The sequence below is a fragment of the Nicotiana tabacum genome, chromosome 3, assembly GCF_000715075.1.
Source record: "Nicotiana tabacum cultivar K326 chromosome 3, ASM71507v2, whole genome shotgun sequence".
NCBI classification, from domain to species: Eukaryota; Viridiplantae; Streptophyta; class Magnoliopsida; order Solanales; family Solanaceae; genus Nicotiana; species Nicotiana tabacum.
In genome coordinates, this window is record NC_134082.1 from 136,318,118 (window position 1) to 136,390,206 (window position 72,089).

Consider the following 72,089-nt stretch of genomic DNA (forward strand, 5'->3'; position numbering starts at 1 on the left):
TTAGGCTGGCGAGATTTCAACAACTTTTAAAAATAAAACGCTTTTCCTTTCTTCAGGCGGGCTCCTGACCTCAAAACAACTTTGAAAATAAAATGTCATTCCTTTCTTTAGGCTAGCGAGATTTCAAAAATAAAACACCTTTCCTCTCTTCAGGCAGGCTCCTGACTTCATCAACAACTTTGAAAATTAAATGTCATTCCTTTCTTTAGGCTGGCGAGATTTCAACAACTTTTAAAAATAAAACGCCTTTCCTCTCTTCAGGCGGGCTCCTGACTTCAACAACAACTTTGAAAATAAAATGTCATTCCTTTCTTTAGGCTGGCGAGATTTCAACAACTTTTAAAAAAAACGTCTTTCCTTTCTTCAGGCGGGCTCCTACTTCAACAACAACTTTGAAAATAAAATGTCATTCCTTTCTTTAGGCTGGCGAGATTTCAAAAAAATAAAACGCCTTTCCTCTCTTCAGGCGGGCTCCTGACTTCAACAACAACTTCGAAAACAAAATGCCATTGGCAATGATTTATGAAACATATATTTTGGCAATGTTCATACAAGCCGGACCACTCGGGTCGAATAGATTCAACATCCTATTTGAGGGCGGATAGACCCAAAATATCCTATTTGAGGGCGGACGAACCCAATTTCTTCAACTTAAATGTAAAGACTGAAATGTATTCCAACTTCAAAACTTGAAATTTAAATTGTCATTCTGTTCTTCAAGGGGCTCCTCACCTCAACAACTTTCTTAAATATTAACACCTCCATTCTCCAGGCGGGCTCCTGACTTTAACAATTTCTTAAATTTTAACACCTCCATTCTCCAGGCGGGCTCCTGACTTCAACTCTAATACTTTAAAAATAAATCAAGCTCCTTTCGAGCTTTGGAGAAAGATTCATCGTACTAAGATTTGATATCTCAAGAGAAAATTTCATCAGACTAGGACTTTTATCCTAGGAGGAAAATGTAAAGATCAAAGGTTTGAGAAACTTACCTTTGTAATTCCTTCTTTTCTTTTCTTTTTCCCTTGCGCTGCTTTGTTACTGTTTCAACTCTCAAGCAAAGAAAATTTTATCAGTTTTTTTTTTAAAAAAAAAATGGTGGCCGATTTGTGGCCTTGCTGGGGGATGGTTATCTCCTTTAAAAGCTCGTGTTATCTTTCCCCGAGACTGCTGGGGATAACACTGCTGGGGAATTATTTACTTACCTGTTGGGGAATAATATTATTGGGGAGTCTCCTTTCTTCCCCTTTTCTCCAAAGCTACTTCCTTCAAAACTTTTCTCTCTCAATATTGCTGGGGATAAAATGTTATCAGCCGGGGATAATGCTGTTGAAGATAACACTGCTGGGGGATTTTGATTCCTTCAAAACTAGTGCTTTACTCTTCTGAAGGCTGCCGGGAATGATACTGGCCTTTTGCTTTTCCGAGCACAAGTTTTATCCTTTTGTTCTGTCCGCTGGGGAACAACTTCCTTTATTAAAACTTGTTACGCTGGGGGTAAAACTGGTTCAAAGATCACTTCCCTTGATACTGGTGCTATCTTTATTCTTCCCTGAATGGGTATCTGACTTCCAGAAAATTTTCTAAATGAAAGGAAAATTTTCTGCCCCAGTTTGATAATCTTCCTTATGGCATGCCTTTCCGCCATCAATGCCATTTCTTTTTAAGATTCGACTGTGGTGGTTGGTTGTGATATTCCTACTGGGATGGCTTTTCCCTTTCTCCTTCCCTGCTCTGCGTTCCAAAAAACTTACTGGGGATGATATTATTTGCTGGGAATGATCCCTTTCTGCTGGGGATATCCCTCTTCTTTTGTAGCATAGTTTGGAAACTGTCATTTTCCCGACCTTTTATTCTCGTATGAATTTCCCAAATCATGCCCATTACTCTTCTTGATTTGTCCCCGGGCCTTGGCCTTGAGGTTTATTACCTTTGATTTCGGCAAGGATATCCCTCTTAACATTCGTCAATCCTTTTGTCAATTCCCTTTTGCTGGGGATATCTTTCTTGACACTGGCCTCGCGCTTGTTCCTTGCTGACTATACCACTTGGATGTACTAGTCAGATCTCATCTTGCATAATTGGAAAGTTAATGGCATATTTTGAAGTCATTTCTCACTTGTTCTGACCAAACAGACTCTACTGGGGAATTTTTCTATGAAAGGAGAAAGATAAAAAGGAACAGAATAAAAGACAAAGGAAAAATATGACTCCTTAACAAAAGAAACTATAAATAAAAACCTATCAAACGCAGATACCGACTCTAATGGTCATGACATGCACATGTGGCCTATCCTCCGCCGTCAATCGTCTTTCAAGATCTTCATTTGGCGATTCCCCATCTGATTCTCAATCATATTCGACTTGTAGTGCCCGAAGGGTTTTCACTATCAAGCCTCTCTCATTTTGGTTTTTCTCTCAGCTTTCATCGCCTTATGGTGCCCGTGAAGATTTTCATCGATAAGACTCTCTCATTTGTATCATTTTTCAGATGGGGATTTGGAGTATTGCCGATATGACTCTCTCTCTGCTGGGGATTAGAGTCCTTTCTGCTGTGGATTAGAGTGTTATGTTCACCGGTAAGACTCTCATTTGTCTGACTTGGCATCTTTTGAAGACTGATCAGAAGGTTTTTCTTTGGACCGTAATGTGGGTTTTTGGATAGGCTAGAAAGAAAGGGTATTAAAGGCTAAAAAATAAATCAATTTGAGGTTCAAAATTACAACATTCGGAACAATATTTGTTTACAACAAGCGCAACCCTTGTCCCAATTTCTTTCTTGGGGATTATTTATTTATTTTTTTAATTTTTATTACCCTATGACCGAGCCATGAGGCGCCTACGTATCCTCTTTGAGGAATCAGGTCGAACGTTGTTCCCAATTCCTCCGTTTTCTTCTGACTTTCTTTTGTTTTTTATTTGTTATCATTTTTCTCTTTTTTTTCATTTTTTTCGTTTTTGTTGCTTTTTTTTCTTTTTCTTTTTGTTTTTTTTTCTTTTTCTTTTCTTATCTTTTTATGTTTGTGTTTCTACTCTTTGCTACTGATTCCGAAAGAGGGATATGAAAGAAAACAAATAAGGCTCAAAGGGTTAACGAAGGAGAAAGTATTTAGATAGCAGAATAAAATGCCTTCATCATTCCAATCTTCAAAACACGCCAAGCACAAACAACACCATTAAATATTCACCACATTTTCTGATTGTGCCGGACTTGATAACCATATGCATACATTTGCCTTTTTCTTTTGTCATTTTTTAAAGCACCGTTGGGCAATACTCTCACTTGATTTTATGGTTTTCTTTATGTTTTATTTGCCCCAATTCCACATGACTCGAGCTCCGAATAATCTCAAACTATCTTTATTCCTTTTAAATGTTCCGATCACCTCCTAATGGTTTTATGATTATCTTTTAAGATCATGCCCAAACTGTGTGCGTATGTCATGTCACCAGAATCGGCGCTGAACAAAAATGATAAAAGGACCAAACAAAAAGATGACTGGAAATAATAATAGACCGGATTTTGCATTAGACTATCGGTGAAATGGTTTGAATAACAAAACAAACAAAACAAACCAGAATAAAATCCTAAAACAACCTGGACAAAACTTAGACAAACCGATATGACAAAATGGAAAGATAAGAAAGTTTGACGCAAGACAATATCCGAATTACAACCCTAATAATCCGGAGAACAGAAATGACAACAAAATAAACCATCAAAAGCTTCTCTCTTGCTAACCAAGGAACGGAGCGTCTTCCCACTTTATCAAAACTGGCATCTTAGCCACTGAGCTTCGCATCAGTATTGCCCAGACCATTGCCAACTTCAATATCATCAACTTTAGTCAACAAGTCCCCGGTAGGATTCTAGTGCTTCTGTTATCAAGCCTTATCCCCGCAAAGTGTGTATCATGATTTGCAGGTAAAGGATTCTGCGCGATATTTTGGGTGTCATTGTCTTGGATCACAATCAGGGTTTCCTGGATCTTGTGTTTCCGGCTTACCACAAACCAACCACCTTAGCTTTCTTGCGATTCAAAACAAAACAGGTTAGAATGGACTCAGTCGGTCTTCATTATTAAGATCTTTTTTTTTCTTTTTTCTTTCTTTTTTTTCGATTTTTTTTTCATTTTTTCTTTTCTCTTTTTTTCATTTTTTTCTTTTCTCTTTTCTCTTTTTTTTTTGTTGTGGTCGAATCTTATGGAGATTGCCTACGTATCATGACCCCGCATGAATCAGACCTAGCGTAGTTCGGCCCCATAAAGAGAAAACAATAATAAAACATTTTTTTTTGGAATTATATAAAGACGAACAACAGGCTCGAAAGTCAAACGGCCCACATTCTCTAATCCAAAGAAATATAAATTCAACCAAAATAAAATGACAAATTCCTTCCTTTATATGCCGATTTTAACCAAACGGCAATTTTTGCAAACATGGCCCCTTCCCAATTTCAAATGAATTTTGAGGCCGGGAAGATTATCTTATGACATTTCACAAACTTATCCGTTGTTTTATGAAAATAGCCTTTTGAAAATAGAAAGATACTTCTAAGGCTATCTCGCCGCCGAAGTTGGCTCGGCTTATTTTGACTAAAAATCCAAACAGTATTCACCTAGCCGTTGACTCTTTTTTTTGGTTTTTTTGGTTTTTTCATTTTTTTTAAAAAAATTAAAATAAAAGACCTGGTGTTGCAAACACAACCTTTCAGCGTCTCGGGGACAAAGATTTTAAGACGGTGCAGGATAACTGTTCACAACCCAAAAGAATGACCAAGGTGGCTGTTTATGCAAAATCAACCTTCCGGCGTCCCGTTTGGGAACATTTGGCTAATTTCGACCAAACGGCGTAACCCAACTTTTTTACGACTCTTTTCTTGTTTTTTATTTTTCAAATTAGAATAAAAGACCCGGTATTGCAAACACGTCCTTTCAACGCCTCGGGGACGAAAATTTTTAAGGTTGTGTGGGTTAATTGGATCAAATCTTAAACATGACCCAAAAGGTGGCTGTTTATGCAAAGTCAGCCTTCCGGCGTCCCTTTCGGGAACATTCGGCTATGTCTTGACAAAACAGCGTCACCCGACATTCTTCATGATGAAATTAAAATTTGACATATATATATTTTGCTATATATTTTTTTTTGCAAAAGGGGAGGTTGGACATCTGCAAAAGGGGAGGTTGGACATCACCCGACTTATTTATGACAAAATTAAAATTTTGACATGTTTTTATTTATTTATTTGTTTTTGGTTATTTTAGCAAAAGGGGAGGTTGGACCCGATGAGGGTTGCTTACGTATCTCATATCCGGTGAGAATCAAACCCGCCTAGTCCGGGACTCAGAAATAAAGCAAATAAGCTAACTCCTTTTTTTTCGAAAAAAATACTTACAAAGAAGAGAGAAAATATTCCTGGATTATGATTTTTGTTGTTGTTGTTTATATATATATATTCCCTTTTTTTTGGAAAGTTCAAAAAATCTTCTAAAGAAAAAAGGAAATATTTTTGGACTATTACTGTGGATTTCTGAAAGAAATACTACAAAAGAAAAGAAAAAATATTTTTGAATTTTGAATTTTCTTTTGAACTTTTAAACAAATATTTTGAATTTTGAGAGAGATTAAAAAGAAATATTTTTGTATTATTTTTTTTATTTGAGGTCTAAAAGACTGAGTAATCAAAAATATTTTTTTTTTGATTTTTGGAATATGGTGGGCCGGAACCGAAGAGGTTTGCTTACGTATCTCACATCCGGTGAGAATCAAACCCGCGTAGTTCGAACAATTAACTAAACTATTTTAAACTTTTTTTTTTCATTCATTTTTGGCAAGACAAACTATTTTCCTTTTCTATTTTTTGAAAATAAAACAGAACAACGATTTTTTTTTCTATTTTTCCTTTGTTTTTAGTAAAACAAATTAATACAACATTTTTTTTTCTCAAAATTTCGGCAGAGTTTGACGGTATTTGGGCATTGGGTTTTTCAAAAATAAACAATTAACTCCCTAACCGCTATTTTTTTTTTCAATTTCACAATATTCTTAATATTCAAAAATCGGTCAGCATGCGGGCGCGAGACAAATAAATGCACGAAAAACAAATAGGATGCATCAAGATGGTCTTTTCATATCAGGTTGCTAGTCCTAGACGAACCCAACCCCTGTGTTGAGTCCCCTAAGTCAAATGCAACGTGATGCAAATAAGCGTTCCTACTAGGGATCCGTCATGAAGTCACGTTATTCTATGTTCAAAACCTGGGTCGGTGTTCTAGACAGTGTACCCGAGCGGAGAACTCGAGTTGAGGAAGGAGCTCCTTTTCGGGAACCAAAAGGCCAGCCGGCTTAGAAACTTTCCGAGCCTTTTTTATTTCAGGGTATGACACTAACAGAATAGGGAGTCTCAACCAGTAAGCACATCCCCGGAGGTAAGAAGAGAAGGTTTCGGCATAGTTTATATGTACAATTCAAATAATATCAAAGCAGTAAAAAGCATCATTTTGCATATTAAGCACAGATCATATGAGAATATTAGATAATAAAGCCAAAATACAACAATTTATCAAGCTCGAATTTCTAACCCTGAACCGGTGGTTCTGGGTAAAAATAAATATCCCCAGCAGAGTCGCCAAAGCTGTCACACCTCCTTTTTCCGCCCCCGCGAGGAGTGAAGGAGTTTTTTCCATTTAAAGGACAATCGAAACGGGATTTGTTTGTTTATTTTAGAGTCGCCACTCGGGAGATTTAGGGTGTCCCAAGTCACCAATTTAATCCCGAATCGAGGAAAATATTCGACTTTCCAAATGAAGTCTGCGAACCAGAAATTCTAAGTAAGGAATTCTGTTGACCCGAGGGAAGGTGTTAGGCACCCCCGAATCCCGTGGTTCTAGCACGGTCGCTTAAACTGTTGTAATGGCTAAAATATCTGATTTTAATACATGTTCAAAAAACTATAGTGAAATTTTAACTTTTAACCGCTTTTATTGTTATTATTATTTTTATAGTTTTACGGAGAATTGCAACATTGTGAAAACGTATTTCAAACCACGTCACAGTCAATGTACCCGTGGTTATCGACACCTTTTGACTACGTTGAGATTTGGATTTGGGTTACATAAATGCACACCCATATTTAAGAAAATAATTTGTTAAAGACGCGCCTAGAGCGACTAGCGTATTGTTGATTTGGGAAAGGCCGTAAAATTTCACTAGACGGCCAACTCCGATGTTCTAAATAATTAATACATACATTTGTGAGGGCCCCGCAATCTATATATTTTACTAGGCGAGGCTCATCTCATTTATTTTTAAATGGACAAATCTTAAAGCGACTACATTTTTCTATTAAAATAAGTCTCTAAAATAAAGAAAGAAAATCCTAATTAATTACGAGGTTTTTTATTTATTTATTTATTTAAGAAAGCATGGCATACTAATTGCTAGATTAATACAAATATTGATGAAAAGGAATTTTACTAAAAATTCGAAATTATAAATAAAAATAAAAATTCGACAACTAATATTCAAAAGAATCAAATATAGCTAGATTAAAACTCGCATTGTTATAAAAAAACTATTGAGATTAATTATTCACAACCATTTGAAACTAGATTTAACCATAATTACTAAAGCTTATTAGAAAGTTTATTAGACTTAAACGTTCTTCTAATCTTGCTTGAACTCAAATCATGCCTTAATGTCTAATTTACGAAATTTAATTTAAATTCCTGCCTTAGCTAAATTTAGCTACTTGTTCATGATTAACCTACTGTTGATAATCTTGAAACCTTCATAACTAGTGAATTAACCCGTTTTGCCAAACCGATTCATAAAGACCAACTTATGTTATTTTCTCTTATTCCAATTATTATTTAGTAATACATGAAATAACCTAAATACAATCAATAAAAGGACCAAAGAAAAAGCGAAATTAAAACTTCAAAATTTCATTCTTCATATGTATTCATGCTTCCACATTATTAGCTTGCGATAGCTAGTATTACAGTCGTGTACCTGATGTTGGAAGCAAAAGAAAAGGGAGATCAGCGGAAATTCAGTAGCATACAACAACAACAACACCCAACAACCAATAACCAGCAACGAGAAACCAGTGACAGATTTTGAAATCAAGATAAAAATCCAGAAACACCGACAACAATCAACGGACAGAAGCCAAGGGAATCTTTTCAGAGTTGAAAGACTAATTAATGTTCAACCCTTAATTTCTGAATCCGTATATCAGAATATTTATATTGTATATCAGGTGTATACTATTCTTCTTTTTTGAATTTCCAGAATGTTTTGCTTTTTATTTTTGGAGTCTTAGTTTTTTCAGAATTTTTCTCTCTATCTTCAATATTCAGCTCTCTCTTTTTTATCTCTCCTTTTTCTCCCCTCTTCTTCTTTTTTTAAAAATCTGATCAAGTCCCCTCTTTATTACCATCTTTCAGTATTTTTTAAATTAAAACCCATTATCTTCCACTCATCTCCCTTTTAATCCCACTACCTAATGTTTTGCCCCCCACTACATTAAACAAATACATTATTCCCTCCATTCCATTATATCTTGTCCTCCATGCTTACATTAAACAACTATTATTTTCCCACCACATTATGTCTTGTCTCTCACCATGTATTATTTTAATATTATTAAAATATTATTTAATCTTAATGGACAGAGCACTAAAAATAAATAATTGTTCAGAATTTTAATTCCAAAACTACCCCTCTGACCTTACTGAAATTACCATTTTAACCCTGAAAATACTGCAATTTACCATTCTACTCCATCAGCTATAACCAATTCACCTAAATCAATTAACCAAAATATAGCAACTATAACCAATTCTTAATCAAATTCAATCAACAAATTCAAACTAAATGATGAACAACAAAGAAACAACTAAAATTATTTTGATTGAACAATATTTTTTAACAACAAACAAACCTACTTTCAGATTCAACAACAACAACAACAAACAAGTATATTTAGATTTCTAAATTCAATAATCATTTGAACTTAAAATTAAATCTAACAACATTACAACCAACAATTTCTATATTAAACTAAACAAGATCATGAAACAAACTGAAGAAATAATCAAAAATGATAAACAACAAACAAGAAAATCAAACTTATACTAATTTCGGATTCAAGAACAATCAAAGAACGTATGGACATAAATGAAAAGATTCAAAAACAATAACAAGCAAGTTTTATTCAAATTCGAATTAAACTCGAATTAAGCTTAAACAAAACAAATAAACATATTCAAATCACTAAACTTCAATAATCGATGGAACCTCAAACTAAATCCAACAATTTTATAACAAAGATGAATGATTCAAACTAAAATAAACACTCGACATTATGAACACACTTGAAAAACTCGAAAAGTAACAAACTTCAAACAAAAATGAACAAAATTTTTCTCTAATACAAACAAAGAACCTGGGTTCGAATAGTAACCTCGACGCGCTGTAACTTGACGAACTCGACTGTGTATGAACTGTTTTGACAACCCCAACCAAAACTCGAACAAATGACGACGCCACTGTGGATACAGCAGCAGCGACGCTACTGGACGAAGGCAGCCCTAGACGTTTGGACGTGACGCCGAAAAACAAAAGTGAAGTAGCGGGCAGCAGCAACGAGCTGGAAGTGGCTGCGTCGCGGATGGAGCAGCAGCCATGGCTATGGAGCTCGACTAACTGGTTTATGGCGGATGGGAGAGGGCAGTAGCTGTGGTGGTTTGGGCATGACGACGATGGTCGTTTGGAGCTGGGTGTTCATGGTGCGACGAAGAAGATGAAGCAGCAGCGACGGGGCTGGTCGTTTATGGTGCGACGAAGAAAGGAGGTCGTGGGTGTTGAGAGCTGGAACTTTGACATGGCTATGTCGCTTGTTTGAAGAAGAAGCAGCAGCCATGGTTGTGTGATGGCAACAGGGCAGCCATGGATGACTTGTGTTGGAGCTTGAAGAAGAAGAAAGAAAAAGAGGGGGGGTGGCGGATGGGGTAGTGTTTTAGGTTTAGGGTTTTTTTTTGTTTTGTTTTGTTTTGTGAAATGTAAGATAGGGGGGTATTGGGTATTTGGGTTATGGACTGGGTCGACCCGATTTGGAATGGACCGGGTCGTGGAGCAAGGTTGGGTATATGTGGGCCAGTGGTTCAAAATTGAAGAAGAGGCCTAATTCCGATTTTCTTTTATATTTTTGTTTTCTTTTCTTCTTTTATTTTTCTAAAACTAAATTCTAAAAATTCTTAAATTATCATATGGAACTAAATTAATTTATAAAAGCGCAAATTAACTCCCAATAACAATTAACACACAATTAAGTAATAATTAAGCATAAAATTGTACAATTGGACATTAAATGCTAAAAAATGCAAAAGATGCCTATTTTTGTAATTTTATTTTTGTAAAACAAACTTAATTACTAACAATTGTAAACTTAAATCCTAAACGCAAATGCGACGTATTTTATATTTTTTATTAATTTAAACAAATAAACATGCACAGACAAAATACAAATAATTATACAAAAATACCACAAAATACAAAAATTGCACACAAAAGGAAAATTATTTTATTTTGAATATTTTGAGAGTAATTCTTTCATAGGGCAAAAATCACGTGCTTACATATCTTTGGACTTTTCTATACGTTTTTGACTCTAAACCCTTACTGCCCGTTCCAAGTCCTCTCCTATGTCTCTACTAATCTCTATCTTAAAACCCAAAACCTCAGCCCATTTTCCAGCTCTAAGGAGCACTTAGGAAAGTATTTCTGCCCATGATATTCCCTGACAGCCACTACTACATATTTTTTCTCTTTTTTAATCCAAGTTTATGGGTAACTTAACTTATTTAATCAACTTCACATGCCATTGAACCATGTTCCCCACTGATTACTAAACAATTCATTAGTTTATTGGTACTTTAATACCCCACTGTCAGGACATTCAACTTAACTTATTTCAAATCTTTCAATCCCAAAATACCCTCCTAAAGTCCCTGAAATTACTGCCATACCCAATCCCTTTCACTCTGCATTGAACCTTTCAACTCTAACCTATTCAAACCTACCAACTAAGTTAAGGTGCTAAATGAAACTTTCTTAAGTTTATTTATCGAGATGAAAAACCGGTACAAATTCTAGTGGCTACGAGACCTTTTCCCCTTTGAAAAAACATGGGTACATGAGAGTATTCATGCACTAAAGGATATATATGAACTTTTTCTATGGTTATGATAAATATCATATTATGGTGGATGTCTACTCTTCCTCCATGATCTTCATGTCAAATGCTTAATGACATATTCAATTACATATTTTCTATGTTCAATGACATATTCCATGACATATTTTATTCACTTTTCATGCCTATATAAAAGGCTTTGTAATAGATAGGAAAATACACACAATTGAAGAAGAAAATCTCTTCCTTCTCTCTATCTCTATTTCTTGTTCATGTTTTACTAAATTGCTTTTATTTCTTGTTCATGTTTTACTAAATTGTTTTTATTTCATAACATGTTATCAGCACGAGTCTCTAGCCAATTGTATATATATCTACAAAAAATTTCCTACATCTGAAAAAATTACAATTAGAAGCTATACATATCATCACATGGTTAAATGTAAAGAGAAACTACATATGGTAAGTAATGAAATGTAAGAAGGTATGATTATCTTATACTTGTCATTCCTTTAAAATCTCATATGCACACAACTTCGTACTACACTTGTATTGCATAAGCACATATTAATATTACATCTTTTATATCACATGAATGGAATAAAATTTTCGAAGTTCTATATGTGAAAATCATAGTAGCAGTTAATTGTTGATATGATGCATACCATGGTAACCAAAGATATTTTATATAAATTGTCTTATGCATATTTGTGCGTTAACTATCTTCAATCTGTCCTGCCTTTTAATATTTTCTTTTACTTAGATGAATATTTTTTTCCTATTGGATTTTTACACTTGCATATAGTACCAAAAAAAAAGGAATAAAATATAATAATAAAATTGGTCACACAGATTAAAAGCATAAATCATCTTGAAGAAAACAAGAAATATTTCACATCTTTATCTAGGTTGATTAATTACTTATTTGAAATTTAAAAAACAAACCAGCTATTGAGAAAGTATACTTCATAATTTATGGTCGTATCATTTGAAAACAAACAATGATTAATATAACTACTAGAAGAGGTATTTTTGAGTATCCATGACCTACTTGATGCTTGCTACTGACTTACCATTTTTAAGTATTTTATATGAATGATGCACAAGCTACAACTGGTAAGTTGTGACCTATAATGTCACTTTTCAGGTAATATAAATGTTGAATTTATATATTAGTACTATATATATGTATTGTTACCTATATGGTGTACTTTTGATAAATTTATTCACTAATTGCTTGGTTGAATTGAGTGAAGGAAAGTCATGGCGTTTAATCAAATCCAATAGGTAGGGTATACCCCGAAAACAACAATATTTTTTAGAGAGACTCAATAAATATTATGACAATAATTTTATGATCCTTTTAAACTCTAATAGAATTTAGAAGAAATATTCTGACTACAAACGGTTGTATTTCATATAGATGCTACAAATGATTAATAAAGCTTTACGCTGATTTGAGATTTGTACACTTATTTAACAAATCAAATTTGATTTGCTAAGATGCAAATTAGTTGTGTATAACTTTCTTGTCATGTGATTGAAATTAAGTCTTGAGAATGAATTTAGCCTATTATGCCATTGATTGAGGGTAAGACATCGGGATCAAGTCCTGATGCTCCATAATGATAAGTGTTGGGTTTGAGTCCCAATTTATTATGGCCTAACATGTCTTTATATTGGTAAGATATTGGGTTTGAGTCCTAATGTACCATATTTATGATATAATGATGACTAAAGAAAAATAATACTCCCTCCGTTTCAATTTATGTGAACCCATTTGACTGGACACGAAGTTTAAGAAAAGAGAGAAGACTTTTGATCTTGTGGTATAAAATGAGGCACATATATTTTGTTTGGCTATAAATCATTGTGTAAAGGTAAATTGTTTCCAAATAAGGAAAGGGATCATTCTTTTTGGTACGGACTAAAAAAGAAATAGGTTCACATAAATTGAAACGGAGGGAGTATATTTTTCATGAAAAGGCATGAAAATTGTCCCACTTGATTTGCTACATTCTTGAAGTAAATGTGATAGCAGTGCATAATAAGTCTAAATGAAGACAAATGGTTGAACAATGAACGAGAGCGTTCCAAATAATAATAATCACCACAATGATTATAAAAGGAGAACAACAAGGGTTCTTAAAATAGTCCTTCAAAATGTGAAGGCAATGTTTACCATCAAATTGGTATGAAGCACATCGCTGATTATGATCCATTCCTTGAAGAGAATGTGACTTGTGATAAGCATTGAGAATGCAAACCCATTCCTAAAGGTGAATGTGGTAATATGTGATAAAAGTAATGAATAAAGACATGCAAGACATGATTTGATGAGTACCACACAACTCACCTTTGAGGGAGGTTTGAGTGAAATAAAGAGAACAAATATTATTGTGTGGTTACATGAATATGTCATTGGTCTCGTACATGTGATACACCAAAATATTTTGGCATACCTTATAAAAATTATTAAAGGCAAAATTAAAGCAAGAAATAATTTTGCTTATGATAATTTTGACCATGACAATTTATTATGATATAAGTTTCTCCGTGAATGAGACATTTATCATATGAATAGTATGATAAAAGATCTTGTAGTACAAAAGTTGTTAAGAGCTCCGGAAAAACTAATTTGTTACTACCCAGATGAATAAAATTATTCATGACATTGATATTGTAAAGTCTCAAAAGAAACTTTTTGAGTTTCAAATGTATAAGTCAAAGTGGTTGTCAAATTGAGACTATAAATGAAAGGAAGATTGAATATCTTCATATTTCTATAATCATACCGGGTAAATATAAAAGGTTACCCGATTTTCTTCCTATTTGTACTACACAAATATAAGCATGATGATGGAATCATATGCTACAAGTAAACTAGAGGTTTACTAAAACAAATATTAGTTGACATAACCGGTTGACCATCCTGGTTCAATTATGATGCGAAAAATTAATTAAGAATTATATTGACATATATTGAAGAATACAATATTCTTCAAGAATTTTCTTGTGCTGCTTATTCTCATGATATACCAGTTAAGGATGAGATTGAATCCCTTGATTTCTGGAATGAATAAAAGGTGATAAATATATGGGCCCAGTCACCTGCCATGTGGACCGTTTACTAATATATGATTTTTAATAGATGCATCTATTATATGGTCACATGTGTATTTGTTATCAACTTGTAGTTTGGATTTTGCAAGATTGCTTGCTCAAATTATTAGAGCACAGTTCCAGAATATAAATTATGATGATTTATCTTGATAATACTGGTTTAAATCCAAGTTGGTTTAGCAGAAATTGTATGCCTCCAATTATAGCTAAATCATTGGTTATGAGAACAAAACTCCAAAAAAAAAATTGGTATGAGATGTATTATTTAATATACAGCAGCACTTGTACGTATCTAGCCAAGTTATGAAAATTTCTTCCTATCACAATCGGTTCAGGGTCAGGAACCAAATAATTTCTATATAGAAATATGGATGTGCTATATGATTTAATTATGCTACCATAATGCAATGAGATGGGTTCTCAAAGAAGGTTGGGAAATGTGTTGGTGATCCCAACATTAGGGGGAGAAAATGGACAGCTGAGAAAGTGATACATGAAATGAATTATTATGAATACATATAAATCCTCATACAAGAAAATATGAACTTGAAGTTCAAGTGATAATTCATTTATAAATTATTGCCACACGCATTTGCTGACCCAAAGCTAAATGTCATATTTCAACTGCTAATGCTCCAAATAGAATAAAGTCCATAAGGGACAGAGTCTATGGCACACATGAAGCGTAACAGACCAATCGGTTCCAAAGATAAAACTCCTTGAAGAAGGAGAGGGAAAAATGTTCAAGATGGTCATAATAAGGAGGCAAGTGGTCTAGAAGAGAACCACGACATAACACTTCGTAAGACCTCATGTGAGAGGCTCAGGTACCTAAAAATAATGAGATAAAGAGATCTCACTAAGTTATGTCTTTATTAGGTAATAATGGAACCAACGTAGAGTGATCATCGATGATATTGTTAACATAATGTAGCGCTTAATATTATTAATATTGACGAGGATCTTGAGCTCAAATCTGTCATGAAATTTGGATCGATAAATGATTGGCCAAATGAAAAATACGCAATGAAAATTGACTTCACTTGAAAAAATGTGAAGTTGGGCGGATAGTCCCAACACCTGAAAGTATAAATCCAATGGAGGTATAAATGTGTTCTTGTGCAAAATGTTCAAGTCGATAGACATAAAGACGAATTGTGATACAAGAAAATTAGTAAATATCCTCACATTGATTATATGGAGACATGTGTCTCTTAAGGTGGATATAATCATTTCAGGTTTTAATCTGGCAATACATGAAAACTTGATATGCGTATAATGAAAATCATTGAAGGATTAAAATTGTTCTGAAGTATATTAATGTTTCCAAGAAATTTATTAAATAAAGCTTCAAAAATCCTTATACGGATTGAAACAATCAGGCGCATGTGGTATAAACGCCTGTGTGAGTACCTATTGAAAAAAGGGTACAAGAATGATTCAATTTGTCCTTGTATCTTTATAAAAAGATCTGGATTTGAATTTGTTATAATCTCTATGTATGTTGATGATTCAAATATTATTACAACTCTCAGACAACTTCCTAAAGCAGTAGACTGTTTAAAGAAAGAATTTGAAATAAAAGATCTTGGAAAGACTTTTTATCTTGGTCTACAAATTGAGTATATGAAAGATAAATTTTTTATTAATCAATCAACATACACTAAAAAGATTTTAAAGTGCTTCTATGTGGATAAAGCACATCCATTAAGTACCCCGATGGTTGTAAGATTACTCGATATAAATAAAGATCCACTCCGACCTCATAAAAATAATGAAGAGCTTCTTGGTCCTAAAGTACCATATCTTAATGCAATTGGTGCACTAATATATCTTGCTAACACTACAAGGCCTAACATAACTTTTTCAGTTAATGTCTTAGCAAGATATAGCTCCGCTCAAGAAAACATTGGAATGAAATCAAGCACATATTGCGTTATCTAAGGGGGATTACCGATGTGGGCTTATTTTATGGCAATGATTGCAATACCGATCTTGTTGGTTATGCCGATGTAGAGTATTTGTCTGACACACACAAGGCTTGATCTCAAACATGCTATGTGTTTACATGTGGAGGCACTATCATATCTTGGCGATCGACTAAGCAATCAATCGTGGCTACTTCTTCTAATCATGCTGAGGTCTATAATATATCTTATTTGAGATAAATGTGGTTTGAAGTGTGACAAACTACCCATAATTTTGTATGAAGACAATGCAGCATGCATAGCCCAATTGAAGGGATGATTCATAAAAGGAGATAAGACAAAGCACATTTTACCAAAATTATTTTTCACACATGATCTTCAAAAGAATGGTGATATCAATGTGCAACAGATTCGTTCAAGTGATAATATGGTTGATTTGTTCACCAAATCTCTACTAACGTCAACCTTCAAGAAACTGGTGTACAAGATTGGGATGCGAAGACTGAAGGATGTGAACTGATGCTCTCATCAGGGGGAGTTAATACGCGATATACTCATTTTCCCTTACAAGGTTTTGTCCACCGAATTTTCTTTGCAAGGTTTTTAACGAGGCAACCAAAAGGCGTATATGTGTACTTTTTTCCTTCATTAGAATTTTTTTCCCATAGGGTTTTTTCCTAATAAGGTTTTAACGAGGCACATTATTTATGGACATCCAAGGGGGAGTGTTATGATAAATATCATATTATGGTGGATGTCTACTCTTCCTCCATGATCTTCATGTCAAATGCTTAATGACATATTCAATGACATATTTTCTATGTTCAATGACATATTCCATGACATATTTTCTTCACTTTTCATGCCTATATAAAGGCTTTGTAATAGATAGGAAAATACACACAATTGAAGAAGAAAATCTCTTCCTTCTCTCTATCTCTATTTCTTGTTCATGTTTTACTAAATTACTTTTATTTCTTGTTCATATTTTACTAAATTGCTTTTATTTCATAACACCACTAAACGACAGGCTTTAGTTCTGCTTTTTTGCTTTCTCTAATATGCATAATCTAAGTATACATTGTCCACATACATTTAGGTAATAGTAATGGGAAAATGAAGAGAAAAAGAAAGAAAACAAAAAATAAAATAAAGAGTGAATTAAACTCTGAACCGACTCCGACATGCATGTTACATGTCATGGCACAAGTCTCCATCGAACTTGAAAAAGTTCTGTTACCTTTTAATATATCAAGTTAATCTCCGGAACCACCCAAAAAAAAAAAAAAAAAAGAGGGACCAATATGACTTTTTTCTAGAATGCCCTAGAGCAAGATAGGTAAGAAGTATGTATCAAAAGTAAAAGAGCTAATTAAACGGTAGGTATGGATTTCCTTTCTCTTTTATTACGTTTTTCCCTTTTTCACACTTGAAAAGCACTTGTTATTGTCACACCTCTTTTTTTTACCCGTTCAAAAAAAAAAATATATGTTATGTTATGGATTGTGGATTAAAGAATTTTTCCAATTGAAGTAATAAATTTGAGTAAGGATTATTTTATTTACAGAGTCGCTACTTGGAATTGATTTTCGGTGTTCTAAATCACCTTTTATTTGAATCCCTAGTCAAAGGAAGGGTTGACTTTATTTTTATCGGTTTGCGAAAATAAAGTTCGGGTAAGAAATTCTGTTGACCGGAGAGAAGGTATAAGGCATTCCCCGAGTCCCGTGGTTCTAGCACGGTCACTTTATTGACTTAACACTTGGCTTGAACTAATTTTGGACAAACTGAGATTTATATTATTTCCATGTTTTACCTATCCGCTTTTATCTCTTGATTATTAGAAAAATTAAAGAATACTTTGAATAATAAGATACATAACCACACTACGCAAGTGAATGCGTGATCGAAGAAATTTATTATTTAGTCATAACAGCGCTACGCAAGCGAATCCGCGGTCATGACAAACGATTATTAGCACGTTATTTACTTTTGAAAAATTACTACAATTGTGCTTTGAGGAAAAATTAACTTTTTGGAAATTTATTAAAAGTTACTATCGCGCTACGCGAGCGAATCCGCGATTATGGGAATTAAATAAATTAAAACTTAACTAAAACTAATGAATATGATATTAGATTATTTAGTTAATTTATTCAATGTTACACATCACGCTACGCAATCGAGTCCGTAAATAAAAAAGGTCGAAGCGCGCCTATTAATTTCCTAGCGGTTAGATTAATTATTTGGATTACTTGTTCTGATTTATTATTGTAGGAACATGACACTTTAAAGTTTGGGCTAGCTTGGACAAGTAGTAGATGCTAACACTATTGGGCCTGGCCAAATTGTTTTGGTCCAATTTCTCTTTTTGTAATGTCATCCTACTGCCTAATGATATTAACAAGAAGCAGATACTCACCTACTTCGATTCTAATGTCCAGGTTATTAGACTTTCTAAAAGCTCAAAATTTCCTTCTTTAGCCAATGAACTTTTCCTTATCAAACAAACCTAGTGAATACTACACAAGGATAACCCAATATTCTTAAACATTTAACATTCTTAAACAAATGAAGATTAATAAAATATTGACATAAAATGGCTAAAATACAATGTATAAGGCCAACTCTAGTTTCCAAAGGATTAATGTTTCGACTCAGTTAATGAACAAATTTCACTTTACAACTTAAAATGAATCACTGCCTCCACTTAGTTCTTAATTATTATTCTAAAACTACTTTTCATGAAGTTAACCAAAGATTCATATGTTGTACGAAAGACTAGCATACATGGTTACAGTAACAGAAACTAAACTTCATGGACTAATAAGATCTAGCACTGGAAGAGATCAACATAACCAGGCACAAAACTACAAAGCAAATCTTAACGTTTATCAGTTAAACAAATATAGAGGAGTAATGAAACTCAAACAAACTCTAAAACTGCAACTTTTTCTCATATTTATTTAGATGTTAACCCTTTCTACCAACTGGATGTAACTTTTTTACTAATTAATCTTACTTGCAGATATAATAAAAATAAGCTATACTATCGATCTGCAGAACATGAAGATAGAAGTTTTAGTACTCGGCCATTCATCTCTAGACAAGTTAGATAAAAAAAAAGCTTAACAGAAAAAGGACACATCAATAACAGTCAATACAAGCAACAATCCTTCAGAATAACATGTCATTGCCATTTATTGAAGCTGAAATTTAACGACATGATGAAAAGTTACCTAATTAGCATAAACGTGTGACTTAGCTAGTAATGACTCAGGTGTTCACAACTGTTGAACTCAACACTTTCTAGCCAACAGCAACAAACAACTAGTCAGGAAAACCAGAGAAAATGAGCACCAAAACCCAGAAGAATTCCTTTTGAACCAAGAAACAACTTAGAGAACTTTTATGAAGGGCTTTTCTAAGTAAGAAAGGGCTGCCAGAGATATCCTTTTTGAGGCTCTAGTTGCTCTCATTTACACTCAAAGTTGTATTCTTTTCTAAGTGTGTAATATGTGTCCTCTTTTAGAGTAAAAGATCTTCTATGGTGTTAGGGTGTTCAAGAAGCTCTCCCCTTAATTGAAAGAAAGACCTCCCTTTTATAGGAGAGGGTGGCCATTAATTATTATTGCAAACTTATCCAAAGGATAGATTTTCTACCAAAAATCTGTCCCAACAGTACAATGGACAGATTTTTGTTGAAAAATCTGTCTAAAGGATAATTTATTTACCAACTGTGTATAGTGTTTGGAATAGTGTGCTCAAAATAGCTATTAAAATAGTAAAAGCAACCAAACATGGGCCCTACACTCAAGTACCCTCTGACTTTATCAACAAATAGCTGAGTTCAAAACTCACATCTTCAAAGTAACCAAACTATGAATTGCAACAGCAGAAACAAGACTTAAAAGATAACCGAACTAAGTATTCAAACTAAATAGATTGAAATCAATTCGATTAATATAAACTAACACGAAGTGACTGAGATAACAAACTGAAGCGCAAAACAGAAGTTAAACGAGCATCGTTAAACTAACAGAGAATGATTAACAACAACTAAACAAACAACTAATTAAACGAACGATTCAACCAATCTTGGTGGTTGATAACAATCTGATAAACAGAGAAATAATTAACATACATACTAATTCGACACTTTAATTAACAATAATTTCCAAAAAGAGAAATCAAAGTTGCAAACTAAACCTATCACAATTAAAAATCAAAACATAGTGAGGGAATGAAGGTTATACCCTACAAGTATGCTTGAAACTGATTCGAGCCACTAGAGGATGCCTGGTGGTGGCTGTCCGACCCCAAGGCACATGGTTCTTTTTGGAAGACACTAAACAAAGGAATTGCAACGTCTTGCCAAGAAGAAACAAGTGCTTTTGGATCTAAAAATAGGCTAAAATGGAGGGGCAGTGGTGGTTTTGGCGCGTCGCAGTAGTGGAGCAGCGGTCGCCGGAAAAAAGTTCACCGAAAAATAACTATCAAAATTCGGCTCCAATACTAATGCCAAATGGTACATCGAGTCGAATTATAAACATCCATGTAAGTGGTACGGGGTAAAGTGGCCTGAAAACTCATGAATTTGGGAAAATATAAGGGGTTAGGGTTTCGGGTTTTTGCCTATTCGTGGAGATTCGTGAAATTTTGGGGGATTTGAGTTGAAGATATGGAAAGAGGAGAGAAAGATGAGCAGATGGTGATGTTTTGAGGGCATTTGGACTACTGCCCGCGGTGGCGGCGCCGTGGGGGACGGGCAGCGACGATATGAGGAGAAGAAGAGAGGAGAAGGGCTTCTAGGGTTTGGTTTATGGAGAAATGGCCAATGATTTTAGAGGGCTTATATACCTCTTGGGAGATCAAATGAGGGCCATTGGATCAAATACCATGGATGGATGAGATTGATCTTTGTCACTTAACTAAAACGACGTAGTTTCGATATAAAACTACGTCGTTTCAACCCTCCTATGGAAGCCCCCATTTGGACCGGATCTGGGCTCTTTGGACTTTTAATTTTGGGCCAATTTTGGCTCAATTTCAATTGAAATATACTAGCCCAATCCCCTAACCCCTAATTATCTTATTTAGTCCTAAAGAAAATATATAAGTAGAAAGAAAAAATCTTTTTGGAATATATAATTTAAAGATGCAAACTAAAATATACAAATAAAAGGTAAAAATATTTTTGGTATTTTTAATAAAGGAAATGCAATATAAAAAATGCACAAATAACTAAAAATCATCCAAATACTAGTATTTCTAGGAGAATTAAAAACATGCAAAAATTAGGTATTCACAGCTGCCCTTCTTTGCTCGAGAACATGAAGAGTTTTTGTGCAAAGAAAAGTAAACGCCATGACTAATTTTTGCTCACATATCACTCCAATGAAAGCATTTTTTATGAAAGAATAAAAAGTGACCGAACCTTGCTTCTGAAGTTGCCTACATATCCTTGGCTATAAAGGAATCATGTCTATGTAGTTCTAGGAAAATTTGGTAGCTGGGACAATCGGACACTAGAGTTAAAACTGTTGTTGTTGTTGCTATTGTTGTTACTCGTTTCTTACATCAAAAGAAAAGGAGTAGAGCACTATATATGTTTGCAAACTAAGAGTACAAAATTCCTATCTATGTGTCTTCTGGAGTCAAATCTTGATTCTTGACCTGCTCGCTTGTGTTGAACTTAGATTGGATCTTGATGCCTTTTTAAAGAAAAGATTATGACATGTTATCGATTGCTTGATTTCCTTCTTAGAACTTGAGAAGATGAGTCTTGAGAAGCTGGGTTGCTGACACATTATCAAAGCTAACTCCGACTATCTTGTGATCGAAGGAATTCTTTTATCTGATGAGAAACTGAAATTGCAAGCTTTAATCGTCACTTGTGCTATACGGCAGAGCCTGTAAAGCCATCAAAGACAAACAAAAACGAACAAAAATTTTCTGCCCCAGTCTGGCACTAGAAAAATTTTGTGAGTTATTAGAGAAATCTGTAAATTATCTAATTTATTGAAAAGGCAGACAAAAACAGTAGTATAAACTAGCTAAAAGATATAAAATTTGGTAACGAATGATTGTGTAACCAGGGATCGGTATCCTGTACTACTGAAAGGAAATGTAACCAGGGGCCGGTACCCTATCTTACTAGAAGGAAATAGAATCAGGTGTTAGCACCATGCATTATTGATAAAGTGTTGAATCCCTCTAGGTGAAAAAGGTTCTACCTGAGTTAAATTGTATAAAACAACCTGAGCGAAGATTACTTCTACCCGGAACTATGAGTGGGATCCCTCTAGGCGAAATGATTCTACCTGTGTTAAACTGCGTAAAACAACCTGAACGAAGAGTACTTCTACCCGGAACTATGAGCTGGATCCCCCTAGGAAAAATGGTTATATCTGAGTTAAGCTATATAAAATACCTTGAGTAAAGAGTACTTCTACCCGAAAATATGAGCTGGATCCCCCTAGGTGAAACGGTTCTGCCTGAGTTAAGCTACGTAAAACAACCTGAGCGAAGAGTACTTCTACTCGGAACTATGAGCTGGATCCCCCTAGGCGAAACGGTTCTACTGAGTTAAGCTACGTAAAACACCCTGAGCGAAGAGTACTTCTACCCGGAAATATGAGTTGGATCCCCCTAGGCTAAAGGATTCGACCTGAGTTAAGCTACGTAAAACACCCTGAGCGAAGAGTACTTCTACTCAAAAATATGAGCTAGACCCCTCTAGGCGAAAGGATTCTACCTGAGTTAAGCTACGTAAAACACCCTCAGCGAAGAGTACTTCTACCCGGAACTATGAGTTGGATCCCGTAGGTACCTGAGTTAAGCTACGTAAAATACCCTGAGCGAAGAGTACTTCTACCCGAAAATATGAGCTGGATCCCCCTAGGTGAAACGGTTCTGCCTGAGTTAAGCTACGTAAAATACCCTGAGCGAAGATTACTTCTACCCGGAAATATGAGGTGGATCCCCCTAGGCGAAAGGATTCTACCTGAGTTAAGCTGCGTAAACACCCTAAGCGAAGAGTACTTCTACTCGGAACTATGAATTGGATCCCCCTAGGTGAAACGATTCTGCCTGAGTTAAGCTACGTAAAACACCCTGAGCGAAGAGTACTTCTACCCGGAACTACGAGCTGGATCCCCCTAGGCGAAAGGATTCTACCTGAGTTAAGCTATGTAACTGGAAGGTGTGAACAATAATGATGCATGCTGAAAATAAAGGAAAATGGAGATTTTAAGGAGCTTATGTTTGGTGACATTCGTTCTTTTAGAATCTCCATTCTGCACTGCTTTGTTCCTGCTTCAAACAAAGAAAAATTTGTGAGTTTTCAAAGTGGTGGTTGGTTTGTGGCCTTGATCCCTTGATGCCTTGAGTAGTTTGATTCACGGCCACTACTGTCGAAAAACCGATTCTGTCAACGTGGTACCGAGATGCTCGGCTGCTTTGTATCATTTTCTGGTACCCTTGGCTTTCCAATGTTGCCCCAACTATTTCATACCCAAATGTCCATGGTATCGCTACCCTTGTCATTAAGGTAAGGCTATTTTTCTATAAAATCAAACTCAGTTGTCTTGCACCCAGTATCAGTTTGTGTCCGTAGTGCTTATCAACTTTTCTCATGAAACAGGTCTTGCTTAGGCGACCTTTTCAATTTCTTTGAGACACTTTGTTCTCCTTATCAAATGATATCACAGATGGATTCGTGCCTTCGTCAATGCCACATATGCCCCGAATTGTGCTCGATATTATGGGGAAACTGTAGCCAATTTTGCAACCCTTTCTTTGCTTCGATTTTGATGTAGGACATAGATCGAAAGGGACTCAAAGAAAAGTTATGGGTAAAAACAGAATAATAATTGGAAGCGAAAAAGAATTGTTCTTAAACGAAAGGTGTCCCTTTCGGGGAAAGGAATAGGGAGACTTATCTGGAGGTATGTGCCAACTTTAATGAATCATGACATGCATTTTGGAATGGACACTTGATCCGTTCGAGCTATCTAATTCTCAAAATCTGTCGCAAACGTTCATCTTGAAATTGTCTTGGTTGTGCTCATGTCGGAGAATCGAAAGACCCTCATTCGGCTAGTAGTGCCCTTTGCAGGTTTTCGCTAACTAACCTCTCTCATTTCTTTACTATTGTCGCCTTGTGGTGCCCATCTGGGTTTTTACCAATAATATTCTCTCATTTCTCTTCTCATTATCGCCTTATAGTGCCCGTACGGGTTTTAACTAATAGACTCTCTCATTTCTCTGCTCACTGTCGCCTTATAGTGCCCGTACGGGTTTTCATTGATAAGACTCTTTCATTTATTTTTTTCTTTTTTTTTAATTAATATACTGCATAAGGGAGGTTACCCAATGCCTTTTGCATGGGGACTTCAAACATTCTCAAAAAAAATCGATCAGAAGTTCTTGAAAGGTAAAAAGGCGAAATGAACCTTGAACTGAATTACAACTTTTAGAACTGTTTTTATAGAAAAACCGTGAGATAAAACAAACTTCTACCCAGTTTTGGAGTATTTGGAATATGGATTTTTTGTTCTAATGGGACTGAACTCAGGGTAAGGCTACCTACGTATCCTTTCGGAATCAGGTCGGACATAGTTCAATGACTCAGAGATTTGTTGTTTGGCTTTTTTTTACAAGTACACAGGTTCCAAAAAGTGAGAAACAAGGAAGACAAATACGGCTTAAAAGGATTAATATAAGGGGTTACACCTATTTGGAATAGCGAGCAAATGATAGCCTTCGTCACTTCAATCTGAGAAAATCAATGCGTGAAAATTCTACAGTAGGTATATATCAGACATAATATCTTTTGACTGCATCTGCGTTAATAGTCATGTTTGGTACACGTCCCTCTTCATCTACTAAGTGCAAGGCCCCTTTTGGTAACACTTTCTTGATGATAAAGGGTCCTTGCCAGTTCGGGGCGAACTTTCCTTTAGCTTCTACCTGGTGCGGAAGGATGCGTTTTAAAACCAGCTGGCCTACCTCAAACTACCTTGGGTGCACTTTATTATTGTAAGCGCGTGCCATTCTTTGCTGGTATAACTGGCCGAAACACACTGCTGCTAGCCGTTTTTTATCAATAAACATCGTTTGTTCTAATTGGGTCTTGACCCACTCAGTATCTTTTATCTCAGATTCCACAATAATTCGGAAAGATGGAATTTCGACTTCAGCGGGTATTACAGCTTCAGTTCCATATACAAGCAGATACGGAGTTGCACCAACAGACGTGCGAACAGTCATGCAGTATCCCAAAAGAGCAAAAGGCAACTTTTCATGCCATTGCCTGGAACCTTGGATCATCTTCCTGAAAATCTTCTTGATGTTCTTGTTTTCCACTTCAACGGCTCCATTGGCTTTTGTCCTGTAAGGGGTAGAATGGTGATGCATGATTTTAAATTGTTTGCATACCTCCTTCATCAAATGACTATTTAGATTGGCTGCATTGTCAGTGATAATGGTCTTTGGGATACCAAAGCGACAGATGATGTTGGAATGAACAAAGTCTACCACTGCTTTGAAAGTGATGGCCTCCACCCGGTGAAGTCAATTGCAACCAAAATGAAAGTAATCAATTGCAACCAAAATGAATCTATGCCCATTTGAAGCCTTTGAATCGATCGGTCCAATGACATCCACTCCCCAAGCAACGAAAGGCCAAGGAGAGGACATGGGATGCAACTCCGAAGGAGGCGAGTGAATCAGGTCACCATGAATCTGGCATTGGTAACACTTGCAAACAAATATGAAGCAATCTCGCTCCATAGTAAGCCAATAATACCCTGCCCACAGAATATTCTTTGCCAAAACATATCCATTCATGTGAGGTCCGCATACCCCTGAATGCACTTCACTCATGATCCGCTCTACTTCAGTAGCATCTATGCATCTCAACAAGTTTAAATCTAGGGTCCTCTAGTATAGAATTTCCCATTCAGGAAGAAACCACTAGCGAGCCGCCTTATAGTTCTTTTTTGATCTCCTTTAGCATGCTATGGATATTCTCTTATTTAGGAATCGTTTTATGTCATGATACTATGGTTCACCATCTGGTTCTGTCTCAATTGTATTGCAGTAACCGTGTTGATTCCGAACTTGGATTTCTAGTGGATCAATATGAGTGTTGCCTGGATAAGGGAGCATCGAAGCTAAAGTAGCCAAGGCATCGACTAGCTCATTGTGAAACCTGGGAACGTACCTGAACTCGATGGATTTGAATCTTTTGCTCAAGTCTTGCACACATTGTCTGTACGAAATAAGCTTGATGTCCCAAGTCTCCCATTCGCCTTGGGCTTGCTGGATAAGCAAGTCAGAATCTCCCATATCCAATAGTTCATGCACATCCAGATCGATGGCCATTTTTAAACCCATGATACAAGCTTAGTATTCTGCCGTATTATTGGTACAGAAGAACCGAAGTTGAGCCGTTGCAGGATAATGATGTCTAATAGGTGAGATGAGGATTGCCCCTATCCCAACTCCTTTGATATTGACAGCCCCATCAAAATACATTTTCCATACAGGGTGATCGTCTGGAACCACTTCCTCTATTGAGTTGACCTCTTCGTCTGGGAAGTATGTGCTAAGTGGCATGTACTCATCATCAACTGGATTATCTGCCAAATGATCTGACAAAGCCTATGCTTTCATCGCGGTGCGAGTGACATAGACGATGTCGAACTCTGTGAACAGGATTTGCCATTTTGCGAGCCTGCCAGTGGGCATTGGTTTTTGGAATATGTACTCCAAAGGATCCATTCTAGATATGAGGTAAGTAGTGTAGGCCAAAAGATAATGTCTCAGTTTTTGAGCGACCCAAGTTAAGGCACAACATGTCCTTTCTAGAAGGGTGTACTTAACCTCATTACTGGTGAACTTCTTGCTCAAATAATAGATTGCCTGTTCCTTTTTGCCTGTTGCATCATGTTGCCCCAGAACACATCCAAAGGAATTACCCATCACCGATAGATATAAAAACAAAGGCCTACCATGTTCAAGTGGGACCAGTACAGGCGGTTTTGACGGATCAAAGAGATAATCTTTGATCCTGTCAAAAGATTTTTGGCAATCGTCCGTCCACTTGATAACGGCATCCTTTTTCAGCAACTTAAAGATGGGCTCGCATGTGGTTGTGAGCTGAGCAATGAACCTACTGATGTAGTTCAACCTCCCGAGCAAACTCATGACTTCCTTTTTGTTCTTCGGGGGTAGCAGATCTCGAATGGACTTTATCTTAGATGGATCTAATTTGATGCCTCTCCGTCTGACTATAAAACCGAGGAATTTCCCAAACGGAACCCCAAATGCACACTTGGCTGGATTAAGCTTAAGGTTATACCTTCAAAGCCGTTCGAAGAACTTTTCAAATCACACACATGATCAGCCTGTGTCTTTGATTTTATGATGACTCATCGACATATACTTCAATCTCTTTTTGCATCATGTCGTAAAAATGGTGTTCATGGCCTTCATGTAAGTTGCCACTGTATTCTTTAAACCGAATGGCATGACCCTATAACAATAAGTACCCCATGGAGTGGTGAAAGCGGTCTTTTCTGCATCATCCTCATCCATTAGAATTGGTGGTACCTAGCATAGAAATCCACAAACGATTGTATATCATTCTTTGCACAATTATCTACAAAAATGTGGATATTTGGTAAAGGAAAATTATCCTTTGGACTTGCTTTGTTCAGGTCCCTGTAGTCAACACAGACTCTGGTCTTTCCATCCTTCTTCGGCACAGGCACAACTTTCTCCACCCATGTGGTGTATCAGACAGCTCTGGCCACATTGGCGCTCAGTTGCTTCATTATTTCCTCTTTGATTTTTTCACTCATGTTTGTTTTAAATTTTCATAGCTTTTGTTGGACTGGTGGAAAATCAGGATGTGTAGGAAGCTTATGAACCACTAGATCAACACATAAACTCGGCATATTATTGTAAGACCAAGCAAACACATCTCTGTAATCAAATTAAAGTTGAATCAAGGCATCTCTGGTTTTTTGTTCAGTGTGAATGCTTATCTTCATTCCTCTGACTTCTTCATGACTTCCAATATTAATCAGCTCAGTTTTATTGATGTTAGGCTTAAGCTTGTTTTCAAATTGTTCCAACTCTCTTTTTATTTCCCCAACAACCTCATCTTCATCATTTCAACCTCTTAATGCATTATTTCGTTATTAGACAGCTTTTTAAGATCTGGGCGTGAATTTCGCATGCATGTCATGTTACTAAAGCCTGCATTAACAAAATAGAAATGGAAATAAGATGACAAGAATTAGGAAAAAGAAAAGATACGAAACTTAATAGGAAACTGAACTACATTTCATTGAATTCGAAAGGATAGAAGGGTTAACATCAAAACATAACAATCATACCGAGATGTTTAGATTACAACCCTGAAAGTAACCCAAAATACAAAAAGAAGTTGTAAAAGCAACCTACCAAGACTCCTTCCTTGCGGGGAGAGGAGTTATTTCCCAGTTGGTGAGCATGGTGTTTGGGTCAATTAGTTGCATATCAGCACAACTAGTGCCTTCACCAACCTGGATCATATTCACTTCAGAAAATATCTTGCTGAGGCCATGGCAAATTTCATCAATGTTTGCATGCACCGAGGAATTTTGACCCTCTTGGAGTCGTGGCTTGACAAAAGTGTAGAAAATGTAAGGGATAAGTTGTTGCAAGACCCATCCATGCTTTTTGCGGTGTTTGGCTTTTTTGTCTATTTGTGTTGGCCTGAAGCCTAAGACAAAAGTACCCTGGTTACTGAATGGAGAAATAGGCTCCGAAATTCCTTGCAATGATGCCCCCAAGCCTTTTCCTGGCTCATAACCTTGTCTCAACATAACTGCAGCCACCATTACAGATGTGGCGGAAAGACGAGGATGCAGAATGGGCTTTCCTTCCTTAACATGGTCCACATCAACCACTTCAAAAGCCTTATAGACAATGGACTCACACCTTTCCTTGGCCTCAATATAGGGGATTAACAGGTCTTTATAAATGGAAGACTCGTCTTCCCCATGGACAATAATTTCTTACCTGTCATGTTCGAATTTGAGCATCTGATGCAAGGTGGACGACACAGCTCGGGCCGTATGGATTTATGGACTTCCAAGAAGAAAATTATAAGAAGTGGCCATGTCCACTACTTTGAAGACAATCTCAAAGTCAACCGGCCCAATCATCATGGTAAGGTTGATCTCCTCAATGGTATCTTTTGCTGAGCCATCAAAGGCCCGGATGTGAACATTGCTGGGTCGAATTTTATCTGTATTGATCTTCATGCTTTGCAAGGTAGAGAGAGAGCATACATCTATACTTGAGCCTCCATCAACCATGACTCTCTTTACATAATGCCCCTCATATTTGACCATCAAGTTCAAAGCCCTATTGTGCCCAGCTCCCTCCTCGGGAAGTTCATCATCAGTAAAGGAGATTCTGTGCACCTCAAAAAATTTGTTGGCTATCTTCTCTAACTGATTCACTGTGGTCTCCTCTGAGATATGTGCCTCATTCAGGACCTTGAATAGTACACAGGCATGCTCTTTGGAATGTATGAGCAAAGATAGTGGAGAGATTTGGGCAGGAGTCTTTCTAGCTGGTCAATGATTAAGTAATCCTGAACTTTCATCTTTTTCAAAAACTCTTCCGCCTCTGATTTAGTGACTGGTTTCTTTATTGGCAATTGGCCTTCTTTGATTTGCTTGACCTTTCTCAGCTCTTCTGCAGAGTAACACCTCCCCGATCAAGTCAAACCTCCAGTTTCCCCCACTTGCTCTATGATTTCCTTGCCTTTGTAGGTCATCACGGTTTTGTTGTAGTTCCAAGGAGTGGTTTTTGTGTTGGTCATAGGGGGTTGCATGACAGGTTTGATTATGATCGGCTCTGTTATACCTTTCGTACCTCCTTGCTTCTGCCTTGAGATGGGGTGGCCTCCAAGTACATATAACCTTAGGCTGGGAACACTGTAGTGAACTTCCAACCTCGAGATTTTCGGAACAAATAAAGTTGACTTATTTGAGCTCTGGGCGCCTTTCACAATCAATGGCACATCTCGGTTGGGGCTTACTTCCAGACCTATTCCTTCTTGAATTGCACCCACTGTCATTTCTGCTCGACCGATCGGCTTGTATTCTTGATCTCGGCCAATCATTCCTACAAAATGAACATCATTGTGTGCTGGCAACGGGTTGCTTGTCACATTAGGAGGGTCCTCGGCATTCGTCACTACAATTAATTTTTCAGAAATGAGCCTTTCTACGGCTCTTTTCATAGTCCAACAGTCATCAGTGCTATGCCCTGGGGCACCTGAATGATATTCACATCTAGCATTCGCTTGAAATCTATGTGAATCAGAATGCATATGGTGGGGAGAGATGGGTCCAATCATGCCCATTTGCTTCAGTTTTTGGAATAGATTAGAGTATGATTTGGCCAATGGAGTGAATTTTTTTGCTGGCCTCTGCTCTCGACCATAATCCTGCCTGGGACGAGCATTGTAAGGTGCCCGAAAATTTTGCTACTGAGGTTGGGGGGCCCTTGGAGCTGGTGCCCGTACCTGCTATTAGGAGGCCGTACATATGATTGAGCATTGAACATTGTATATTGTTGTGGGCCCACAGAGTATTGAGGAATTGGCAGGGGCTAATAATGTTGAGGGTAGCTAGATTGCCCTTGCTGAACTTGCACATAAGGGTGTGATACCCCTCTTTGAACTTTCCTTGATACCGAAGTCATCATGGACCCTTCATCTTTCTTCTTCCTATTTTCCAAACCCCCCGACCTATTTTGGATAGCTTGGGTGGTGGCCTTGAGAGCAGCTTGACTTACAATTTTGCCAGTCTTGAGGTTATTTTTTACCATCTCCCCTATTTTGATTGCTTCTGCAAAAGGCTACCCATCGCAGACATCATGTTTTGAAAGTAATCAGGCTCGTGAGCCTCCAGAAAAATAGTGATCAACTCGTGGTTATCCATGGGTGGCTTAACTCTAGCCGCTTGCTCCCTCCACTTGATGGCATACTCCCTAAAACTTTCCGTCGGCTTTTTCTTCATATTGGACAAGGAATTACGATCCGGCACAATATCAATGTTGTACTAAAATTGTTTGACGAAGGCCTGGGCCATGTCATCCCAAACATGCCAGTGAGAGATATGTTGGTCAATGAACCATTCAGAAGCTACCCCCACAAGGCTTTCTCCAAAATAAGCCATCAGCAACTTTTCTTTTCCTCTCGCACCCCTCAGCTGGTTGCACTACCTTTTCAAGTGGGCGATAGGGTCGTCGTGTCCATCATATTTCTCAAATTTTAGGGTCTTGAACCCTCGTGGAAAATGGATGTGAGGGAACATGCATAGATCACTGAATGAAACACTTTTGTGACCACCTAGTCCCTGTATATTCTTTATATTCTGTTCAAGACTTTTCATTTTCCTGGCCATCTCATCTGGCTCAACCGTCGTGGCAAGCGTTTCATTTTCCACTGGTGACTCGTACTGAGGAGTCTGATTGTATGGGGTCAAGACCCCGAAAGCCGTATTTGGAGGGTAGTATTGGTCATCATAAGCATGAGATGGTGACTCATTATTTGGCCTCGTCACATGAGGTGGTGGCGGGATTGTATATACCGGTGCGCCAGACACGACGAGAGGGGTGTTCTTGACTGGTGCGACTGGAGGTCGCATGTTAGAGGTACCAGGGGCAGCGTGGAGGCTGTAGTTTGGCACATACCCTAGTGGTAGAATGTGATCGCTCGTTGCATAGAGCGGTGTTTGAGTAGCTTGTGGTATGGTGGAAGTTCCCTATGAAGGACCCTGGGGTGGAGGTCGACCGGAAACTCAAGCTTGATATACATCTGACAGTTGTTGTCTCAATTTTCTCATCTCCTCTGACTCTTGCTCAACTGACTGACCATGGGGATTGTCACTGACCAACTCGATTTCATCACAGTTATCCATTACCACTGCTCCCTTAGATCTTGTGAAGTAATGATGTGTTTCCAGTTTCACCACAAACCAACCAACTTAAGCTTACTAATAAGAGGTAACAAATGTGTTAGGGTTAAGCATTTTACATATAGGAATCACACGTAGATATGCTATGTGTCACGACCCAAAACCCCAACTCGGTCGTGATGGCGTCTCTCGTGAGGACAAGGCCAGCCAATCAACAAAACAGTACATCTTTTTATAATTACTTAGCAGGAATAAGTCTAAATCATGGGCAATATAATCTTAAATGCGAAATAAACGTGATAGAACAAGGAAAACCCTCCCAACTCAGCCCGAAATCGGGGTGTCACAAGTCATGAGCTACTACAGAGGTTACTAATATTTTACAAAGTCTGGAATTATCATAAATAACAAAGATAAGGGAGAAAACGGGGTTGCGGACGTCAACAGCTACCTCGTTACTCCTAGTCACCGCCTGGTCTGGAAAGAATCAGCGCTCAGGAGCGAACTCAGCTCTGTCTGTATCTGCACACATGGTGCAAGGAGTAATGTGAGTACTCCGACCCAGTGAGTAATAAAAATAAATAACGACTGAAAACATGAAATCTCATAACGGCATAATATAACGCTATCCCAAGCAGTAAAATCCGTTATACAGTAAAATAGTGAGTATTAGATAATTCTTCTTTTAAAACAGTAAAGACAAATAATTTCCACAGTAAGGATAAATCAAAAGCTCGCCCCTCGGGCCCAATATGTAAATCTCAGTATAGTATCAACCCCTCGGGCTCACTCCCAACTCACCAGCACACAACATCAGCCCCTCGGGCTCACTCCCAACTCACCACACACAAGCAACAACCTCTCGGGCCCACTCCCAACTCACCTGGGTATCCTGCGCTCACTGGGGGTGTGTACAGACTCCGGAGGGGCTCCTACAGCCCAAGCGCAATATCAATAGACCTGAAAGCCTTCACACATCACACAAGAGGCCTGAAAGCCTCCTCATATAACACTCGAGGCCTGAAATCCTCCTCACATCACTCAACATATCCTCACGTATGGCCCTCGGCCTCAATCAGTCCATAAAATAATCATAAGCCTCTTGGGCATCAGTAAAACAATAGTGCTCAGCTCAACAGCATTATAAATATCATTAAATCTCGAGTTGAGTATAAATGTAGCAGAGTTCACAAAATAATATAATTTAATTGGACTGATTTCAAATAATATTTCAATTCGTGAGGAAAATAGTGATGTAAATTCACAAAAGATTTCAGATAATTGGCACGAAACCCAAATATGGCAATAAGCCCAATCATAGTGAAAAAGCAATAAATCTTTATCAATTACGCGGTAAAAATATCAACTGAGATGGACCAAGTCACAATCCCCAATAGTAAATGACCCCGCGCTCGTCATACAACGCGTGTCTCATCTCAACATAGCAGTATGTTGTGCAATCCGGGGTTTCAAACCCTCAGTGCATCATTTAAAATCATTACTCACCTCAAGACGGTCCAACGTCTACTCCGCTATGCCCTTGCCTCTCGAATTTACCTCTTCTCGCGTCGAATCTGGTCAAAACCACAACGAATACATTACAATAGGCTAAGGGACAATAACCCAATCGAAAAGACTCGAAAAAGATCGAAATTCACGAAATTCACAAAACCCGAGCCCCGGGCCTACTTCTCGAAAAATCACGAAAGTCACATCACCGTATTCCTCGTCTCGCCACGAGTCCGTATATATAAAATTTACCAAAATCGGAGTTCAAATGACCCCTCAAATCTTCAAATCTTATTTTCAAATCCCTAGGCCTAAATCTTCAATTTACTCCTCAAAAACATGTAATCTAGTCGGATTATTCGATAATAATTCAATATTATGGAGTAGAAATAAAAAAAAGTGACTTACCTCAAGATTTCCCAAGATTTCTTGCTAAAAATCGCCCAAAATCCGAGCTTGGAAGTAAAAAACAATGACCAAACTCGGGCTGCTGGACATTAAATCTGTCCAAAAATTTTCGGTACTGTTCACGCGGGGTCATTGTTCATGAGCGTGAGGTCAATGTTCACTGTTCACCAGCGCGGTTACTATTCACGCGCGGGTACTGTTCACTGCTGCAGATAATACAACAGCTTTTAAGAAATTTGCAACACAGCCATTTTTCCCTAAAATGGCTCTAACTCCATCATACGAACTTGGAATTAGACGATTCTTGTTCCTATGAGTCACAAATAATAATACAAACACAACCCTTCAATCAAAACACAATTCGGAGCTCGTTTTCCCAGTTCAATACCCATTTCGCTCGTTAAACAATTAACTCACATTTCACGTCAAAAACCCAATTGCGACTTGATGAAATTAAACTAAAATTTCCAGATCAGTCCTATAATTCATTATTTAAATTCTGGAAGTCTCGAAATCAAATTTGGATCTCTAGAACTAAAAATGAACCTTTAGATCATTACATGCTTATGCTCAAAACGGTAAAAATCTTTCAAAAACTCTTCCAAAACTTATCCGAGCCTCATGGGATCCCAACAAAGTATACTAACAAGTCACATAATATGACACAAATTTAGTTGTTCCTTCGAATCACCAAAAACAACGCAAAAATACTAAATTCACCTCGGATTCAAGCCTATGAACTTTGAAACTTCTAACTTTCACATCTGATGCCGAAACACGTCAAAACTAGTCCGAATGACCTCAAATTTTGCAGACATATCCAAAATGACATAACGAAGCTACATCAACTCTTAGAATTCTATTCCGACCCTCGGATCAAAATCTCACCTATCAACCGGAAATCGCCAAAATACTAACTTCACCAATTCAAGCTTAATTCTACACCGGTCATCACAAAAATATTCTGGACACACTCCTAAGTCCCAAATCACCTAACGAAGCTATCCGAACCATACAATTCGCATTTCGAGTGCTCTAATACATAAGTCAATATCCAGTTGACTTTTCCAACTTAAACTTCCTTAAAAGAGACTAAGTGTCTCAAACCTTACCAAAATCATTCCGGAATTACTTCAAATTTTGCAAACAAGTCACATTCGACATTACGGACTTGCCCCATCTATCGGAACCGCATTCTGACCCCGATATCAAAATTTTCACTTCCGGTCGAATTTTCTCAAAAGCCTTCAAATTTCTATATTTAGCCAAATGACTTCAAAATGACCTCCGGACATCCGAATTCACTTCCGATCGCGCTAACAACTCCAGAATCACCATAAGGAGCTATTCCCAGACTTGGAATCCCAAACGGACATCTATAACACTGAAATGCCTTCCAACCCAAATTTATGCAATTCTTCTAAAATACTAACTTTCACAATATACACCGAAATGCTCACGGGTTATCCAAAACCAAATCCGGACATACGCCCAAGTCTGAAACCATCATATGAACATGATGGAACTTTCAGATCCTAATTCTGAGGTCGTTTATTCAAAATTCCAACGTCCAAGAATTGCTCTTAAGTTATCTGAAATCACTTCATAACACGTCGTGCACTTGCCCGTGCTACCACAACTCATATGGACACATTAGTTTGATCAAATCTATAGATATCATCTTATATCCATACAATAAGCTCAGAACCCAATTCCAACACCTGAAATTCTCCGCCAGACCTGTTCCCTGTATATAAACACTGTATCAACTACCACACGAGGTACCAGAACACGACTGCGTACCTTTGTTGAATTAGCACCATGCATCGCATAATTCACCATCTAACCACAATGACACTCCATGAACCTTAATAGCCAAAATTCTACGACTCTGATGCTCCCAATGCATATGATGATATACCTATACATTCTGTTATAATGCTGACGATACAACCACAACGGAGGAGATGTGCAGAAATTTCTAACCAATTGCAGAGTTAACCAAACATTAATTCTCTCCTTTTTGACTAAAATCATCACCTCATTACTACCCAAATACTGGTAACTGCCCTGTAATATACCTCACATAATCCCACTGCAATGGTCCCCGATACCAATAGTCTCGCCTCACCTAGTACGAGCTGCTCAGACAACCAATCACCACAGACAATGACCAACGGTCTCACATGATGCAAAAATGCGCCAATAGGCCATAATGCGAACAAGATACATAAGGAAATGATTCAGGAATGGACTGCTCAACTCACACAACTAATATGGACTTTTCCCTAAAGAATAGGAATTTATCAAGCCGTTTCATAGCACACATGGCACAATCACAATATTACATGAGTTGACGAACACGGAACCACATATGATATTCCAACACCTCTCCTTGAGGAGCGCTATACTAAAATGAACACATCTGACTCACATGAAGCCCATAATCCTATTTAAATTCATTCACCCACTTCAGGTCGATTCTGCTCGCACTAAACTAGGCTGATAGCCTTTCCTGGACCCGTAATAAGTCATTTCTTCTCATAACATGAAAGAACTACCACCATAGCCGGGACAACACCCCACAATCCAAAACCAAATGAACCGAACGACTTCATATAGATCTTAGATATTCTTCCAACATTTCAACTTTCTTAAGTCCCCAAAATTTGACTAACTCCCAGATTTTTCAAATATTTCGGCAGAGTCTCCCTTGTAATTGGGCCTATCCACCTGTCAAAGTAACACCAAAACAACTCCTAACAGCATGGCCACAACCCAACAAGTACCACAAGTATATCAATAACACTAATCTCCGCATTACAAGCCCGACATTATCACAATGATATTTTGACATAAAACGCATCAATTGTATGATCATAACCATATTTCTAGTCTTAATAGTTGTTCATAAATAATCTCATCATTATCAATAAATCTCATATTAACCACCACATCATTTCAAATACAACAGAATGTGAGGCACGAAGACCTCATTATTACTTGCTCGGATTAATGAGTCACATTTAACGCCACCTGGGAACTCATCTCATAAGCTAAAACTCAATGTTTACAGTACGAAAATGGCTGAATATGAACATAAAATATACAAGAATTATCAATTCAACCTAACTGGCATGACTCCCTTTTAATATTATCGTACGAATTAAACTTTACAAAGGAAAACTTTAAACTCATAATTATTTACCACAAGGACCTCGTCCTTACATATCCTCCACCGCGGCTTGCAGCCCGGTTTAAATATTTCACATTGTGCCAACTGCAGTTTTCAATTTCCTTTCTTTCTTCTTCTCAATAAATTTCGTAAACATTTTTTTTTCATAGCACATAACGAACCCTCATACCGATAGGGCATATAATTCATAAAAAAGTTGGAACCAATTATTCTGAAACACATTAAACCCATTGTAGTGAATAATAAACATTACTTTAACCTTATCCCAAATCCTTGGAGCCCAATTTCTAACATCCAGAATTCTTTTCAAGATCCGAATCTCACATACACACACTGTATAAGTCCTAACAAACTATGTCAAGCTATAACAATAACCCTAGATATAATCGCATAACATACTACACAACTCGTATACTCGCAACACCATTCTCGATCACCATAACCACTTAAACCAACCAAGTACCAGTAGGAAACCCCACATTAAATAGAACCTCGCTCCAAAATCTTCGTACCCCATCAATAATGAAGAAATATACAAGAACTCACAATACACAACACGTTTCCCATACTTGTAGAAAGTATCTATTTTAAACCATGGTAGAAACCATCAAGAACACTTGGAAATCCATTTTCTCCTAATCAAGCTATCAGAACTAAATTCCTCTAATTCAACCAGGCCACGCAGGTCATCAAACTCAGAAATATTGCCATATTACTACAACTAGTTCAACGAAAATTCTTCACAAGCTTAGGTAACACAGACCGTAAAATACCTCAATTCCATTACTAAGATCACCTTCATTCTCGTGACAATCAACTCAAATTTCTCAATTAGAGTCAAATTCAAATCTCAACACATACACCCTATTAGTAGAAAAGAAACTCTCTACTCAACAGTATAAGGAACACACCTACTTTGCTTCCAATTAACATTTTTGTATACCTTCCACTGTCACACACATTACACAATCACTTAGTCTTCCTGGGTCTAAACTCATACTGTAACATGAAATTTACTTCACTCCAAACAGGAGACTTGAAAAGATTCTTCACGCCCATAACTCGGAGCTACACCTCTAATCACAATGGAAATCATACACTTAATAGTTCACCTATCATCCAGCAGATCTTCCTCGACACTTCCAAGTCATATAGAAACATCTCGCAGTACTAACATACCCATCACATTGCTACCCAGCCGTCATTCCCACTAATAGGGGCAATACCGGACATATAAGTTCAAAACACTTGCTCACCCAATCAGCACCTCGGTGCTCAAGCCGTAGGAAAAGATCCGGCCTCAAGTCCTTCAGACTGGACCAACATCAACTCATAGAGATCACGTCTCGCCCCTCAATCAGGGAAACACAAGCCATCAAGGCACATCTGATACTGAGCGCTCATACGCACGTACGAATGCGTGGAAGGAATTTCAAAAGTTTCTTTTCAAGAAGAATCAAGGACGCACGATAAGAATTCAAGAATGTGAAGTTTTCTTAAAGGTTCTGCAGCCTCTCGAGGATAAATACAGATGTCTACGTACCGATACGCGAGACTCTACTAAACCGGATCATGACTCGCGAGACCAATTAACCTAGGCTCTGATACCAACTTGTCACGACCCTAAATCCTAACCCGGTTGTGATGGCGTCTCTCGTGAGGACAAGGCCAGCCAATCAACAAAACAGCACATCTCTTTATAATTACTTAGCAGGAATAAGTATAAATCATGGGCAATATAATCTTAAATGCGAAATAAACATAATAGAACAAGGAAAACACTCCCAACTCAGCCCGAAATCGGGTGTGTCACAAGTCATGAGCTACTACAGAGTTTACTAATATTTTACAAAGTCTGGAATTATCATAAATAACAAAGATAAGGGAGAAAATGGGGTTGTGGACGTCAACAGCTACCTCGTTACTCCTAGTCACCGCCTGGTCTGGAAAGAATCAGCGCTAAGGAGCGAACTCAGCTCTGCCTGTATCTGCACACATGGTGTAGGGAGTAATGTGAGTACTCCAACCCAGTGAAAAAATGAAATCTCATAACGGCACAATATAGCGCTATCTCAAGCAGTAAAATCAGTTATACAGTAAAATAGTGAGTATCAGATAATTCTTCTTTTAAAACAGAAAAGACAAATAATTTCCACAGTAAGGATAAATCAAAAGCTTGCCCCTCGGGCTCAATATGTAAATCTCAGTATAGCATCAGCCCCTCGGGCTCACGCCCAACTCACCAGCACACAACATCAGCCCCTCGATCTCACTCCCAACTCATCACACACAAGCAACGGCCTCTCGGGCCCACTCCCAACTTACCTGGGTACCCTGCGCTCACTGGGGGTGTGTACAGACTCCGGAGGGGCTCCTACAGCCCAAGCGCAATATCAATAGGCCTGAAAGCCTTCACACATCACACATGAGGCCTGAAAGCCTCCTCGTATAACACTCGAGGCCTGAAAGCCTCCTCACATCACTCAACATATCCTCACGTATGGCCCTCGGCCTCAATCAGTCCAGAAAATAATCATAAGCCTCTTGGGCATCAGTAAAACAATAGTGCTCAGCTCAACAGCATTATAAATATCATTAAATCTCAAGTTGAGTATAAATGTAGCTGAGTTCACAAAATAATATAATTCAATTGGACTGAGTTCAAATAATATTTCAATTCGTGAGGAAAATAGTGATGTAAATTCACAAAAGATTTCAGATAATTGGCACGAAGCCCAAATATGTCAATAAGCCCAATCATAGTGAAAAACAATAAATCTTTATCAATTACGCGGTAAAAATATCAACTGGGATGGACCAAGTCACAATCCCCAATAGTAAATGACCCCGCGCTCGTCATACAACGCGTGTCTCATCTCAACATAGCAGTATGTTGTGCAATCCGGGGTTTCAAACCCTCAGTGCATCATTTAAAATCATTACTCACCTCAAGACGGTCCAACGTCTACTCCGCTATGCCCTTGCCTCTCGAATTTACCTCTTCGCGCGTCGAATCTGGTCAAAACCACAACGAATACATTACAATAGGCTAAAGGAATATAACCCAATCGAAAAGACTCGAAAAAGATCGAAATTCACGAAATTCGCAAAACTCGAGCCCCGGGCCCACTTCTCAAAAAATTACGAAAGTCACATCACCGGATTCTTCGTCTCGCCACGAGTCCGTACATATAAAAATTACCAAAATCGGAGTTCAAATGACCCCTCAAATCTTCAAATCTCATTTTCAAATCCCTAAGCCTAAATCTTCAATTTACTCCTCAAAAACATGTAATCTAGTTGGATTATTCGATGATAATTCAATATTATGGAGAAGAAATAATCACAAGTGACTTACCTAAAGATTTCCCAAGATTTCTTGCTAAAAATCGCCCAAAATCCGAGCTAGGAAGTCAAAACAAAATGACGCTTTCACCCCCGTGGTACTATCACGCGCAGGTACTGTTCACTGCTGCAGAAAATACAGCAGCTTTTAAGAAATTTGCAGCACAGCCATTTTTCACTAAAATGGCTCTCACTCCATCATACGAACTCGGAATTAGACGATTCTTGTTCGTATGAGTCACAAATAATAATACAAACACAACCCTTCAATCGAAACTCAATTCGGAGCTCGTTTGCCCAGTTCAATACCCATTTCGCTCGTTAAACAATTAACTCACATTTCACGTCAAAAACCCAATTGCGACTTGATGAAATTAAACCAAAATTTCCAGATCAGTCCTATAATTCATGATTTAAATTTTGGAAGTCTCGAAATCAAATTTGGATCTCTAGAACTAAAAATGAATCTTTAGATCATTACATGCGTATGCTCAAAACGGTAAAAACTTCCAAAAACTCTTCCAAAACTTATCCGAGCCTCATGGGATCCCAACAAATATACTAACAAGTCCCATAATATTTCACAAATTTAGTTGTTCCTTCGGAAAAATACTGAATTCACCTCGGATTCAAGCCTATGAACTTTGAAACTTCTAACTTTCACATCCGATGCCGAAACACGTCAAAACTAGTCCGAATGACCTCAAATTTTGCAGACAAGTCCAAAATGACATAACGAAGCTACAACAACACTCAGAATTCTGTTCCGACCCTCGGATCAAAATCTCACCTATCAACCGGAAATCGCCAAAATACTAACTTCACCAATTCAAGCTTAATTCTACACCGGTCATCACAAAAATATTCTGGACACACTCCTAAGTCCCAAATCACCTAACGAAGCTATCTGAACCATACAATTCGCATTTCGAGTGCTCTAATACATAAGTCAATATCCAGTTGACTTTTCCAACTTAAACTTCCTTAAAAGAGACTAAGTGTCTCAAACCTTACCAAAATCATTCCGGAATTACTTCAAATTTTGCAAACAAGTCACATTCGACATTACGGACTTGCCCCATCTATCGGAACCGCATTCTGACCCCGATATCAAAATTTTCACTTCCGGTCGAATTTTCTCAAAAGCCTTCAAATTTCTATATTTAGCCAAATGACTTCAAAATGACCTCCGGACATCCGAATTCACTTCCGATCGCGCTAACAACTCCAGAATCACCATAAGGAGCTATTCCCAGACTTGGAATCCCAAACGGACATCTATAACACTGAAATGCCTTCCAACCCAAATTTATGCAATTCTTCTAAAATACTAACTTTCACAATATACGCCGAAATGCTCACGGGTTATCCAAAACCAAATCCGGACATACGCCCAAGTCTGAAACCATCATATGAACATGATGGAACTTTCAGATTCCAATTCTGAGGTCGTTTATTCAAAATTCCAATCTTAGCCATTTTCTTTAACTTAAGGTTGCCGCAATGAAAAGTTTCTTTCCAATTTAACTCCGAATTTTCCGAAATTCAACTCAGACCATATGTACAATTCAATATACCTGAAATGAAGCTGTGCATGACTTCCAACTGCTGAACGACGCGCTAGAGCTCAAAACGACCGGCCGGGTCGTTACATAGCTCCTAAAATATTACCATGTCTAACATGCTTTTGGAAGGCTTCATGTTTCATTCCGGCTTATCAGCTTGTTGCTTATTGACACTATTATTTCCTTCTTTCTTTTTTCCGTTTTTTGTCTTCGCCTTATTTTGATCCCTTACTTTAGAGTCAAAAAAAATATTTGATCGAACCTTTTGTGGGTTGTCTACGTATCATGTCACCGCATGAATCAGATCATTACGTAGTTCAGGTACATGACCATTTTGTTTAACAAAGCAAACATCTTTTGGTTCATTTTAAACAAAATCTTTTTCATTGATTTTCAATATAATTTCTTTTATACAAGACTCAAAAAGCAAGAGTTACATAAAGATAAACAAGACCAAACCTGACTTAAATAGACTTTTTAGGATAAAAGGTAAAACAACAAGACTCACAACACCAAAAGACTCTTACAGATTCAAAAACAACAAAAGCATAATGAAAAAGGACTAATAACTAAAAGAAGACTTTGATCTCTACACCAGAATCCACCAGCATCATTGTAATCAAAGATCTTGTTCCTATGGCTGACCGCCAACATTGCGGTATATACTCTCTAAGTGTGCAGATATATGACGAGCAACGTTCAATGATACTTCTGCAAACCGCTCGGGCGTTATTCCTTGGTAACTCCTGCATGCTCTTGAGGTATATGTGGCTACCTCGAGGATCTTTCCCTTAATGTATTCCTGAGCCACATGCAACTCTTGATTTTGCTGACCACGGGTCTCACCAAGATCCAGCGCATCACACTCGAGGTCCAAGGCCATATCTTTCTCGCGCCAAACTTCTAGTGACTCCGCTTCTAACTGATTGATCACCTTTTGGTAGTGGTGTATTTCTATTTCAAATTCCGCGATCTGGCTCTCCTTACTTGACTCAACTCCCCATATCTGATCAGTCAGACCTTGGATTAATGGAGCAAAACCTCTACGCTCATGATCACGGACTACCCTGAACTGGGCTTCTTTCTCTTCTTGTTGCTGAGCGGTTGTGACTATGTTCTTCTTTCGAATTTGGGCTTTGAGTGCTTGCTTCTCTCGTGCCCACTGAGCCTTTTCTCGCTCAAAATCAGCCTGTTGTATGTCCATGGCTGTCTCCAGGATGCCTTTATCTTCTTGTGAAGTGTTAATACGAGATTGGAATCTTGTGCCACTTCCTTTCTGGTTTCTCCAACTCTGACCTCGATCTCCTTCTCCCAATCAACTGCATTCTGTATGGATCTTTCTATCTTTTGCTCGGGGATAGCCTGGTTGTGAAACCACTCAAGGTATGCGAGGCTTACCTCCCCACGTTCACGATCAGCTACCATCTTGTCTAAATCAGAAAATTGACTACCAAACCAAACCTTTTGTGCATATGACTCCCTTGGAGGTTCCCCTCCCTTGAATTCCCACACGAACGGGTGCATGTCCTCAATCGGGGGCATTTTTTGCTCTCTCCCTAGCTGGCGCATGACGTGTAGAGGCGCGTAGGGTTGCAAACCTCTGAAACCCATAAGTATAAAGAACGGGTGATACGCCGACATATGCATGACCCTAGCAGAAGGGAACCAATAATAGTTCCAAGTGATTCTATCAGAATTCAATGAACCAAGTAATTTCCGCTAGGCCCTCAACCCCTATGGAAGATTACAACTTGTGGCCCTGTCTGGGTGACATCCAATGCAATTCAGCCAGTTTTCATTGAAATTTATTACTATTGGATGATGATAAAGGTGCTCTATGAACCACATCTGCAGCAGAATGTTGCATCCCTCGAAGTAATCTTCACCCTCTTGACAGCGGGTCAATGCTCGGAAAATATCTCCCAAAATCATGGGAAGAATGGTATGATCCTTGCTACTTTGCAAATACGAGACTACCTCAACCAATCGAATTTTGATGCGCCCACCACGCTCTGGAAAGACCATGATCCCTAGAAATGATATCATGAACGCGAAGATTCTCAACTCCTTCCAAGCGTCGTAACTCAACTGGTTGACAAATTCTGTGCCCGAGAAGTTCTCAAACCTTTACTCGTCCCCAAATCTGTCATAAAGATATTCCGACGGAACCCAACCTTCATTTAAGCAAACCATTGGAATTCGACGGAGGCATAACTTCTTTAAAAAGTTGTTTACACCAACCTTTCTCAGAGCAGCAGGCTTTTTCCCAGGAAGGTCTCTCCCCAATCCGGTGAACCCACCTAATTCTTCCAATGTAGGCATCATTTCACAATCTTTGAACCTGAAGACATTGTTCGCGGGGTCCCAATAACCCACTAGAGCCTCGATTAAATCTCTGTTAGGCTTAATTCCCATGATGTTTGTGAGGAACTTGAGGTGCTTAAATACTTGATTTTGTTCCCATGTAGCAAAACTAGCCCACCAATTACAGAGACTACTCGGGGTCTTATCTCTGATCAAGAACATAGGAGGTGTCTCGTCCCTTACCCTTTTCTGACTGCTTCTTTGTGGAACCCATGATGATCCTAAGAATAAGATAAAAAGGGTTAGGACTTACCTAAACTATATGCAAATTATGATCATTCTTTTTTTTTTCTTTTTCTCTCTTTTTTGGTCAATTTAGGACTCGATCTATTTTGTTTTCTTATTATTATAGTATATATTTTGAAATAACAGAACACAAAAGTTGATATGATAAAAGCGGTAAAAACGGTTACTATTACAAAGACGGCCCTTTGATACTTCCATAGAAGGCATAAATGATGTTTCGGCAAAAACAGCCAAACAAAGGAAAAAATGATAAAACATAGACAAAATAATAAATAAATTTTAAAAAAACTAATTTTACGAAATTGACCCTTTGCTACTCCGAGAGGGGTTCAAAAGCTGTCTCAGCAAATATAACCAGACAAAACTAGATAAAATGACTACTTTTGCGAAAACAGCCTTTTGGTACTTCCGGAAAGGTTTAAAACTGCTTCGACAAAAATGGCCAGACATGAGGGCAAAATGATAAAAGGTGAATAAATACGGATAAAGTAGCTATTTTTACAAAAAAGACCTTCAGCACTTTTCGAGAAGATTTTAAGGCTGTCTTGACAAAACAATCGGAAGATGAGGGCAAGACAGTAAAAAGGTGACCAAAATAGGCTCTCTTTTTTTTTCGAGAATTTTATGCTCCCTTTTTTTTTGAAAAGTGTGGGCTGAACCCAATGGACGTTGCCTATGTATCTCACATCCGGTGAGAATCAAACCCGTGTAGTTTGATAAAATTGGGTACTTATTTTTTCCTTCTTTTTAATGAAAATTAATCTTTACAACTCACACTAGACTACTACAAAATCTTTTTTTTAAAGGTTTATTTGCACTAAACTAGGAGAATTATTTCTCTTTTTTTTTAATTACACTAATTTTTTTAAAGCCGGTCGACAATGCAAGTAAGCCTTCCAAATGATGTATTAAGTAGCACATAAGTGAACATGATGGTCTCAAGGAGGATACCTATCTTATACGGACCCGACCCCTATGCCGAGTTTCGCTAAGTCAAATGCACGTGATGCACATAAAGCGAACCTACTAGGGATATCAGGTATGATGTTTGTTCTTCTAGGTTTAAATCCTGGTGGAAAGGTATCTAGACTGGCTTACTCGAGCAGACAACTCGAGCCGAAGAGGGTCAGTGTACCGGTAGCATTGCTTTCCGTCTTAACTGGTGGTGCTCCCCGCCTAAAACATGTGTGACTAAAATCCTTCACCGGGTGACAAGCACTTCGGCTATCTCAAAGAAAGCGGGCTATGTCAAGCAAATGCCCAATTTTTAATTTCAAGAAGACTCAGAGAGGAGTGCGTGAGAAGACAATTTATATATACAATTCAACAATATCGAAGTAGTAAAAAGTAAACAGGTAGCACATTCGGCACAAATAAATCACAATATATACAAAATTAATAAAGCCAAATAAAAGTCAACATGTACAAGCTCGAATTCTGGTTGTCTCCAGCAGAGTCACCAGAGCTGTCACACCTCCCTTTTTTACCCATCCAAAAAAGATATGTGTATGTTATCTTATGGATTGTGGATTAAAGAGTTTTTTCAATAGAAATAACAAATTTGAGTAGGGATTATTTTATTTACAGAGTCGCCACTTGGAATTGGTTTTTGGTGTTCCAAGTCACCTTTTATTTGAATCCCTAGTCAAAGGAAGGTTTGACTTTATTTTTATCGGTCTACAAAAATAAAGTTCGGGTAATGTCTTCTGTTGACCGGGGAGAATGTATAAGGCATTCCCCGAGTCCCGTGGTTCTAGCACGGTCGCTTGACTTAAACTTGGCTTGAACTAATTTTGGACAAGCTGAGATTTATACTATTTTTATGTTTTACCTATCCACTTTTATCTCTTGATTATTTGAAAAAAAAAGAATACTTTGAATAATAAGATACATAACCACACTACGCAAGCGAATGTGTGATCGAAGAAATTTATTATTTAGTCATAACAGTGCTACGCAAGCGAATCCGCGGTCATGACAAACGATTATTAGCACGTTATTTACTTTTGAAAAATTACTACAATTGTGCTTTGAGGTAAAATTAACTTTTTGGAAATGTATTAAAAGTTACTATCGCGCTACGCGAGCGAATCCGCGATTATGGGAATTAAATAAATTAAAAATTAACTAAAACTAATGAATATGATATTAGATTATTTAGTTAATTTATTCAATGTTAAACATCACGCTACGCAAGCGAGTCCGTGAATAAAAAAAGGTCGAAGCGCGCCTATTAGTTGCCTAGCGGTTAGATTAATTATTTGGATTACTTGTTCTGATTTATTATTGTAGGAACATGACACTTTAAAGTTTGGGCTAGCTTGGACAAGTAGTAGATGCTAAAACTATTGGGCCTGGCCAAATTCTTTTGGTCCAATTTCTCTTTTTGAAATGTTTTCCTACTGCCTAATGAAATTAACAAGAAGCAGATACTAACCTACTTCGATTCTAATGTCCAGGTTATTAGACTTTTTAAAAGCTCAAAATTTCCTTCTTTAGCCAATGACCTTTTCCTTATCAAACAAACCTAGTGAATACTACACAAGGATAACCCAACATTCTTAAACATTCAATATTCTTAAACAAATGAAGATTAATAAAATATTGACATAAAATGGCTAAAATACAATGTGTAAGGCCAACTCAAGTTTCCAAAGGATTAATGTTTTGACTCAGTTAATGAACAAAATTCACTTTACAACTTAAAATGAATCACTGCCTCCACTTAGTTCTTAATTATTATTCTAAAACTATTTTTCATGAAGTTAACCAAAGATTCATATGTTGTACGAAAGACTAGCATACATGGTTACACTAACAGAAACTAAACTTCACAAACTAATAAGATCTAGCACTGGAAGAGATCAACATAACCAGGCATAAAACTACAAAGCAAATCTTAACGCTTATCAGTTGAACAAAGATAGAGGAGTAATGAAACTCAAACAAACTCTAAAATTGCAACCTCTTCTCATGTTTATTTAGATGTTAACCCTTTCTACTAACTGGACGTAACTTTTTTACTAATTAATCTTACTTGCAGATATAATAAAAATAAGCTATACTATCGATCTGCAGAACATGAAGATAGAATTTTTAGTACTCGACCATTCATCTCTAGACAAGTTAGGTAAAAAAACATGCTTAACAGAAAAAGGACACATCAATAACAGTCAATACAAGCAACATTCCTTCAGAATAACATGTCATTGCCATTTATTGAAGCTGAAATTTAACAACATGCTGAAAAGTTACCTAATTAGCATAAACGCGGGACTTAGCTAGTGATGAACTCAGGTGTTCACAATTGTTGAACTCAACACTTTCTAGCCAGCAACAGCAAACAACCAGTCAGGAAAACCAGAGAAAATGAGCACCAAAACCCAGAAGAATTCCTTTTGAACTAAGAAACAACTTAGAGAACTTTTATGAAGGGCTTTTCTAAGTAAGAAAGGGCTGCCAACGATATCCTTTTTGAGGCTCTAGCTGCTCTCATTTACACTCAAAGTTGTATTCTTTTCTCAGTGTGTAAGAGGTGTCCTCTTTTAGAGTAAAAGATCCTCTTTTGTGTTAGGGTGTTCAAGAAGCTCTTCCTTTAATTGAAAGAAAAACCTCCCTTTTATAGGAGAGGGTGGCCATCAATTATTGTTGTAAACCTATCCAAAGGATAAATCTGTCCACTGAACTGTTGGGACAAATTTTTGGTGAAAAATCTGTCTAAAGGACAATTTCTTTACCAACTGTGTATAGTATTTGGAATAGTGTGCTCAAAATAGCTATTAAAACAGTAAAAGCAACCAAACATGGGCCCTACACTCAAGTACCCTCTGACTTTATCAACAAATAGCTGAGTTCAAAACTCACACCTTCAAACTAACCAAACTATGAATTGAAACAGCAGAAACAAGACTTAAAAGATAACCGAACTAAGTATTCAAACTAAATAGATTGAAATCAATTTGATTCATACAAACTAACATGAAGTGACTGAGATAACAAACTGAAGCGCAAAACAGAAGTTAAACGAGCATCGTTAAACTAACAGAGAATGATTAACATCAACTAAACAAACAACTAATTAAACGAACGATTCAACCAATCTTGTTGGTTGATAACAATCTGATAAACAAAGATAACTAATCAACATACGCACTACTTTGACACTCTAATTAACAATAATTGACCAAAAGAGAAATCAAAGTTGCAAACTAAACCTATCACTATTAAAAATCAAAACATAGTTAGGGAATGAAGGTTATACCCTACAAGCGCACTTAAAACTGATTCGAGCTACTAGAGGATGCCCGGTGGTGGTTGTCCGACCCCAAGGCACACGGTTCTTTTTGGAAGACGTTAAACAAAGGAATTGCAGCGTCTTGCCAAGAAGAAACAAGTGCCTTTGGATCGAAAAATAGGCTAAGACGGAGGGGTAGTGGTGGTTTTGGTGCGTCGCAGCAATGGAGCAGTGGTCACCGGAAAAAAGTTCACCGGAAAATGACTATCAAAATTCGGCTCCAATACCAATGCCAAATGGTACATCGAATTGAGTTATAAACATCCATGTAAGTGGTACGGGGTGAAGTGGCCTGAAAACTCACGGATTTGGGAAAATATAAAGGGTTAGGGTTTCGGGTTTTTGCCTATTCGTGGAGATTCGTGAAGTTTTGGGGTATTTGAGTTGAAGATATGGAAAGAGGAGAGAAAGATGAGCAGATGGTGAAGTTTTGAGGGCATTTGGACCACTGCCTGCGGCACCGCCGCCGTGGGAGACGGGCAGCGGCGATATGAGGAGAAGAAGAGAGGAGAAGGGCTTCTAGGGTTTGGTTTACGGAGAAATGACCAATTTTATGATTTTAGAGGGCTTATATACCTCTTGGGAGATCAAATGAGGGTCATTGGATCAAATACCATGGATGGATGAGATTGATCTTTGTCACTTAACTAAAACGACGTAGTTTCGATATAAAACTACGTCGTTTCAACCCTCCTATGGCAGCCCCCATTTGGACCGGATCTGGGCTCTTTGGGCTTTTAATTTTGGGCCAATTTTGGCTCAATTTCAATTGAAATATACTAGCCCAATCCCCTAACCCCTAATTATCTTATTTAGTCCTAAAGAAAATATATAAGTAGAAAGAAAAAATCTTTTTGGAATATATAATTTAAAGATGCAAACTAAAATATACAAATAAAAGGTAAAAATATTTTTGGTATTTTTAATAAAGGAAATGCAATATAAAAAATGCACAAATAACTAAAAATCATCCAAATACTAGTATTTCTAGGAGAATTAAAAGCATGCAAAAATTAAGTATTCACATTTATAACATCAACAGTGCGCATCATTTTCGCATTTATTAATCTGTTGTTACCCTAAAGCCCTTTCTATGTTGAAAATAACCACAACAAATTAAAAGGAGTTGCTAACGTTCTCATAGCTTTCACTGATAAACTTCTTAGTAAGACTCGATGGATCTTGGTGGGAAAGAGTCAACAAAAATGACCTGCAAAATGGTTAGGTGGTGAGACACACAACAAGAAGTTGTATCTTCTTCTCGCTTTTCACTTATCTAAATACGACAGATTGGTAATAGTCTATCAACGTGCCAAATATATCAATAAAAATGGCCTGAGATCTGTTAGATATAGTTTTCAAAAAGTCGGTGGTAGATTTAAATGTCACAACGTCAAAATAGCTACAATACATATATACACTATTAATTTCTTCATGCACGATACTGTCAAGATCATGCAATAATTAGTACTTTGGAGTTTGGTCACAGAATTATGTCCTTGAGAATACTTAGCGGGAGTTGGAACACACTACTCCTGGCCAAGTGTTGTGTTCCAAATTCTTTAAGTTTTAGCTTCCCCAACTATTGAAGAACCTGTATAAGGTGTAATTTTGCTAATTTCAAACAGCTAGCCTAGACCAGACTCGCGAGTGGAGTCTTGCATTTATTTATGTGGAAGGACTTAAAAACTGGGAGCAGATAACTGAATATACATACATTCGTCTCGTTAGGACAACAATGATGGACATGCAAAAGATAGTTTGATAATTCAACCAAAATGTTTAAGGCTTTTAGCCAAATAACCCGCAGCTATTTGGTCAATTTAGCTCCAATACATACATTACTTTCCTCAAGCGCGATACATTTTATAATAATTATTACTACTTAGTCGCAGTACCATGACCTTAAAAATAGCCTGTTTCGCCGAGATTTTTTTTGGGCCAAAAGTGTATTTTTTTGGTCAAAAATTGAGGTGTTTGACCAAGCTTTTGGAAGAAAAAAAATGCTTTTGAGGAGAAGCACAAACAGTTTTGGAGAAGCAGAAAAAAGTAGTTTCTCTCCAAAAATACTTTTCTGAGTAGCATTTTTGAGAAAATTACACTTAGAAGCACTTTTCAAAAGCTTGGTCAAACACTAATTACTCCTCAAAAGTATTTTTCAAATTAATTAGCCAAACACAAACTATTTTTCACTAAAAATACTTTTTTAAAAAGTATTTTTGAGAAAAACACTTCTTAAAATAAGCTGATTTTAGAAGGCGAAACCGGCTAGAATACTTGGTTGGAGTTGGGGACACAGGAGAAAACCTGGCCGAGTGTTAGCCCCGTGTGCATATTGCAATAGGAAAAGACAAATCATGCACACAAAATCCTACGTCATATTTTGTAGGGCCCGAAGTGATGTTTGTGGTCCATGTTATTTCCAAATTAAACTGTTTAGATATGAAGTTCCAGCTGAACCATATCTATACGAGGAATGAGCTTTAAGAAAAGGGAAATTTTCGTTCCTATGTTACGTAGGAAACTATATTATCAAATATGTTCATAGTTTGTATATTATATTTTATTTTAATAGTATTTCTACAAAATATAGATCATGCATTAAATAAGGAATTATTGTAGTTGTAGGTTTTCTTATTTAGGCGCGCTAAAATTGGGGGATTAAATATTCTTTCAGATCTTCCAAACGCAAATCATGCACATTAATCTTCTTTGTCAGTTTCGTTTCAAATTTAGCGTCTCTACATCAAACGCAATTATTCTTCTACAATTCAAAAATGAAATTGATTATTCTTCCACAATTCAAAAACGAATTGATTATTCTTCTACAATTCACAAATCAAAAACGACTAATTCTTCTTCAATTCTTCTACATCAAACGCAATTATGTCCAAATTTCAGTAATACAAAGCAAAGAAAAAGAGAGCAGCAATTCCACCATTGACAACCATTAAAAAGTTTCGACGCTTTGAATTCAAATTTGGGTTTTCAAAAATCATTATTTGTTTGGATTGAGTGTTGTTGCAAATAATTGGTAATATGATTTGGAGTTTATATCTCAATTTTGAGGGGTTTTGGTGAAGATTAAACTTGGTTTTGGTTGAATTTCGAATTGAAACTCGAAGAAGAAGAAGAAGAAGAAGAAGAAGAAGAAGAAGAAGAAGAAGAAGAAGAAGAAGAAGAAGAAGAAGAAGAAGAAGAAGAAGAAGAAGAAGACATGTCATACATTATATTGCAGAAATTGTAGATAAATTATAGTTAAATTATAGAAAAATTGAATTCTGTTGTTTATTTATTTTTCTTTTATTCATTTAACTATTGTATGAAAGTTGAACAACATTGTATTAAAATTATATTTAAGTGGTATTATATTGTAGTTGTATATAACTTAGTAGAAATAATGTAAGAAAATTGTAGATAAGTTGTATAATATATAATTAGTTGTATGAAAATTATTTTTAGCATTGTCATGACCCGGATTTCCCACCATCGGGTGTCGTGATGGCGCCAACTATCGGAGCTAGGCAAGCCAAATATTTAAAACACCTTTCCTGCTTTCTTTCAAACAATATAATAAAGGAGACAAAATCTAAGCGGAAGACTTTAAATCTAAAGCAACTGAAAACCAAAAGTGCGGAAGTTTAATACACCTCACTACCCAAGGTCTGGTGTCACTAGCTCACGGACTACTACAGAATACTACAAACAATGTCTGAAAAGGAAATACATCATGTTTGTCTGATACAAGATGAACAAACGGAAAAAAAAACATGGAAAGGGACTTCGGCCTACGAACGCCAGCTAGGCTACCTCGAGAGTCCCTGGACTGAAGATAGCTCCCAGAAGTCCTACTGCTGAGGTCCGTAAGCTGCTCCCTGATCTGTGCACCAAAAATGCACAGAGTGTAGCATCAGCACAACCGACCCATGTGCTGGTAAGTGCCTAGCCTAACCCCGGCGAAGTAGTGACGAGGCTAGACAGTACCTACCACAATTAACCTGTACAGATATATATATACAACAAGTGCAAGAAAACAATAACAAGATAATACCAAGTAAAACTGGGAGGGGACATGCTATCGGGGAGTAACAAATAAAAATGAAATATCGAAAATAAATAGAAGAAACTCCGGTTTCCATGATATATATATATATATATATATATATATATAGTGGACGGCGTGCCACACGATCCCATAATATCATATATAAGTGGACGGCGTGCCACATGATCCCATAATATCTTATATAAGTGGACGGCGTGCCACACGATCCCATAATATCTTATATAAGTGGACGGCGTGCCACACGATCCCATAATATCATATATAAGTGGACGGCGTGCCACACGATCCCATAATATCATATATAAGTGGACGGCGTGCCACACGATCCCATAATATCTTATATAAGTGGACGGCGTGCCACACGATCCCATAATATCATATATAAGTGGACGGTGTGCCACACGATCCCAATTCATCTTATATAAGTGGACGGCGTGCCACACGATCCCATAATATCATATATAAGTGGACGGCATGCCACACGATCCCATATTATCTTTCATAATATCTGACTTCATATAGTAGACCCCTTTATGGGAGAATAACAACTCAATACCTTTAACCCGGCAAGGGTACAACTAACAACCCAAAATATCCCGACAAGGGAGAATATATATATCAATCTACACATCCCGGCAAGGGAGTATTCACAACACATTCTCCTTTTAAATCATTCTTCCTCAACCGTTCACGTTATATGAAACTTATCAAATAAACAAGGAGCTCGTGTCACATTATTCGAATTAAAAGCAATCAAGACTCACGGTCATGCTAGACTCCGGTGCATAGATAACTGTCACCATGCCTATACACCGTACTCCACATTAGCAAGTAGCAAATATCATCCCAATCCTATTCCTTCAAGCCAAAGTTAGAACAAACACTTACCTCAAATACTCCAAACTCAACTCACGCTTCTAGTATAGCTTTACCTCTTGATTCCACCACCAATCCGCTCGGATCTAGTCATAAGTTACTTAATCACATTAATAATTACCAAATGAATCATCCCTAATGCATGAAAATAGATTTTTCAAGGTTTTTCCCAAAAAGGTCAAAAATACCCCCGGACCCACGTAGTCGAAACTCGAGGTTCGGACAAAAACCCGGTTACCCATTCCCCCACGAATCCCAATAGATGATTTGTTTTTAAATCGGACCCCAAATTGAGGTCCAACTTCTCAATATGTAGAAAACCTATGTTCTACCCAAAACACCCAATTTTCCCCATGAAAATCTTTGATTTGAAGTTGAAATTATGTTAAAAGATGTTAAGGAATAAAGAAATTAAGTTAGAAATCACTTACCAATCGTTTTGGAGAAAAAAAGTTGTTTGGAAAATCGCCTCTTAGGTTTTGGGTTTTTGAAAAGTGAAAATGACTGAGATTTCCGAACTTGTATACCTTTCTGAGGACCTGGCGCGGACCGCACAAAAATGTGTTACGGCCGTGCCGAGTGGAAGAAAAGTGGGGCTTCTCTGAACCCTTCCAGCGCGGAGCGCACTGTTTTGTTGCGCGGCCGCGCTGGCTAACCTGAAACCCTAGCCCTCAGACTCAGCCACGCGGACCGCACAAAAATGCATCGCGGCCGCGCGGCTCCAGCGCAGACCGCGCGGCTCCAGCGCAGACCGCGCGGAAATGACCGCGGCCGCGCTGGTGTCTGCAACACCTGAACCTGCATTTTCTTAAGTCCAAGACCTCTCGGGCCCCATTCAAAACTCACCCGAGCCCTCGGGGCTCCAAACCAAACATGCACACAACCTTAAAAATATCTTACGGACTTACTCGTGCGATCAAATCGCCAAAATAACATCATATACATAGGATCAAGCCTCAAACACATGATTTTCTTTCTTCAACTTTCATAACTCAAACTCTCCATTTTTAGTCCGAAACACGTCATATGACGTCCGTTTTTAGCCAAACGTTACAGATAGTGCTTAACACATATTTAAGACTTTTACCGGGCGTCGGAACCAAAATACGAACCCGATACCTATATTTTCTAACTCATTTTCATTTCAAATTTTCTTATCAAATTTCCGAAAAACAATTTCTTTCAAAAATTCATTTCTCGGGCTTGGGACCTCAGAATTTGATTCCGGGCACACGCCCAAGTCCCATATTTTTCTACGAACCCTCCGGGACTGTCGAATCACAAGTCCGGGTTCGTTTACCCAAAATGTTGACCGAAGTCAACATTATGCATATTAATTCCAAAATTCATCAAATGTTTCACATAATTCATATATTCTAACATAAAAACTTTCCGGCTACGCGCCCGAACTGCGCACGCCAATCGAGGCAACTAAAAGTGAGGTTTTCAAGGCCTCGGGAGCACGGAACAAGGAAGAATTACGGTGATGAACCCTTGGGTCGTCACAAGCATGTATAAATCAGATACAAAATATACAAAAGATATATTGTATAAAATTTGTATGTAAGTTTTATGTTATTGTAGTTGTATTTCACTGGGTGAAAATAATGTTTGAAAGTTATAGAAAGTTATAGATAAGTTGTATTCCTCTATAACGGGATATGTTGGCATATCAAGTAACTTTAGTGTTCCAGACGAACATGCATGAAAATAAAGATAAATTCTATTATGAACAGTTTGTAGATAATTTGTAGAAATATTGAAATTTAGTATTTTCATATTAATTTTTCAAATGATATGTAGTTTTGTTGTAGATTAAATGTAGAAAACAAGCCATTGTGAGTCTTATTTGACTCATTCCTCACATTCAACCTATTCTACAAATTCACGCCTCTTTAAATACAATACAACCATACTTTCTTGAATTTAAAGGTATAGCAATATATATAACTTAAAAACATCTTCTCTTCTGCATAAGTTAGTTCCAAAACAGACGAAGTGGAATAACAAGCTCCCACCAAAACTTTTAACACAAAAACACAAAAAGCTCAAAAATAAATAAACAACAGTCTACAATTTTTCTACAATTTCTGCAATATAATGTATGTCATGTCTTCTTCTTCTTCTTCTTCTTCTTCTTCTTCTTCTTCTTCTTCTTCTTCTTCTTCTTCTTCTTCTTCTTCTTCTTCTTCTTCTTCTTCTTCTTCTTCTTCTTCTTCTTCTTCTTCTTCTTCTTCTTCTTCTTCTTCTTCTTCGAGTTTCAATATGAAATTCAGCCAAAACCAAGCCTAATCTTCACCAAACCCCTCAAAATTGAGATATAAACTCCAAACCATATTTTCAATTATTTACAACAACACTCAATCCAAATAAATAATAATTTTTGAAAATCCAAATTTGAATTCAAAGCTTCAAAGCTTTTTAATGGCTGTCAATGGTGGAATTGCTGCTCTTTTTTCCTTCCCTCTTATATTACTGAAGGAAACCGAAATCATAACCATCAAAAGTTATTGCTGTGTATGAACTTTGAAGATTTGACTTTAATTTTGACTGGTTGTATAAGAAAAAATATTGATTTTGGACGTTAATGGTAGATGGTTTCAATTGTTTTTCTAGTTTTAGCAGAGGGAATAAGGGTTTGAAATGTGGGTGTGTGGTGATACGTGGGTGAGGGTGTGGGGTTGGGATAGAGAAACGTGGGGGTGGGGATTTGGAGGAATATACGGTACCATAAATTTAGGAGTGATATAAGGTACAATTAATGTATACTTAAAACACATTATGGTATAGAATTAGTAATTAGGTATACTAAATGTAATTATATCAAACCTTAAACATTAAGGGTAATATAATTTTCTATATGACATAGGAATGTAAAAATTCCTTAAGAAAATGCACTTGATGGATTGAGCTGACAGAAGTAACCCATAGCAAGAAGATTTAGAAAGACAAATATGTGGAGTTACATGATCCTTTGGGCCTGGATTTTCAAGTCCAGTAAATAGGCATTCGTTGGTAGCGTTAGTAGTTGGGCCATAGTTAACCCACTTTGTAACAAGTAGACTACACTGTATTTATTTTAGGAAAACTTACACAAATGTCCTAAATAAATCTCAACTTACCAACCTCTAGCTATTAGTCATAGACTTACCAAAACTAGCCAATAAAAAATTAAAAAACCAAATAATAGTGTTCTTTCTATCAAAGAATCATATGCAAAAATCACCTTCCATATTTTTAAGTGTAATTAGCAACATTACATACAAGACGGAAAGGAAATTTCATGGACGGGGTAGCGAATAAGGTGATGAAATACAAAAATCTATACAATATTCTAAAAATCTAAACAAAAAGGAACTTTTTCAATGGGTATAGTTGAAATTCATTGAAAATATATAGATAAGTCAATATACAAAATTTGAGGAAGATTGGAGGTGAGTTGGACTGGTTTTGTATCAAAATTCATAATTAAATCGAGTTCAAAAAAGTCTTCTGCGACACATGTATCAAACATGTATCACGCATGTATCTAACACACAGGTATACATGGATATACATGTGATACACAATTGATACAAATATGATACATATGTGATACGCAAATGATACACAGTGTGATACACATATCATTTTTTTTCATGTTCAGCTTTTACTTCGAATTTTCAATTCAAACCACCTCCAAACTTCGCCAAATCATCCCAAAACTGAGATTCAAGCTTCTTAAGTTGTGCCCAATCTATTCTAATAACATCCACTCAAAACAAAGCAAAATTTTGATATTTTTTTTGCTATAAATAGCTAATTTGGCTAATATTAGTAATATTTTATTAATTGGCCAATTTTTGTAATGAGCTACTTATAAATGGACATAGCTGGTAATTTCCCTTTATTTTATACATAGCTGTGGATTCAGTTAGAGTTAGGATATGTTCTTTTACTCGTTTCCCCGATGTATATATTAGGAGTCTAGAATATTCTTAGTTCAGTTTTTCTCAGATGAATAAAGTAAATATCTCATTCTCTCTCTCTCCGTTCTCTCACTCCCAAATGAAACCCTAGCTAAATTTCCATCGACCCCGCTCGATTTGCAATGTTATCATGGTATCAGAATGAGGGTTTATGTAGATCCAAGGGTGAGTTGTGGAGCGGTATTACCCCTGTTGGTTGAATCGAAAAAAGTTACGAGCTTGCTTTTTTTTTTGGTAGACGTGTACCTGAGATTCCAGTGACGATTTTTTCTTTCACTTTCAGGCGTTGATGTTTTTCTTCTAATTTCGATAAGTTTCTCTTAGTTTATCTTGTTTCAAGTCTCACTTCTTCTAGTAAAAACGAATGAGATTGGTAACCCTAGTTCATTCCATTTTGCCTTATCTCTGCATGTTTAGGATCATTTCTCAATTCTGTTTCTGTTTAGTGATTGTTTCTTCTAGCTTTTATCTTGTTATACAAGTTTTTCCTACTTGTTTTACTATGGTGAATTTAACTGTACCAGTGAACCTTAACCTTAGTTTTGTTGGAACTTCGTATGGTACTAACCCTTCGAGTCCTCTTTTCATACACTCTTCTGACATTCCTGGAATGTGTATAGTCAGTACCCCTTTCTCTGGGTCTGGTTATGGGGGTGGAAGAGAAGCATGATAGTGTCTTTCTTTGCCAAAATAAAATTATTTTTGTTGATGGCTCTTGTCCTAGACCTTCTGCTAATGACAACCCTGCAAAATTGCACCAATGGAATAGGTGCAACAATAAGGTAATTTCATGGTTAACTAGTTCACTCTCACCAGTTATTGTTGAGAGTGTCCAATACTCAGAAACTGCTAAGAGAATTTGGAAACAACTGGAGCGTAGGTATGGGGCTGTAAATGCCACTAAGGTTTTTGAAATTAAAATTGAATTGGCCTCAACTCAGTAAGGATCACTTGACATTGCTTTATATTTCAACAAGTTGAAGAAGCTTTGGGACGAGTTGGGGACAATGCGTTGTAATTCATGTACTTGTGTTGCTAAGCCAAGTATTCAAAAAGACGAGGAGGAGGATAAGCTTCACTAATTTCTCATGGGGTTGAATGAAGTTTATGTGGGCATTAGAAGTAATCTGTTGATGACGCAACCTCGTCTTTCACTTGACAATGCATACAATTTACTTCTTCAATATGAGAATCAAAGACAAGTTCATTTCATTCCTCACCTGACGCCAGAGTTTGCTTCTTTTTCTGCCAATATGAACAATAAGTCCTTTCCTCCAAAATAGTACAATCAGTAGATAGATTTTGATCAATCCAGGGGAATGTGTTCTGTAAGTATTGTAAGAAACCTTGACACATAATTGACAAATGTTATAAACTTCATAGGTTTCCCCAGAATTTCAAATTTAATAAAGGAAAGAGAGTGGTTACAAATGTGTCTACTGAGATTGAATGTCCATATCCTGGTCAGAAGTCTGCTTCTTCTTAGATCTGTCATGCTATTCTTGGTCCACCTTATGATGATCAAGACGCATCTTTTCCTGGTTTGACCAAACAACAATATTCAAAGCTCACGTCATTGTTGCAGCAAACTCAAATTAGTTCTGACTCTGATTCTCAGCCCAAACTGATGGCTTCTGCCAACTTTGCTGGTAGTGTCTTATCTTCGCCTATTTATTTTGACAATTATTCTCATGCTTATTGAAGGTGTTGGTTTATGTTTAGTCAACAATGGCATTCCAATTGGAAGAGTTGGTGGAAAGAGTTGGTGTGGATGCTAGGAGGACGCTTCCTCCTTTGATGTCACCCATGACATCAAGAGGAGGTAGTTTGATGTCACCAATGACATCAAGAGGAGGTCTTTACCTCTATAAATAGATGCACTCCTTCATTTGTAGAAACCATCCCAAAAATAATACAACACATTATAGTGAGTAGAGAGTTAAGAGAGAAATTCTCTTAAGTGTAATTGGGAACTCTCCCCTTCCTTTGTTAGTATTAAAAAGGCAACTGTTCTCTGGTGGACGTAGGATTATTTCGACTCCGAACCTAATAAGTCAACCAACATTCTTTTACGTTTCCGCTAACAATTGGTATCAGAGCAACAGGATTCTTTAATGATCCAAGGAGGAAGAACAAGCAAAGATGAGTTCCATGAAGTTTGAAATTGATAGATTCAGTGGACGCAACAACTTCAATATCTGGAAGATCCAGATGATGGCGTTACTGCTGAGGGAAGGTTCAATTCATGTTATTGACGGAAAGTATCCTAAGGATATATCAACTCCCGACAAGGAGAATATTGAAGGGGATGCATTGAGTGCAATCCAACTATCCCTTGCACCTAACGTGCTTTGTGAAGTGAGTACAGGTACCGAAGAGACGACCAACCAATTATGGGAAAAGCTAGAAGGGCTATACCAAGACCGATCAGTGACAACAAGGATGCTGTTACAACAGCGTCTTCACACATTTAAGATGGGGTCAGGTACTTCGTTACAAGATCATTTAGATGCGTTCAATAAACTTGTCATGGACTTACAGATTGCAGGAATTAAAAAGGAGGAGGAGACGCTTTCATGTGCTTTGCTATTTTCATTGACTTCAGGATAGCGTGATATTGAGAATTCAATGATGTATAGCAAGGAGCTTATCAAGCTTGAGCAAGTGCGGCAGGCACTTAACTCTAGTGATGTGCGGAGGCACATTGAAGGAGATAGAGATGACCAGGCAAGTGGGCTCTTTGTGAGAGGCCGGACTAGCCAACAGGGCAAGAGCAAATCAAAGCACAGATCAAAGTCTCGTGTGAACAAGAAGAATACAGAGTGTTGGGGTTGTGGCAAGAAGGGGCAATTTGAACGAGACTGCCCAATGTCAAAGTCCAAGGAAAAGGCGAGTGCATCCACAGTTGAACAGGTACATGATTTTGATAATGATTATGTACTAACAACATCGTGTAATAATAATAGTAGTTATGGAAACAAATAGGTGTTAGACTCTACTTGCACTCTGCATATGACGTTCCGAAAAGACTGGTTTAACAGCTATGATAAAAGTGGAGGAACCGTAGTAATGGGAAATAATGCAACTTGTGCAATAGTTGGCATTGGCTCAGTTCGGGTTCGCTGCCATGATGGAGTCATGAGGACTATTACACAAGTTTGTCATATTCCTGATCTGAAGCAGAATTTGATCTCCCTGAGTACTCTGGATGAACAAGGCTACAGGTACATGAGCGAAGCAGGAACTCTAAAGGTGACTAAAGTTTCTTTAGTCATGCTGAAAGGCAAGCTGGAGAACGGCCTTTACACATTGGCCGGAAGCACCATTGTTGGCTCTGCAAATGCATCTATAGTGTAGTTATCTAATGATGACAAGGCAAGACTATGGCACATGAGACAGGATCATATGAGCGCACGAGGACTGGAGATGTTGAGCAATCGTAACCTTTTGGAAGGTGAGAAGATCAGCACACTTGACTTCTATGAGCACTGCGTTCTAGGGAAGCAAAAGAAGGTCAGCTTCAGCACTAGTAAACACAAGACAAGAGGAGTGTTAAACTACATCCATTCAGATTTATGGGGTCCCTCTAAACTTCCATCGAAGGGCAAAAAGAGGTATCTTCTCACTTTTATTGATGATTTCTCACGAACGATTTGGGTGCATTTTTTGAAGGCAAAAAGTGATGCTTTTGAAGCATTTAAAAAGTGGAAGATTTTGGTTGAAAATGAAATAGAGCGGAAAATCAAGTATCTTCGCACAGACAATGGCTTGGAGTTTTGCAATGAAGAGTTTAATGAATTCTGCAAGGTTCATGCGATCTCAAGACATAGGACTGTCAGACATACCCCACAGTAGAATGGAGTTGCCGAGAGAATGAACAGAACTCTTCTTGAAAAGGCTCATTGTATGCTCCTACAAGCCAAAATGTCCAAAGTTTTTTGGGCTGAAGCAGTTCACACTGCTGCTCATATTGTCAATCAATCTCTAGCATCGGCAATTGACTTTAAGACTCCGAATGAGTTATGTTCAGGTGAAACCTCTAACTATTCATATTTACGAGTATTTGGGTGTCCAGCTTATTATCACGTTAATGAAGGAAATCTTGAACCAAGGGCTAAGAAGGCCATATTCGTAGGGTATGTGGATGGAGTAAAAGGGTACAAACTTTGGTGTTTGTCTTTACTCAAATTTATAGTTAGTAGAGATGCCACCTTTGATAAATCCTCTATACTTGATCCCCGTAAAGTTTCCGCGGAGTTTTCAGGAAACAAGAACGACGAGCAGGTGGAGCTTCCGGTGGAGCTTGCCAAGGAAAAGGATCAAGAGACTCAGGTTAAAGATGAGTCAGAAGATGTAGTCCTTGAAGAACTTGCTGTCAATGAACCATGCACAATTGCAAAGGGGAGGGAGAAGAAGCAGACACAAGAACCGGAACGCCTTATAGATCAAGCAAACTTGATTGCATATGCGTTCATAGCTGCACAAGAAGAGATTAAGGTTCTGGAGCCCTCCTCATATATTGAAGCAACTTCTTGCAAGGATGCTGTACAATGGCGGTTAGCCATGACTGAAGAGATGGAGTCTCTTCACAAGAATCAGACATGGGTCTTAGTGAAAAGACAAAAGGGGAAGAGGACAGTTGGATGCAAGTGGGTCTACCGAAAGAAAGAGGGAATTCCTAAAGTGGAAGATGTTAGGTTCAAGGCGAGATTGGTTGCAAAAGGATTCAGTCAGAAGGAGGGAATTGACTACAATGAAATTTTCTCTCCAGTCGTGAAGCATAGCTCAATTCACGTGCTACTAGCATTGGTTGCCCAATTTGACTTGGAACTTTAACAGCTTGATGTCAAAACTGCTTTCTTGCATGGTGATCTAGGACAATCTATATGGATCAGCCTGAAGGTTTCCTAGCTGAGGGAAACAAAGATCACGTATGCCAACTAAAGAAGTCTTATATGGTTTGAAGCAATCCCCTAGACAATTGTACAAGAGGTTTGATGCATTCATGACAACACATGAATTCTCAAGGAGTGCATTTGATAGTTGTGTGTATCACAAGAAGATGTCTGGTAACTCAATGATTTATTTATTGTTGTATGTTGATGATATGCTTATTGCTGCTAACAGCATTACAGAGATAAATGCTTTGAAGAAACTGTTGAGTAAGGAATTTGACATGAAGGATTTAGGAGCTGCAAAGAAAATCCTTGGTATGGAGATTTCAAGAGAAGATGGTGTTGTACATCTTTCTCAGAAGAGGTACATTGAAAGGGTTCTCGAGAGATTCAATATGCATATGTGCAAGCCTGTAAGTACACCATTAGCTCTTCATTTTAAACTTTCAGATTTACAAATGCCTCAGTCCGAGGATGAGGTGGAGCATATGTCAAAGATTTCTTATGCCAGTGCAGTTGGTAGCATTATGTATGCTATGGTATGCACAAGTCAGATATTGCTCAATCTGTAAGTGTGATAAGTAGATACATGTCCAGCCTAGGAAAGAGGCATTGGGAAGCTGTCAAGTGGATATTGAGATATCTAAAGGAGCTTCTGGTGTTAGTCTGACCTTTCGAAAAAGTGAGACCTTAAATTTGATAGTGTATTGCAAGCCGCTGTAGCTGAAGGTTTGAAGAAGAAGTTGGCCTGAGAAAACGAAGTCCTCCGAGCCCAAATTTAGAGGATGAAGATAGCTACTGAAAACCCAGAAAGGAGCAGAACAGATGAAAAATTATAAACGGTCTTAGGTGGAAAATGTTTGATTATTGGGGCCAATTTGGAAAAAACTAAGGGCGAACTAGCAAAAGCCCGAGCAATGTTGGCCAGGAATGCGGAAGAGCAGGCAAGTTTTGTTCAAAAGTTAAAGGAAAAGTACGATAAAGGAACCACGGGTTTGAAGAAAAAGCTCAATACCCTCGAGAACGAAATGGCCAAGCAATCAAAGAACTTCAAAGCAGAAAGAGAGCGCTGCTATGCATTGATGTCACAACTAGAAGAGGACATGCAACAATTGCAAGAGCAAAATCATACGGCCACACAAGTTTTGGAGGCTAGGTCTTAACAAATTGCGCGTCTGCTCCAAAAGAAGGGCATTATCAGGGAGAGGATTAGAAGAATTGCTGACTATATTGGGATGAAGTGTAATGAATGCGAGGACATGACCAGGTCCATGTTCTTCGATGCAGTGATGATCTTTGTTCGTCAGATAATAGATGACCTATATCGCCTCTAACAAGATATGGCACGTAGGCTTGCAGTGAGACCAACTGATGTCCCATGGGCCCTTGGAGCAGTATTAGAGGCACTTATGTATTCCTGATTTTATTTTCGAGTTTGTCTTTCAGTTCAATTTATGTGAACCAGTTTGACTAGGAGAAGTTTAAGAAAAAATGAAGACTTTTAGAATTTGTGATCTTAAACAAGTCACAAAGGGCCCCAGAGTATTTATGTAGTTATAAAAGCTTCTCATTAAGGGCAGAATTGTAAGTTTAAGCTAAATTGTTACCAAATTTAGAAAGGGATCATTCTTTTTAGAACGGACCAAAAAGGAAATAGGTTCACATAAACCGGAATAGAGAGAGTATTTAATTATTTTTATAATAGTAAGAATTTTGAGATCAACTAAAACTATGTATAAAAATAAGGAAAACTTTGTATTTGTTATAAAATAAAGACTGTAAAGTAAAGACAAGTATAGAGAGAAACTGATATATTATTCGAATTCAAACTAATGTACACAATGAACTGAAATCTCTTCTATTTATAGAAGAAAGGAAGTTGTTGTGTAAGACGCTACTGTAAGCTGCTGATGCTGCTGCAAGCTGCAGTGTAAACTGCTACTATACAAGATATGGATAATCTTCTACTGAGAGTAATGTTTATCCATAACGGAGTACTGAAAGGATAAACTCATTGTACCAGGTATAGATAATCTTCTACTATGGGTAATGTTTATCCATAATGAAGTACTGAAAGAATAAGCTTATTGTACCCGGTATGGATAATCTTCTAGGGGGTAATGTTTATCCATAATGGAGTATCAAAAGGATAAGCTTATTATACCTGGTATGAATAATCTTCTACCGGGAGTAATGTTTATCCATAACGGAGTATCGAAAGGATAAGCTTATTATACCCGGTATGGATAATCTTCTATCGGGGATAATGTTTATCCATAACCGGGTACCGAAGAGATAAGCTTCTTCAGGAGGCTTATTTCCAATAGAGTACTAAATAGATAAACATTTTTCGGCAGAGTCCCATATGGATAAGCTTATTCAAGAAGCTTATTTACAACGTTGTACTAAATGATCATCCATAATATAATATATTTATAACACTTCTCTTTTGATGTTCATTAAAAGATAATGTGCCTCATTAAAACCTTACTAGGAAAAACCACGTGGGAAAAAAAATTCTAGTAAAGGAAAAAGAGTACACATATTTAAATACGCATTACTAGGTGCCTCATTAAAAACCTTGTAAGGAAAACCCATGAGAAAAAATCTTAATAAGGAAAAAAGAGTGCATCGCGTATTTTACTCCCCCTGATGAAAATCTTGTTTCAAATATTTGAGTCTCTGCATTCTAATCTTGTATCTTCATAACCAATATGATCTGCACCACATTTGTTAGCATTAGCAAGATACATAAATGCATAACAATTGCACTGAGATAGAGTATTTCAGGACCAAGGAGTTCCTCATCCTTTTCTGGAGGTCGGAATGGATCCTTATTCACTTCAAGTGATCGAACACCCATTGGTGTACTTAATGGGTGCGCTTTGTCCATGTAAAAGCGTTTAATGACCCTTTCTGCATAGGCAAATTGATGGATAAGGATCTCGTCTGCTAAATATTCAATTTACAGACCAAAGACAATTTTTTATTTTTCAAGATCTTTCATCTCAAATTCTTTCTTAAGATATTCAATTACCTTTTTGGAGCTCTTTTGGAGTTCTAAAAAGATTTATGTCATCAACTTAAACAACAAGTATAACAAATTATGATGACATTTTCTTTATAAAAATACATGGACAAATAACATCATTTATGTAATCTTCTTTTAGCAAATATTTACTGAGACGATTATACCACACGTGCCCAGGCTACTTTAAACTGTACAAAGATCTTTATAATTTGATCGAGTACATTTTTTCAAGACTATGAATTATATGCTTCAGGCATTTTAAATCATTCAAGGATCTTCATATAGATTTAATCAAATAAGTCATATAGGTTATGACTTGTATCTAAATTGTATGACATCTTCAAGTGTCTGGACTGCTGGTCTGATCCTCACAATCTTTTATAATATTGTGCACTATATCGTATCAAATATATCGTCGACGATCATTTTGTATCAGTTCCTAAGCGACATAACTTGTTGAGATCTCATCACTTTCTTTATTTTTAGTTACCTAAACTTCTTCTGGAGTTTCATGAAATGTTATGTCGTGGGCTCTTCTAGAGCTCATTTCCTCCTCATTATGATCATTAGCTCCTATCATTTTTCAAGGATTGTTGCCTTTGGAACCGATTGGTCTACCACGCTTCATGCGTATAGTACACTCTATCCTTCAGGGACTTTAGTTTTAATAGGAGCATTTGCAGCTGAAATATGATATTTAATTTTGGATCAGTAAATGCTTCTGGCATTTGATTTGAATTATCTTCTGAGTGGGGATATACTAACGATAATTTGATTCATATAACATATTTTTCAGCTGTGTATTCCATCCCCCAAATGTTAGAAAAACTAACATATATCCCCAATGTTCTTTGAGAAATATCTTTGTGTATTGTGGTAGAGAAAATAATCATATACCACACATCAAAAGATAGTAAAAATATTTGATTTCTGATCCTAAACCAATTGTTAGGGGAAGACTTTATCATATATCGTTGGTCTAATGCATGCAAGTGCTGCTGTATGCAATTTATAATATCTTAGACCAACACATGAAGCTTGTTCTCATAAGCAATAGTTTAGCCATTAGTAGGAGGTATTCAATGCTAAACCAGCTTAGATATAAACCAGCATTATCAAGATAAACTGTGTTGATTTCATAATCTGAAAGTTATGCTCTAAATTGAGAAAAGCAATCTCAAATGCCAAACTGCAGGTTGATAATAAACATACATGTAACCATCTTATATATGCATCTATAAGTGGTTCACATAATAGACGAAATAGCCCATATTCACCTTTTATATATTCTAGAATTCAGGGGTTTTAGTCCCAACTTTAGCCGGTATAATATTATGAGAACAAGCAGCACAAGAGAATTCTTGAAGAATTTTCTGGTTCTTCAGTATATGCTTATCAGAATTCTCAAATAACTCATTTAAAAATGGCAAATGAAAACTTCAAGTTTATCATGGCATGTGCTATCTCTTAGTAAACTTCTAGTTTACTATGACATAAACTTTTGCATTAGTAAACTTTCGATTTACTATGATACATGATGTATTACAAATTGAAGAATAAGGCGGGTAACTTCTCACATACATATTATTTTACCCTGTATGATTGTGGAAACATAAAGATTTTCAATTTCCAATAATTTGTAGTATCGATATGATAGCCACTTGTATTAGTAAACTTCAGGCTTACTACAATATATGTTTTGATAATAATCATATAATATGAATGACATATTTTTATATAAACTCTTCAAGAGCTTTCATTTATTATCCACAATCTAATATTTATCGGGCACTACTGGTAGCATGTATCTTTTAGGCAAACAGTTAGATTTTTAGGAGTTGTTGATACATTTTGTACTATCAAATATTTCTCATACACTTCTGGTATCATGAGAGAAAATCACAATCAAATAAACAATGTAAAATAATTGTTTAAGCACAAGAAAACTCTTCTTCATAATATTTTCCTACTTTAGGAGGCAATTTCAATTGTGTTACTTCTTCAGGAGCAAATAAAATACAAAATATTGAGTATATATTCTCTCAATTATATTACCTCTTCTGGAGGTGAATTGTAATATATTCACATCAAGAGCGCGTTCATATTTACCAGATTTATTAATATTGTCACATTCACTTCAGGAAATGGATTAATATTATCAAAAGTTTTCATCCTTTAGGAAATTGAATATAATTATCTGATTGCGCATTAATCACATCAAATTGTGATGCCTCAATCTCTTTTAAAATATTTACTACTTCAGGAGCAAATCGAGGCGTGCATTTAATATAGAGAATATTTATGTAGCTTATCTTCAATTGTAACCATAGAAAGCCTAAATTATCACTTCTGGTGATCATAGTTATATACCACTTCTGGTGTTTGTATATTTCTTGCAAACTCTGCTACAGTTTAAGTTGGTCTAATAATGTTATCCATATTCTTCAAAATGACATAAATAAGATATACTGTAGTAAACATCATTATCACATCATAATTTTTCTTTTTGTACAATAATTATATAACCATACTATCTATTACAAATAACAAAAATTAAAATATTTATATTTCTACAGATTCACCACCGATTACATGACTTGTTTCTCCTTCTGGGAGTGCAAGGTAATCAATTACATCCAAATGCATGAAGTCTAAATTATCTTCAGAAATAAAATTTGCTTCAGCATTTTTCTCTGTCTTCTTTAGGGAGGCTTGATAAAGCTCAACCACGTGCTTTGGCGTACGACAGGTTCGTGACCAGTGCCCTTTTCCTCCACATCTATAGCATGCATTATCTGCATTTGGTGTTTGCACCGCTTCATGCTTTTGTTACTTATTTTTCCACTGCTGGTGGTGAGGAGGGTTCTTTGGTGCATTATTATTACCATGATTAAAATTTATTTCCCGACCACGGCCATGACCACGACTGGGGCCACGACCTCTTCCACGTCTAGCTTGGTGGAAGTTCGTCTCATTCACTTCAGGGAATGGACAAGAACCAGTAAGTCGGCTTTCATGGTTTTTCATTAATAGCCCATTATGTTGCTCGGCTATAAGAAGATGTGAGATAAGTTCAGAATACTTTTTAAATCCCATCTCTCGATATTGTTGCTGCAGGAGCATATTCGAGGCATGAAAAGTGGTGAAAGTTTTCTCCAACATATCATAATCAGTAATATTATCACCACATAATTTCAATTGGAATATAATTCTGAACATAGCAGAATTATATTCACTTATAGATTTAAAATCTTGTTGCCTTAGATGAGTCCAATCAAAATGTGTCTGTGGAAGAACGATCATCTTCAGGTGGTCATATCCATCTTTCAAATTATTCCATAGTATGACTAGATCTTTAATAGTGAGATATTCCATTTTTAGGCCCTCATCAATGTGATGGTGTAAGAATATTATTGCTTTGACACGGTCTTGGTTTGATGCCTGATTTTTATCCTTGATGGTGTCTGCCAGACCCATCGCATCAAGATGAATTTCAGCATCAAGTACCCCAAGACATGTAGCTTTTTCCCGATATATCCAGCGCTACAAATTCAAGTTTAGAAAGATTTGATATTATATAGAAAAAGAAAGTTCGTACCTCAGATACTTTCAAAGTATTTGCTCGAGATGGCAGAGTCTCGTACTGACAACGTGTTATAAAATAAAGACTGTAAAGTAAAGACAAGTATAGAGACAACAACAACAACAACAACAACAACAACAACAACAACAACAACAACAACAACAACAACAACAATAGCCCAGTATAGAGAGAAACTGATATATTATTCGAATTCAAACTGATGTACATAATGAACTGAAATCTCTTCTATTTATAGAAGAAAGGAAGTTGCTGTGTAAGCTGCTACTGCAAGCTGCTGTGTAAACTGCTACTGCAAGCTGTTGTGTAAGCTGCTACTATACCAGATATGAATAATCTTCTACTGAGAGTAATGTTTATCCATAACGGAGTATTGAAAGGATAAACTCATTGTACCATGTATAGATAATCTTCTATTGGGGGTAATGTTTATCCATAACGAAGTACTCAAAGAATAAACTCATTGTACCCAGTATGGATAATCTTCTACCGAGGGTAATATTTATCCATAACGGAGTATCGAAAGGATAAACTTATTATATCCGGTATGGATAATCTTCTATCGGGGATAATGTTTATCCATAACCGGGTACCGAAGTGATAAGCTTCTTCAGGAGACTTATTTCCAATAGAGTACTAAATAGATAAACATATTTACGGCGGAGTCCCATATGGATAAGCTTCTTCAAAAAGTTTATTTACAACGGGACACTAAATGAACATCCATAATATAATATATTTATAACAATGTTCAAGTTATTCAATTATTTTGTTCCTTCGCTGGACACCTACGAGATCAAATAAAATTTTGTCTAAAATAAGGAAAATTTTGTATTGAAGTTATCCAATTAATGATCTTTCTTCGATGGACATCTATTAATATTAGAATTCAACTATAAATTTTATTGAATAAAATCAACAACTATCTAACTAAAATTATCGTTATGCAGAAGGGAACTAAAGAGGAACTCATCAAAAAGCTATTCTATTAGCTTCAAAAGTCTATTGAAATCACTATTCGTCCTATTTTCTGATATTTATGCTACATCGAAGCGTTTGGACCAACTCATGTAGACCATCAAGTTGCAAGATCAGCAACAGCAAGCTGCTATACAATTATGTGTCGGTGAGTCCGGAAAAAAAAGCTACTGATAGTATTACAAAAGCCTTTGCTAAAGAGAAGCATATTCCAATGATGTCAATTATATTGATTTTCTAACTGCAATCCTTGACTCATGTTGCAGTCGCAAGGCTTACTACACAACTTGCAAGAGTGCACGTCCAAATCACCAGTTCAAGAAAAATTCTTTTGAACGAGTACAAATCAAAAAAAAATTACTCAAAATATTTGAGACCCAAGTACTTGAATTTTTTTCTTCTGCTTCTTTTATGGTATGGAATGGTTTATTTGTTAAATTTGGGGCGACATCATATTCTAATAAGATACAATTTGGTGAATGGATTAAATTTGATTTTAATACTTAATTTTTTCAAAGTTGAATATTTGGGATTTGCAGGAAGGAAGAGACTTGCATATAGCATACTCCCTCGTGTCAACCTATTTCCTTTTTGGTCCGTTTAAAAAAGAATGGTCCCTTTATAAATTTAGCAATTTAGCTTAAACTTACAATTTTATCCTTAATGAGAAGTTTTTATAACCACACAAATACTCTGGGCCCTTTTTGACTTGTTTAGGACCACAAATTCCAAAAATCTTCATTTTTTTAAACTCTGTCACACCCCTTTTCACCCCTCCAAAAAGATATGTGATGTATGTTATGGATTGTTGTGGGTTAAAGAGTTTTTCAAATTAAAGTGACAATTTTGAAATAGGGATTACTTTATTGTTCAGAGTCGCCACTTGGAATTGATTTTTGGGTGTTCTAAGTCACCATTCATTTAAATCCCTAGTCAAAAGAAGGTTTGACTCTATTTTTATCGGTCCGTAAAAATAAAGTTCGAGTAAGAAATTCTGTTGATCGGAGAGAAGGTACAAGGCATTCCCCGAATCCCGTGGTTCTAGCACGATCGCTTTATTGACTTCAAAGTTGGCTTGAATTAATCTTGGACAAACTGTGATTTATAAGATTTTCATGTTTTACCTATTCGCTTTTATTTCTTGATTATTAGATTTATTAAAAAGATTTTTTGGATAAATTATGTTGTCATAACCATCCTACGCGAGCGAATTGCGTGATAGAAACGAAATTTATTAATTTTAATCATAACAACGCTACGCAAGCGAATCCGCAGTTATGACAAGAATTATTAGTATATTATTACTTTTGAAAAATTGCTACAATTGAAGAAATTAATTTTTGAAATTTATTAAAAATTACTATCGCGCTACGCAAGTGAATCCGCGATCATGAGAAATGATAAAATAATGAATTAACTAAAACTATTGGATAAGGGATACAATTAATTGATTAATTTATTGAATATTAAACAATCATGCTACGCAAGCAATTCAATGAAGGTA

The 72,089-nt window shown here is 36.9% G+C and overlaps 1 protein-coding gene across 1 annotated transcript; it reads right to left on the reverse strand.

Moving 5' to 3' along the window:
* Positions 1–29,390: 29,390 nt before the first annotated feature.
* On the reverse strand, positions 29,391–30,685 carry LOC142177454 (uncharacterized). Its single transcript, XM_075246178.1, has 2 exons — positions 30,359–30,685; positions 29,391–29,810 (listed from the first exon to the last, which is right to left on the reverse strand). Exons 1-2 carry the CDS (start codon positions 30,683–30,685, stop codon positions 29,391–29,393), a joined length of 747 nt encoding a protein of 248 aa, XP_075102279.1.
* Positions 30,686–72,089: the final 41,404 nt, after the last annotated feature.

Excerpts from the sequence above, each read along its gene's own strand:
- LOC142177454 (XM_075246178.1), bottom strand. The coding sequence starts at position 30,685 with ATGGGCATGATTGGACCCATCTCTCCCCACCATATGCATTCTGATTCA. Across the intron at positions 29,811-30,358 it reads AAGAAGGAATAGGTCTGGAA|GTCCTGAATGAGGCACATAT; the intron begins GTAAGCCCCAAC and ends GTACTATTCAAG.